The sequence below is a fragment of the Papaver somniferum genome, chromosome 8 (assembly GCF_003573695.1).
Source record: "Papaver somniferum cultivar HN1 chromosome 8, ASM357369v1, whole genome shotgun sequence".
Taxonomy (NCBI): domain Eukaryota; kingdom Viridiplantae; phylum Streptophyta; class Magnoliopsida; order Ranunculales; family Papaveraceae; genus Papaver; species Papaver somniferum.
This window is the reverse complement of record NC_039365.1, coordinates 16,893,508-16,965,596: the sequence shown is the minus strand read 5'-3', so window position 1 is coordinate 16,965,596 and position 72,089 is coordinate 16,893,508. Positions and strand designations below refer to the sequence as shown.

The following is a 72,089-nucleotide window of genomic DNA, read 5'->3' as shown; positions in this document are numbered from 1 at the left end:
TGGTTGGGCGGCATGGTTTATTAAAGTGGAATGTCCCTTTAGTTGGTTAGGGAATGTTCTATAGAAGGTGTAAATTAACTAGATTACCCACGTTTTTAACCTAAATCAAAGTTAAATTGAAAATTTGTTTTCTTTCTTCTTCTCTTTTCTTCTCTTCTCTTCTCCTCCTCCCATCAACCGTAACCTCCATTAGAACTTAAAATTTCATCGTCTTCGATTAATCGATGATTCGAAAATTAATCAAATGTAGTGTAATGACTTATATGAGGTATATTTTCAAAACCCAGTTACGATTTGTTTATTTTGTTCGATTTAAGTTTAATTTCTATCAAAAATTAGGGTTTTAGATGAAAATTGAAATTTCTGGGTTTATGTGAGTTACGGTTGATTTAAACTCAATTACTAACCATAACTGGATATTTTGATGTCGTTACGGTTGGTAATAGTTCAATTACCAACCGTATGTTCTTATATCTGAGAATTTTCTTCAGTTACGGTTGGTAACCATTTTAGTTTACGAACCGTAACTCAGTTACGGTTGGTATCGAGCACTTGGTTACCAAATCGAGCATTTAGTTACCAACCGTAACTGGTTTTACGATTGGGTTTTCTTCAAATTTAACCAGTTACGGTTGGTAGTTCATCTTTTACGAACCGTAACTTCGATTTACAGTTGGTTATGAGCAAAATTCCAACCATAATTAGCTCTGAAAATGTAAAAAAATTGGATTTTTTACGTACTTTAGATAACTTTGAGCAACAAAAAGCTAGTTGGGACTAATTTAGAAGTATACCCGGTCATTTTCAGGTCCTGGTTCTTCATTTTGTTGGTTAATTTCTTCAATTGATTGAGATTGACCTTCTCCTTCAAACTTTTTTTTAACTCTAAAAATCTGATTTTCGTTTTGATTTGAGTTAATATAAGTGAAATTAATCATTAATACTAAACTTGATTATCATCACTGAATTAGGTTATCAATTATGAGGATTAATTTGTCATTTCCAGTATTTTTTTTATAAGGGACACCTTGAATGATCATGTAATGACCCTTTTTGTCTTATTAAAATGCCCCTCTCTAATAAACCATGCCGCCCCTATAACGGGTTACTTTTTCTATACGAGTCAAAGTTGTATAAAGGAAAACCGTAGTGGGAATTAAATGTTTGATCCTCCTCTGACTCTCTCTTACTCAAATGACCTTTGGTTTAAAACTCAATTTTATAAAAATTAACCAATTTTATTCAAATGACCCGCAACCCTGTTATAGGGGCGGCATGTTTCATTAGAGGGGCGGCAAGTGTGGTAGCAATGTCGCTCTTATTGGTTAGGGGGGTTCCATAGGGGGTGTAAATTGACTAGATAACCCTCTCCAATTTTTAACCTAATGGAATCAGAAAAATCAAAAAACTTTTTTGATTTTTTCATCTTCTCTTCTCTTCTCCTCCTCCATTAAAATTGAAATTTCATCGTCCTCGATAAATCAGCGATTTGAAAAATTGATAATCGTTGATTGAAAACTATATTTCGAAAAGATCCAGTTAGGGTTTAGTTTATTGTGTTTGATTTAAGTTAGTTTTGTATCAAAAATTAGGGTTTTGGATCAAAACTGAAATTGAAATTTCTGTGTTGCATGTGAGTTACGGTTGGTAATAACTCCAATTGGAACCGTGACTATAGATTTGGTTGATGTTATGGTTCATTTAACTCAAATACCAACCGTAAGTTCTTGATTTTGAGATAAAATGTTCAGTTATGAATTTTTTTGCAACCGTAAATTACTTACGGTTGGTCTCGTTACTTAAATTACGAACCATAAATTGTCCTGGATGTTTCATTTTCTTTTTATGGTTTGTAATTGCATCATTGTTATCAACCGTATTTGAGTTACGACTTGTAATTCAAATTACCTAACCAACCGTAGGTTAGTTACGGTTGATCTCGATTCATTAGTTACCAACCGTAATTTGTTACGGTTGCTATATGTCGTCATTCTACCAACCGTAACTGGTATTACGATTGGGTTTTCCACAAATTGAACCAGTTACGGTTGGTATTCGATACCTTTGGAACCGTAAATGAGAGTTACAGTTGGTAACGAGCTAAATTCCAACCATAAGTTCTTCTGAAATTTTAAAAGTTTCGATTTTTTTACGTACTTTAGATAATTTTGAGCGACAAAAATCTAATGGGAACTAATTTAGAGATTCACCCATCTCAAATTTGTCATTGGAATCACTCATTTTGGTTGAGTGAATCAAAATCTAGGATTTCACAAATATCACAAAAGTTTTTCTTTTCTTCTCCTTTAAACTTTTTTTTTTTGAACTCTAAAAATCTGATTTTGATTTGGCTTAGAGTTAATATAAGTGAAATTTGATTATCAACACTAAACTATGTAAGGGTTAATTAGTCATTTTCAGTTTTTTTATAAGGGGCACTTCGAATTACCATGTAATGACCCTTTTTGTCCTACTCACTGCCTCCCCTCCAATGGAATCCGCCGCCCCTTTAACAGGATTGAAAAAGAAAGAGGGTCAAAGTCATTTGGATAAAGATGTTTGATGATGATATCTAGCTTATAAAGCATAGTTTGGACAAGTTAGGCAAGATAAAGAGTGGTCTGGATTTCTCCTTGGGAAACCTTTTTTTTGCTGAATCACAATTTTTTATTGATAGAGAAACTAAAACAACCAAATTACAGGACTGACCCAATAAGGATACAGGACACACCCTAAAAAGGAAAAACAAAAAAAGACTGACCAGGCCCAATAAGGACAGAGCCCAACAATTATAGAAAAAAAGACAAAATTAAAACAGCAAAAGAGAGTGAACAAATCACATTTTTTACAATCAAACTCCGTGATATGTTGTATGAGGCATTTCAACTTGAGCTAAAGAAGATGGCCTCCCATTATGAATGATAGTTACGATATACTCCTTGAGATAGTCTTGTTCCATACCTTTCTAAGCTTTCAGCTGTAAAGTTAATTTCTTTATAACAATCTTCATACTGAATTTCAGCCAGCCTGCTAATTGATTTCAGCCATCTTGCCCTCAGATACCAAGGAACCACTCATTTTCTGAAATTTTCCATTACTGTTTTGTCAGAAGATCTAACAATAATCTTGTTACATTGCATTTTAATAGCCCATTCAGTGGCACAAATTACTGACACAACTGCAGCAATGAAACTTGTAGCTAAACCAACACCTCCAGAAATGGTACCAATGACCTGACTTTGGTGATCTCTAGCAATTATACCATATCCTGCAGCTCCAGGATTGTCATTTTCTATTCCTTCACAACAGAACAACATATATCCCAACTTTGGATTATTCCACTGACATTCTTTAAGGGAGTGATTTTTAAATTTTTTCTGCTCCAGCTTGAAGAAGTTAAGAATATTGGTATCATAATTTGACAACCACTTTGTACCAGTCATTCTATAACTTCCATAAAAAACTAGATTCATAATTCTTCTTTTAAAGCTCTACAGATTAGGAGGAATACCTTCATGAATCAGTTTATTTTTTTGAAACCATAATTCCCTTAATATGGCACATGATGTTGTAATCCACACTTGCTTAACAAATGAACTTTTATTCCTAGTAAAGTGAAGGATATCATCCAATGAAGAAGGAATTTGGAAATTAAAGAGTGTACTAACTATTGTCATATATGAGTACTGAAACTGCATAGCCAGAGAAGGTGCTTCATACTATCTTGATCTTGTTGACAAATACAGCACTTGGAAGCTAATGAGTAACCTTTATTTACTATTTTTTCATCATCCATGTAAACTGCTTGTTGGATCTTCCAAATGTTGCTGGCAATTCCAGGATGCAAAAATAATCTCCATATCTGAGTGGGCCAATGCACCTTAGATTCCTTGATTCTAATTTCTTCAACATCAGCAGCAGTAGTAAAAACACCCTTCACATCTCCACACCATACAACCATATCCTTACCTCCATTTACTGAAGGAAAAGGAGAAGGAATTATACTTTGTAAATCAGTGGGAATACTTCATTCTCCATTTTCCAGTAAATCTTGTACCTTAAGATGTATATTGCTCTGCACTATGACATTGTCACCAAATCTGTCAATTAGGGGACTATCTCCATTCCAGGTATCAAACCACACTGAAATTTTACTTCCATCTCCAATACACCATCTTTTATGATTTTTGATCCCCATCCATGCCCATTTTAATCCTGGCCATATTGAAGATAACTTCCACTGAGAACACCATACTCCATTTTTATCCTGATATTTGGCTTTAAAGAATTTTGCCCAATCCCCTTCTGAATTCAGCAATTTTCACATCATTTTCATCAAAAGAGCTTTACTAGTTACTATCAGTCTTCTAATACCCAGACCACCTTCATTACAGGGAGTGCACACCTTATTCCAATTCAAAGTATCATACTTTGTCTCTTCACTATCTCTTGTCCATAAGAAATTTCTTATGATTCTTTCGCAGATTTTGATGATTGAACTTGGACACTTGTAGATTGACATATTATAAATAGGAATGCTGCAGAGAACAGACTTGATAAGGACTAATCTATCATGAAAGGACAATAATTTACCTTTCCATGCTGCCAAATAACTTTGGGTCATTTCCACCATTGGCCATACTGTGTCACTTTTAACTCTCTATGGTTTTAGAATAATACCCAATTACTTATCTGGAAAAGAAGTAAGCTCCATTTGTAGTAAACTTGAGATTTGAGCTTTCCTTGCAGGTGTACAACCATCCACAAAACACTTGCTTTTTTGTTTGTTAATCAATTGACCTGAGCTATCTTGATAACACTTGAGTAGGTTGAGAAGAGAATCTAAACTTTTTTTTGAACCATTGGTGAAGATGAATACATCATCTGCAAAAAACAGATGAGTAAGATAGATCCCCCTTTCTAATTACCATTGGCTGTAATTTTCTTGTTTCAACTAGTCTAGTTAATCCTCTACTCAAAACTTCTTCCATCAAGACAAACAAAATTGGAGACAGTGGATCTCCTTGTTTTAATCCCCTCTCCATTGAGAAAAATCCTTTTGGACCCCCATTAACCATGGCAGAGACTTTGGCTGAAGGGAATAAAACCTGAAGCCATGAACACCAAGATTCTGAAAAACTATATTTTTGAAGAACTTGAAATAAAAAATTCCAATTTACTGAGTCATAAGCTTGTGATATATCAATCTTAAAACCCACATTTCCTCCCCTTCTGGTACGTTTCATTTCATTGACTAATTCTGAAGCTAACATCACGTGCTCATGAATATTTCTACCTTTAGTATAAGCAGCTTGCTGAGAGAATACTAATTTTCCCATTAAACTACTCATTCTTGTTGCAAGATTAGTGAATGCTTTGAAACTGAAATTACTTAGACCAATTGGTATAAACTTATTTGGCTTCTTAGCATTTTGAGTCTTGGGAAATAATACTAAAAAATTTGAGTTAAGACCTATTGGTATGTATTTCCTCCTCCAACAGTATTGTATAGCTTCCACAAAGTCATTATTTATGATTTCCCAACAAGATTTGTAAAAAATACCTGAAAAGTTATCAGGCCCTGGTGTTCCATCTTCCTTCATTTCCCATACTGCTTTCTTGATTTCATTTGAATCAGGTACCATGTCAAGCTTGTTTTGGTCTTCATCGGTTACCAACTGAGGGATTACTTCCAATAAAGTTTCATATATGTTAACATCTTGATACTGAAACCTTTTATTAAAGAAATCAACTAAGGTATCAGCAATTTTGTCTTGATCAGCAACTAAATTACCATCATCATCTTCCAATTCACATATCATATTTTTTGTTTGCCTAATTTTAATATTTGTATGGAAAAAATTAGTATTGGCAGAACCTTCCTTCACCCATTGAATTCTTGATTTTTGCTTCATCATAATACTGTGTTGAACTTCTCTAGAATTCAGTTCATTTTGAGCCATCACCAGATCAAATAGTGTTAGAGCATTGCTCGGTCGAACTCGCATGCGTTGCTATCTCAAGCATGTTTGTCAATGTTAGTGATCAAAACTATAAGTCTTGGTTTCTAGTCTACTATAGCTAAGTCTCAGACTAGGATAAAAAGTGTAGTTGAGCTCAAGAAATCCATGACGATCATCATACAAGACGAAGAACTATTCAAGGAGCCGGTGGAACTTCATCGACTAAAAGGTATGTGGAGACTTGAACTTATCTATCAGTCAAAAATCTATCTACTCTATCTCCTATCTTGAGACAAAAGTCGTTTTTCTATATAGACTTTGATTATACACATTTGCTATTTCGATCCGAGTTTATCTTGCCTATCTATTTCTCGAAATATGTGTTGGTAAGCTTTCGCTTTAACCAAATTCATCTTTACCTAGTGAAGAAAGTCATGTTATGTTTCAATCACTTTGAAAATTGCTTTGACGAAAAATGGTTTGTGAATAACAACTATATAATGTCCTCTGAGAATGTTTTAATGATTGAAATGAGAGTTTAGATTATATAACCATTGATGGATATAAGCATTGTTGTGGAAACACATATATGTATAAGTCCTTATTCCTTGAACCAAAGTTTGCAAACTTTGTTGATCAAGAGAACCAGAAGTTTGCACAGTTTGTAAACTCAGTCCGCGAACTGGCGGAAGTTTTCGACCCGAGAATATCTGCTAGAGTTTGAGAACTCGCTCAGCAAACTCAGTCCGCGAACTGACGATAGTTCTCGACCCGAGAATATCTTCTGGAGTTTGAAAACTCTTTCCGGGAACTTAAATCCGCGAACCCAGTCCGCGAACTTGAGTAGGTTATATCTAAAAACGATTGTTCTTGAACTCCTCTTTATATTGACTAAGGAATGCTTTTGCAAACCGTGGCTATAAAGTTCATGAACCGGTTCAAGTGAATCAAATCGTTTTTGCTTCAATTATGTCTTGTGAAGTTACATAAGATCTAAGCAATTGAACAACTCTCTAACTAGTTCATTTGAAGTCGATTGAACTAGTTATGGTGAAGAAGAAGATGGTTGATATGAAAGTGATCATATATCTAACCTTTGGTTAACTATTGTTGAACCAACAAATGTTCATGTTTGGGTACGGTTACATAAACCCAAAATAGTACATTTCATTTGTGTGTAACAAGCTAAGTTTTCGATCTAACGGTTGAAAGTTATTAGCTTGAATCTAATCAGATTTTTCATCTAACAGTGAATATTGAATGCTTTGTTACTAAGCTAACATTGATTGCAAACCCTGATTTTAAAGACTATATAAGGGAGAACTCTAGCAACTGGGAAAAATAATCCCCACACCTTACGTGTGATACTAGTTGTAGCTAGAGTCGATTCTCCTTTAACCTCTGGATTTCTTTTCTCAAACTGGGTTAACGACTTAAAGACTTCATTGGGATTGTGAAGGCATACCAATACTACTTTCTTGTAATTGTGTGATCTGATCTTGCATATTCTATCATACGAGTACAATTGCAATAATTGGCTTGAGATTGATATCTCCGATAGGCAAGATATAAAAGTAATCAAAAACTCTTCGTCTCATCGTTTGTGATTCCACAATATCTTATTTCGCCGCGTCGATTAAGATTATTGTGAGGTGATTGATAATTCTAGGTTGTTCTTCGGGAATATAAGTCTGGGTTATCGATTGGTTCCTTTTCACCTTGATTTATCAAAAGACGGAACAAAACTCTTGGATATTTCTGTGGGAGACAGATTTATTCAATCCTATAGACTTTTCTGTGTGATACGGATTTGTTTATCAAGTCTTCGACTTTGGGTCGTAGCAACTCTTAGTTGTGGGTGAGATCAGCTAAGGGAATCAAGTACGTAGTATCCTGCTGGGATCAGAGACGTAAGGAGCGCAACTGTACCTTGGATCAGTGTGAGATTTATTGGGGTTGAACTACAGTCCAGAACGAAGTTAGTTTGTAGTAGGCTAGTGTCTGTAGCGGCTTAATACAGTGTGTCTTCAATCTGGACTAGGTCCCGGGGGTTTTATGCATTTGCGGTTTCCTCGTTAACAAAATTCTGGTGTCTGTGTTATTTCTATTTCGTATTATATTTTGTTATATAATTGAAATATCACAGGTTGTGCGTTAGTTCAATCAATTAGAATATCTGACCTTTGGTTGTTGATTTAAATTGATTGATACTTGGATATTGGTCTTTGGTACCATCCAATTTATCTCTCTAGTATTTGATAAAGACTCGCAGATTTCTATTTGCTTGAGTATAGATCAAATCGAGAGATTGAGATATTAACTCCTTTGATATACTTTTATCTAGATTGAGTCTGACTGTCTAGTTGATTCTCTAGAAAGTATATTGGGGTTAGTCCATACAGATTGCTAAGCGAAATATTGGGTGTGGTTCTTATACCCCTCGCTTTTTCAATTGGTATCAGAGCAGGCAAACACGTTAAAGACCTTATAAGTCTGTGTTTGTAGCGATCTGATTATGAACGAGTCTATCTCTAATAACGTAGATGATTGTAAAAGCTTGGATTCATCTGAGAGAACTGTCACATCTAAGTCAATATCTAAACATTCTCTTGATGTAAAAACTGTTGATTGGGAAACTCTCCTAGAAGAACAGTTGGATGAACTTTCTGATAAAGGTGATTCAGATATTGATAGAGATGTTGATGAGGAAGTCTCATAGTATGTTAAGTTTTTGGATTCGTGGAATATGAAGAATATTAAAACTTCTCATGTATCACCTCTTCTGACTCCTCTTTGTCGACAAAACAAGAAATTGAGAAGATGTTACGTAGGTGTTTATTTTTCGAATCGTTCTAACGAATCGATCATCAAGGATTCTGAGGAAAACTTACGTATGAAGTCACTTGAATGTTATAATCTTTATCAAAAGTAATTTTTGTTGGAAGAGAAACTTGCAGAATCTGAAGCAAGGATTAACTCCCTGTAAACAAGATTTGACGACAGAGAAAGCGCTTATCTCGCTCGAGAAAAACGCCTTGAGGCTGATTTAACTGCTGCTCTTGATAAAATCAAAATTTTGGAAGATGACTTGAAAAAGTTCAAGCAAATTAACCACTATGCTAGGAGCAAGTACAAATCATCGTGATACACGAGGATTGGGCTATAAGGGAATAAATGCACCAAGTACTAGCAAAGAGGTAAAATTTGTCAAGGATAGTGATGCTTCTCAACAAAAGGTTTCCACTGATGGCAAAAGTGAAATACCTTCACCGGAAGTTAAGGTTCGAAAGAGAAAAGTATATCAACCTCCAAAGTGAGCACACACGGATCGAGGTAAGAACATTCCTTATGTTTGTCACTATTTCGGAAATAAAGGTCACCTGGAAAGGAGATGTCGTTTCCGTATAAGGAATGAGAAACTTCATGATGTTCTTGTTTGGTCACAAGAAGTTGTGAAACCAAGATCATATGTTAAGACTAATCCCCTTAACGCTACAGGTTGTAACTGTCCAACCTTTAGGCAAAGGAATCAGTGTTGTGTGATAAATCTAGATTTGCATATAAACGTCATACGAATCCTTTTCACAATTGTAATGGTTATCAAAAGGATAACTTCATAAAGACTAAGACAATATTCGATGCTCTCAATTGGAGAAAGACGTACTAACTTGCAAAAGAATAGTCAATCCAATTCTCTTCCGAGAAATATTGAAGAGAGTAATAGGAAGAAGGTTCCGGTTGTTCTTAAACGCACTCAGAAGTGGGTACCAAAGAAAGCCAATGATGCTTTGAGTGTGAAAAGGAATGATCTTCCAGAAAATTCCATGACTATGGAGAAGGCAGTATCCATGATATTGGAACTTAACAAGTTTTTTGAAAAAATGGAATTGGATGTGAAAGGTTCTAAAAGCGATCTTTTTCATGATAATCCAAAGGTTACTTGTGGTGAGCGAGACATTGTTCACCTCAACGCAACTTGATTGTGTTGTAAGTGCATCCTCACCAAGGAATGCCCTGGTATGTATACGGTGAGCGAAGCACGAGAATTGGGGCACACATATTATGTTCGGTAAGGATGTAGAATTCGATAGGATTCTTCTAAAAAGGTATGTCTATAAACTTGAGCAATATTTGTGTTTTTATTTGTTTAGACTACTTATAATAATCCATGTACCTTTCTTATCGTTCATTTCTACCTAACTTGATCCGTGTTTAAGGTTCTTAAATGTTTAGGTTTGAAAATAGTAGTCCGGGATGTTTGGACTTCATGGTAGACATACCAGGTATGCTTACCATCTTTTATAATCAAAATCCAGGCATTTAAGTACGCATACCCGTTTGCATACTGCCTCTGGTCATGAAAATTCATTTGCAAACCCGTATGCATACTTGCCTGTAGACATCGATATTCGGTAAACTTGTTTTGGACGTAACTTCTTCGTACGAACTCGGAATGACTCATTATTTTTGCATTCTCTTCCTCTTTGAATTCTCTTCAATATGGATATGAGAATTATTGTAGTTGGATGAGTTAAGATTGGTTTTTGTCCTTTCTATTGTTTTTGAGTGTTTTGCTCCGTTTTTGTCGCACTTGTTCCACTTCTCTTGGACTTGGGAACTTGTTATTCGTGGAGTACTACTTTTCTAAGCTCATTTGTAGATTTTACAAGAATTTTGTTGGTGAATCACAAAGAAGGAAGTTCAAGAATAAGCAGTAACACGCATTACTATGAGATTCTTGAATGTTCACAATCATTTTATGTGGACTATGGTGCATGGTCGTTAATGACTTTGTATGTTCTTCTTTGTTAAGAAAATCTTTTTATACGCCTTTGGTAGCTATTATTGGTGTAAATCCGGGCGAAAAGATTGATTCTACCCTCTAAGGACAAATCATATTATATGTGCATTACGAGTTTGTCTTGATTCCTAGGAAACTTCTTATGAGAATTTATTATCATTTTTGAGAAGGATTACTAGAGTTTGGAATAGCCATTATTGTGATTACACATATCTATGTCCAACGTTTTCATCTTCATGTTCCTATTTAGGTTTACTTGATTAAATTCTAAAATTGTTTGGAAGATGATTTTTGCAGTATTAATCTTTATGGTTTTATATATCTTTTTATCGGATATGTGTGTTTGCGTCCGTAAACTGTGATTATCCCATACCTTGTCAAAAGTAAAGTCTTTCGTAAGTCGATATTCACATATTGATAAAAGAATGAATGGACTTTTGACAAATACAAAAGTTAAGCCTATTATGTCAATTATTGATGGAAGATAGGTTAAAATCTTTTGTGTACAAGGATTATGTCTGTTGTATGTCGTTATGCAAATAGTGATGGAAAATAGAATGAGTCCTTGATTATTCCACGGTATTAGGCCGATCTCCGATCCACATTTTTGTGTATATACTGTGTTATTCCATAAGGTGTCTTATGTTGAGCTTTATCGACTGAGTTATCGTTTTAGCTTAGTTGTTGTTCCGTGAGGTACCTTATGTCGAGCAGTTTCAACTAAATTAATCATCTTGTTTGGTTATTTAGTTGTTGCTCCGTAAGTTTTCTTATGTTGATCACTATTGACTGAGTTGATTATTTCTTATGATTAACTTAGTAATCGCTCCATAGATTCTCTTATGTCGAGCTTTACAATTAAATTGATCACATTTTGTGGTTAATTTGGTTGTGTATTCCGATTAGATTAATTATGGGTTCTCTTGTGATTAATCTAATTGAGTATTTTTGAGTCTCCATAAGTTCACTTATGTTGAGAATTTCCGATTAAATTAATCATAGGTTCTCTTGTGGTTAGTTTAATTGAGTATTTTTTTATTCAAATTCATATTCGTATGTGATTTGTTATGTCCAAAGAAATCCTTCTTTTCTTTCGAAATTAAGGTCGCTCTTGTTGTTTATTCGGGAATGACAAAGAAATAAGGATTTCATCTAACGGTGAATATTGAATGCTTTGCTTCTAAGCTAAGCAAACCCTGATTTGAAAGACTATATAAAGGAGAACTCTAGAAACTGGAAAACCTAATCCCCACACAACTTGTGTGATACTAGTTTTGGCTAGAGTCGATTCTCCTTTAACCTAGGTTTTTCATAAAACTATTATAGGTTAACGACTTAAAGACTTCGTTGGGATTCTGAAGCCAGATCCAACTATTTTCTCTGTAATTGCGTATTCTGATCTTACTTTTTCTATCGTATTAAGTACTATCTTCTCTAAGGTTTGGTCGAGATTTATCTCCGATAGGTAAGATATAAAAATTAATCACAAAGCTCTACGTCTCATTCTTTATGATTCCATAATAACTTGTTCTACTACAATATAGTTAAGTTATTGTGAGGTGATTGATATTTATAGTATGTTCTTCGGGAATATAAGACCGGATTATCAATTGGTTCATGTGCACCTTGATTTATATTAAGACGGAACAAAACTTCATAGGTATTCTGTGGAAGACAGATTTATCTATTAGAGTAGACTTTTCTGTTGGAGACAGATTAGTTTATAAGTCTTCGACTTTGGGTCGCAGCAACCCTTGATTGTGGGTGAGATCAGCTAAGGGAATCAAGTGCGTAGAGTCCTGTTAAGATTCAGAGGTCTAAGGAACACGACTATACCTTGATCAATGTGAGATTGGTTATGGCTCAACTACATTCCATTCCGAAGTTAATCTTGTAGTAGGCTAGTTTATATAGCGTCTTAATACAGTGTGGTGTTCAATCTGAACTAGGTCCCGGAGTTTTTCTGCATTTGCGGTTTCCTCGTTAACAAAATTTATGGTGTCCGTGTTATTTCTTTTCCGTATTATATTTTTATATAATTGAAATATCACAGGTTATGCGTAGTTCAATCAATTGGTAAATCTGACCTTTCTTGTTGGATATAAATTGATTTACCCTTGGATATTGGTATTTGGTACCATCCAAGTTATTTCTCATGTCAATCAGGATCAAATATTCCTATCTGTTCGGTTGCAGATTGTATTATGAAATAAAGATACAACTCTTGGATACTTTTCAGTGATTGAGTGTGACTGTCTAGTTGAATCTTTTGGAATTGTATTGGAGTTTGTTCCATTCATATTGCCGAACGAAATATTGGGTGTGGTTGTTAGACCTCTTAAGTCCCTATATATTTACATTGTCCATGAAATGGTTTTCAAGAACACTCACTGCAGCTCGTTACTCTAAAGAGGTTCCAGGTATCAAAGCATCTAGAGGTTATCCTCATATTAATCATTTGGTTTTTGCAGATGATTGTCTTATCTTTTCTCATGCTAATTTAACCAGTTTGGTTAATCATCTTCATATTTTTGAAGACTTTCATTCACAATCTGGTCAGGTCATTAATCTTGACAAATCATCCATCTTATTCATTAATAACTTGGATCCCTCTTTTTGTAACTCTCTTAGTCACATTCTTGGAGTAAAGAATGTGGATAATAAGGAGAAATATCTTGGATCTCCTCTTCTAATTGGTAAGTCTAAAGTTCAATCATTTGAGGATATTAAGTGCTCTTTTGAGAGGAGACTTGTAAATTGGCAAGGTGAGAACATGTGTCAAGCAAGTAGAGGTACAATGGTTAAAGTTGTGTTGAATGCAGTTTCCATGTATCAAATGAGTACCTTCAAGATTCCTAAAAGTTTAATACAAATGCTAGATACTTTGCAAAGGAAGTTTTTTTGGGTTTATAAGTCAAGCAGAGGGAATAATCCAGTCTCTTGGACTAATTTATGCATTTCAAAAGAGGTAGGTGACCTAGCTTTTAGATATTTAGAGATGTTGAATCATGCTCTATTTATTAAAATGGCTTGGAGAATCTACAAGCAATCTGATCTTTTGTGTGTTAAAGTTCTCAAAGCTAAATATTTCAAGAATTTCTTCACATAGAAAAAAATAAGAGTAACTCTTCATGGATCTGGAAAGGAGTTGAAGTTGGCCTGAAATATCTTCAACAAAATACTTGTTTGGAGGTTAATAATGGCAAGAAGACTCGTGTTTGGATAGATTTCTGGATTATAGGCATGTTCTCTTATGTCCCTGTCATTGAAACTATGTGTATGTCTCAGAATTTATCAATCACCATACTTCAGAATGGAATATCATCCTTCTACAAACTCTCTTTGCATCTGACGTAGTTGAGAAAATTACCAGAATGCAACTCAATATGAATGAACAAGATCAAGTCGGATGGAAACCAACAAGAGATGGCTTGTTCACGGTTAAGAGTGCCTATAACAAACTTACAGAGAGCAGATTTCAGCATCAAGAATCTCGTAATACAGTTTCCAAGTTGGTACGGAGATCTCTATGGAAAATGAAACTTCCACATAAGGTTACACTCTTCATATGGAAGTTCCTTGAAGAAAGTGTTCAAACTAAAGACATGACTTCTCGTTTAAATGGTGATCATACTCGATGCAGTAGTTGCAATAATTCAGAAGAAACTATATTTCATCTGTTTCTACAGTGCAGGCATGCTAGAATAGTTTGGAGGTGTCTTAATATTAATATAGATCAGGTTGCAAATAGCTATGGTAGTATAAAAGAGTGGATTATATCTTGGTTCAACAGTCAAAATACAAATGGAGCATATGAGCAAAGTAACTAGAAGCTAACTATAATAATGGGCAGTTGGATATCATCTGGAAGGAAAGATGTAAATGTATTTTCCAGAATAAATCTTTTAATCCTCTGTCCACTATCTCTAGAATAAGATTTCACTTGCAAATTTTTTATCTTGCTGTGCAGCCTGATATAGCAGTTCAACCTTTAACTGATGTTGAGAGGCAGCAATCGCTGAATATTGATAAGATATATGTTAATGTTTCTTTCTTTCACTCCACTAACACTGCTGGCACTGGTGTGGTTCTTATTACAGGTACATGGATCTATGCTGGAGTCAAAGGATTGTACACAGACGGAGTAATCGATTCAGAAGCTGGATAATGCATGGTAATTCTAGAAGAGCTTAGTTGGACTAAAGCTCAGAAGATTAATAAAGTTCACCTAATTGATGATGCGGAAGTTGTGGTTCAATATATCATATCTGACAACATTCTAGTCAGATGGCGGAATTTTCATCTTATTAAGAGTATTAAATCTTTCGTTATTTCTTTTCATTTTTGCAAAATTTCTCATGTCGAAAGAGATTTGAATAATTTAGCAGACAACATTTCAAAAAAAGTTAGGTGAGAAAAACTTTTATTGGAAGATCACCATGGATTCATTCTGTACTTCAAAGGCATTCATTGCCCGAACCTTCTTAATAAATAAATTCTCTTTTATATCAAAAAATATAAAATAAACGAATCCGGATACATCAAATCCCTTGAATTTAATATGGATTCAAAGCAATATCGTGTTTAAATAAATTCCTACGATCAAAGTTTGAATAAATCGCTTTCAAAAAGAACAGAAACTCGCCCCAACTGGCGTCGAAAAACTGCTGAAATAGCTAAAAGAAAGTAAAACAACGCCGAAAATAAAAGAAAATTTGTTTTACTCGAGAAGAGACTAATGGAGGCTAGTGTCTTTTTTCCTTTTTCTTATAGTGGAGATTAAATGAGAAGAGAGAACTTTAAAAGGCCTATAAAAAGTCCATTTATCAAAATAGGAAGAGTTAACATGAGTCTGATATGTCATAACTAAAGATGATGTCAAAAGAGAAATCAATATTATCTTCTCCAATTCTAAACATAATCTATAAATTAGTTTAGCTATAAAATTCAAACAAAAGTTTAAGGACTACCTCTTTTTTTGTTTTTGTTTTTTCACTTATGTGAACACGCAGATCAAAGTCATCTGAGTATTCACAAACAATGCGCGCAGACTCATGACAATACAATAAATAGGCTGCGCCTGAACGGAACGGATTGGTTATGTCGAATCCTTGACTCAGAGTTCTAATACTCTTCCTCGTCTCATCAATTACAATCATTGTCCTTAGCTCATACAATAAGATAAATAATGGACGAAGTATAAAATGTACGAACATGATATGCTATAAGTAACGAATTGAATATATAAAGTATGGATGTATGAACATAGACGAAACGATTAACTTATATGATTCTCATTCAGATCCCTGTCTCCGAGATTGGGTTTTTCATTATATGGTGGGGATTACAGAAATAGTCGAATGACTTTGAGACTAATATAAGCCTGCGTAGAAGGAGGAACCTCACTTACACTTTCTCTATTTCTCTGTCTCTCTCCTCTTCTCTTCTCAATGTTTTTCCCCCTCCCTTTTCACTTGGGAGAGAGGGGTATTATAGGGTGGTTACATGGGGTTCACTTCTGAATCCCGTTATAACCTTATCCTCTTGTGTCTTGTGCCGCTTATGCAGAGGTCTTCGTGTTCTTGGTCTTCTCTGCGTGTTCTGTTTGAATATTCAGTGCTATCTGCGCTTCCTCCACAGGATGACTGACACGTATGCTGTTTGAGGGTATTTAATGCGGGTAGTTGAGATATCTGTCCGCGGTAGACAGTTGTCCTCTGCCCCTGTCTTGTCTGCGTCAGTTTGACTATCCCCAGCCGTAGATCTTAGATCTTTCTGGGGATAGGATAAAGTGAATCTCGGGTTATCCTTCAGTGCTTCGCAGTGTTCTAGTGCTTCCGTCTTCCTCGATCCCCTACCGTTGGATCTGGTGGGTGGCGACGCTATCTTGATAAGGCGCGTCTCTTGGCTGTCCACGTGTGATATCATATCTTGATGTTGTCAGCCGCATGTCCTCCACGTGTGTCTTTGTGTACACGTGGCGGAAGATGAAATGTGTACCTACAATTTGCCCCTTTTCATCCTACTGGGCGGTTAGTCGAAGTGGGAAGAAAAAACGTGTTACTCTCTTCATCTTCTCTTTATTGTTTTCCTAGATTTTAGGGCACGTTCCCCACTATTTGCAATAACTTCTTCTTGGGTAGTGGGGCGGTTTTATTTCTCTTTGTATATATATATGAGAAGGAATATGAAAATTCTCTAGTCATAAATTTCATTCCTTCTCTTTCCTCAGAACTTTTGTTCTCTGTTTTTGTTTCCTTGTTATTAATTGTTGCTGCTGCTGCTGCTGTTGTTTTTGTCTTTGTTGCTGCTGCTGTTGTCGTTCCTCGGAACTTTTCTGTTGTTGTTGTTGTTGTTCCTCGAAGCTTTCTTTACGACCCTGATTTTTCCTTTATAGGTAAGTGGTTCTATTGTGTATGATTATCTTTTGAAAAATATATTCGTTTTCTATTGCTGCTATATGCGTTTGTGATGAAGAACATATATATAGATGTGTGTATGATGGCCCCTGTTCGTCATTATAAACAGTAATGATATTGTCCTTCGTGTATGGTTGCCCCTATTTGTTATTTCCTCTTTTTATTTAGGTTTTGTTCTTATTTTCCATCTGGTTCATGATTATGAAGAACTGGGTGAAATTGGGTTTTTTGATTTTCGTTTTGTATCCGCGGAAATCTGAAACTTGTTTGTGTACTACGCATACATGGCTGATCATCCGCGGGTTTCTTATCAAACTCCACCCCCTAGTCCGCGCAGATCTCCTCCGCGTAGGGATCATGATGTTTCTTCGCCTGGTGGAGGTTCGTCTAAATCTTCCCAAGGTGATGCCCGCGTTCATAGGGTTTCGTCTTCTTCTGGCAGAGGCGCTTAACTTCTAAGTGGAGTGAGTCGCATAGAGGGAATACGCAGAAGGGGGACCGGCCAAAAGAGACTCCTGGCTCCCGGTATGCTGTTTCTCGTCCCTCAGCTAATCCGCATGATGATCCTAAGAGAACGCGGGATGCCCTACCTCTTCGGTCAGTGGCACCTCCTTCCGCGTCTCACCAACATCCTCTACCTCCCCCTCCAGTGTCTCAACCCAAGGGAAGGTCTTCGAAGGAAGTGATTTCGAAGACTGATGCATCTAAGGTTCAGCCTAAGAGAAAATCTTCCGATAGAAACCATTCGAAGGATTTTGCGCCTGATCCCGTGGAGGAGGAGGATATTTCTCAGGAGATACGTAGCGTCGCTGTTGGGGAGAAGAAAGTGACCTTCAAGCATATTGATCTGGAGGTTTTCAAGGAAAAACATGGTCTTCAACTATTCGATGTTCGTTTTCACGCTGCTGATGATGATATTACTTATGAGATGATATCGACGTATAAGTTTGATGAATTTCATCTGCTGACCACGGTGGGGGCCTTTGAAGCGGGTCTTATGTTGCCTTTGTACAAGTATGGGGATTCTTTTTATTATGATGTGCTGGCTAGTCGAGAGGGTTCTTCGAAGAACACACACTGTCGCTCTATTTCCCAATTTCATGGGAATTATCTTCGTGCACTGATGGAGTGTTATCTTCGGAGCTAAGGAGAGACAATGATGATTCTTTATGTTCCCAACCCTTAGGAAAGGGAGTGGTATACGCCTGAGAATTTTAACAAGTCTTTCGGTGACTATGTTAACAACAGGAATCGTAAACCGTGGAGTGTGAGTCTTCGGAATATTGCCGCTCCTCGTGGTGAGATACGCCTTCTGAGTGAAGTAAGTGGTGCTAAGGTGAAGTACGTCCCGAGAACAGAGAATTCTACTAACAAACTGGTGTTTCCTACTCATGAAGGGATCAAGCGTGATCATGACTATGAATAGCACGCAACTGTTATTGAGGTTGTTGGTCCCTGGGCTTGGGGGTGGGTTCCAGGTCCGCAAGTATGGCATCCTACCGCAGATAGCCAGATACGTACGGCTCCTCCTGCTCGTTATGGGAATTTCCGTCCTTGGCATTTGAATTTTGAGGGCATGAATTTCCAATATGCCCTCGATGTTGTTGATGGAGATGACGAAGAGAGTTCCGATGCTGATCTTCAGGCGAAGAATGCTGCGGTTGTCAAGGTAAGATTTCTATATGCCTTGTCCTTTAGTTGAGGCAGTTTTAATTCTTTTCAAAGTTAGGGATTTTTATTCTTGTGCCTTGTCTTTTTAGGCGACGAAGAAGAGAGAGGAAATCCCAAGCAGTCCACCACCGCAACAATCGAGGAGGCGGAGGTTTATGAAGAAGTTAACAGTCCTGTGACTGAGCTTGGCGAGGATGAAGATGTGTCTGACATAGAAGAGCGTACTGATACATCCCCTCCCGGTCATGATGTTGATGAATTTGTTGAAGGGAATACTACCGCCGGTGGCAGCGGTATTGGTGGTGAGATTAATCCCGCAGGGTGTTATGATGCTGGTGCCGAAGCTAATCCTGCGGGTTGCAGTGATGATGCTGGTGATGATAGCACTGGCCTTGGTGATGAGGGTGCTGGTGGTGAAATTCCTGCTATGTCTCAGGAGTTTTCCTTTGGTCGGATTTATTCTGCGGAGGATGGTTTTGACATAAACGCTGCCCTGGGCCTGGCTTCTGAGTTCAACCTGCTTTCCCCCAACGATGATTGGGATGTGCTTGGTAATTCTAACAAGGTGGACGGGAAGGGTAAGGGAGTCGTGGATGCTAGTGATGTTCCAGAGGGGAGCGGTGCTAGAGACCTTCCGATTTGGACGCAAGAGTAGCCTCGAACTCTTCGGGTGCTAAATTCACGGACATGGGTAAGGCCTCGGTTGGGTCTCCTGGAGATGATTTTCCTCAGTCACTGATCCTGGAGGGTGATGATGCCATCTTAGCTTGGTTTAAGAAGAAGAACTTGATGTTCGTACCCAATCCACCCCTGTGGTGGAGGGTGAGAAGAACTCTGATGCCTATACCCGTAAGATGATGCAATTGTCTCCCGAGGACCAGGTTGCAGTAGCGTGGGATAAGAATCTTCGGGCCTCGGTGCTCTAGTAGTCGATGCTCCCTCGACTGTTGCTGATATGATGGCGTTGGCTGATGGGTATCAGTATGGATTTCCCCAACAGCGGATGTTAGAGGTGAGTTCTCTTATCATTTTGCCTGGTATCAGTTTTTAGCAATTTTTAGAGTCAGGGTGTTCTAATCTTCTGATTCGCAGATGATGAGGAGTGAGCATTGCAATCACATGTTGTACCAGTTTTTTAAGGCCAAATCCCTTAAGTTGGAGGCTAAGCTTCGTCTTCGGGAAGAGGAGCTTACTGCGGCTGAGACTGTCATCGCTGATAGGGATAGGGAGATATGTGAGTTGAAGAGTCTCCTCAAGGCTAAGGAGCAAATAGGCAAGGAGGAGAGAAGCTTCGTATGGATCTTGCTATGGTTCGTAGTGAATTGGAGGAGGCCAAGAAGAATTCTTCGGCTGTTACAGGTTTGATTATTGTTCTCTTCCTTGCTGTTGTCCTTTACCGTAATTAGTGTTCTGTCTGAGTCTCCCTCCCCCACCCTATCTTCAGTGGGTGGAGTTCCTGAGTTAGTATGGCTTCGGAAAGAGCGGCAGCGTCAGAAATCTCGCATCGCAGAGTTGGTAGAGAAGATAAAGAGCGAGGCTGATAAGTGGAATGCTCGTGCCGATGAACATAATGCTCTGGCAGAGAAGTGGCGGGTCAGGCGAGTCCAAATGATTGATTTGCAGAACCAATATAACAATGATCGTCGTTTGTTTGATGGAACGTTGTTGTGGACGCGTGATAATCTTCGTGAATCCCGAGAACAGTCTCATCATTGGAAGCTAAAATCAATCTCTTGGAAGAAGAATTGCGTCAAGCTCGTTCTTCTCAGACCTCTGATGTTAAAGATTACCTTCAGCGTCTTGCTAGGGAGAGAGATGACGCTAGGGCTGAGGCTGGTGCTCTCAGCAAAGCTTTAGCTGCGTCTAGGGCTGATGTGGTACGCCAAGCTGAGGCTGAGAGGAATCTTGAAGTAAATATGTACCGGCTCAACAAGGGTCTGGAGGGTTTAAACAATGAGGTCAATCATCTTCGTCACTTGGATTCAATGAAACAGGTAGAATTAGATGCGAGTCAGTACGCCCTTTCAACCCTTCAAGCGGATTATAAGAAGTTGTCAGATGAGTATGATTTTCTTGGTGAAGCCCGTGATGCTGCTGTTTAACGAATATGAAATAGCTTCGGCGAGAGTCGAAGGTATATGCTTATATTATCGAGTGTGATTCTGCAATTTCCTGGACCTAACCATCTGCGTTTTTCTTTTCCTTGCAGAGCTCCAGGGACAGCTTCGTACTGCAAATGAAGAGCTTGCGGAGGCTCAATCTCAATTAGTGCATCAGGAAAGTCAGATTAATTATCATAAAGGTTTAGCTACAGCAAGGGACGAGGCTTCCCAAGCCGCTTCGAAGGAAGTGAGTCGCCTTTCCTCGTTGTTGTCAAAGGCTGAGATGATGAATACTGTTATTGCGTACAAGGCTCGGTGTCAACTAGTGGAAGAGACCAACAAAATTCTGGATAGCATTGAGTATGATCTGAAGACCGAGCATGGCCTTATCAAGCTATCCGCGCCGTGAGAAACCCCTCCCCCTACATCTGGTTCTTCAGGCCCTTCCTCGGGTGGGAGCGTACCTTCAACGCAGAAGGGGAAGATTGCTAAACCTTGGTGGGGTTGAATCATCCAGTAGATTTTTGTAGAGAGTTGATCTTTGTTGATTATGAGGCTTCGTGAGATTCCTTTTGTATTTTCTTGTTTCCGCGTACCATTGCCAAGCCTGTAATCAACTTTTAATGAATTGATAATTGTTATGGTTAATTTGGAATATAACCGACTGTAACCAGGGATAGTGAAGTGTTTGGGTGCGAACCCGAAGATGTGTGTCTCTTCGTGAACGTCTTGAGACCTGTCACCCCGCTGGCTAATCCTGGGCAGAGGATTCCCAGACGGTGGGGGTCGGGGCAGCGTTCTAGGATATGAGTTGTTTGGAATGTACGTTCATTCCGTCGACCCGCTGCCATAAGTGTAAGTGAAGTGTTTGAGTGCGAACCCGAAGATATGTGTATCTTCGTGAACGTCTTGAGACCTGTCACCCCGCTGGCTAATCCTGGGCCAGAGGATTCCCAGACGGTGGGGGTCGGGGCAGCGTTCTAGGATATGAGTTGTTTGGAATGTATGTTCATTCCGTCAACCCGCTGCCATAAGATTGGTTGGGTATCTCTTTCTGCTGGATGCCTTCCCCATGGTCCTACACTTATAGACGCTGATAGGGGAGTCCCGAGAGATTGTAGGTGACTACTTTCCCCAAGTAAAATAGAACAATTAACATCAGTGTTTACGTGGTTCGACAGCAGAGTGTCTACGTCCACGGGTGAAAGAGGGTTAAAGTGTCTATTCAGTTGAGTTACATTTAGAAGAATTCCATTGATGGAACCTCTGAGGTAGTAAATAGTAAAAAACAGGAGGATGAAGTATTGACGCGGAGGCTGTATTTACAGGTGTAGGGTTCTCGTGAGGTGTTATATTTACACGCAGTCGTCTTGTTATATGTCTCTCCATGTATTGCCTATTTTTTCCAAAAGTTTGCTTGATTGATAGGTTGAGGTTTGCTATTCCTCTCTCAGAGATAGAAACATGTCGATCGCAAGCGTCGTTTTCTTCTTCTGTGCTCTTCACGTAGATGCAGGTCTGCGTTGCCCTCTACGGGTAATATGGCTTGAGATATTTTGCATTCCATGGGTGTTTGAGGATCTCCCCTTTTAGGTTGCGCAGATAATAAGACCCATTTCCTGCAACATCATGTATGACGAAGGGTCCCCCCATGTTGGTGCTAATTTTCCCCACTTCTTTTCTCGTTGGTATTGGGGAATGGTCCTCAGCACATACTGCCCTTCTACGAAATTTCTAAGCTTAACCCTCTTATTATACTCCCTTGCTAGTTTCCTTTGATAGTTTTCCATTTTTTGTAGTGCTGCCTCCCTCCTCTCTTCTAGATCATCCAACCTTTCCAACATCATGTCCGCTGTGAGGTTCTTTTCCCATGCTTCAGTCTTCGTAGTTGGCATGATTATTTCTGTTGGGATAATAGCTTCGGCTCCATAGGTGAGTAAGAATGGGGATTCTCCCGTGGATGATCTTCGAGTTGTCCTATAAGCCCACAAAACGTTGTGTAGTTGCTCACACCAACGCTTCTTGTATTCGTCCAACTGCTTTTTGAGGATGAGTGCGAGGGTTTTGTTTGTGGCTTCTGCCTGACCATTGCTTTGAGGGTAAATTGGTGTTGACTTGTTCTTTCGAATTTTGAAAGTATCGAAGAGTAAGTCGATGTTTTTTCCCTGGAATTGCTTGCCATTGTCGATACAATCTCAGCTGGTATGCCAAACCTGCAAATGATGTTTTGAAAAATGAATGTGAAGACATCTGCGTCTCGAATGCTTGCCAGGGCTTTAGCCTCTACCCATTTGCTGAAATAGTCCGTGGCCACTATCAAGAATCTTCTCTTCCCTGATCCTTCGATTAGGGGACCCACGATGTCTATGCCCCATTTTGAGAATGGCCAAGGGCTGTCTACTGGGTTTAACATTGTTGCTGGTGCGTGGATTTTTTTGGCGAAACGCTGGCATTCTTCGCATCTTCGTGACATTCTTGCAGCGTCTCGTATCATTGTTGGCCAGTAATATCCTTGAGTTTTCGCCTTATCTGCTAGGGATCTCATTCCGCTGTGATTGCCTGCGTCGCCGCGGTGTATGTCTTTCAAAATCAAATGTCCTTCGGATCTGGATAGGCAACGTAATAATGGTCCGAGAAAAGATTTTTTGTACAAAATTTCTTTTCTCAGATCATATCTTCCTGCCTTTGACTGTATTTTTCTGGCTTGCTTTAGGTCTGAGGGTAGAATTCTTTCTTTTAGGAAAAGATGAATCTCAGATCTCCAATCTTCTTCTTTGCTGAAGTCTTCATCTTGATCTGCCTTAGCCATGATGTCGTCTTCTTGGAAATCATCCGCGATGAATTCTCCCACGTCATCATCTGCCATATCTTCTTCTGCGTGGTTCCTCTGCTGTGCAGCGCAGAGTTCTTGAATATCAATTGAAGGCTCGTAAATCCTGGTTACTTTGATTGCTTTGACGTCCTCGTTTCTGAGCATCGATGATATGTAGGCCAGGGCATCCGCGTGCCTGAGTTCCTTCCTTGCCAGGTGTCGGAATTTGATGTTTGGGATTTGTGATGCCAGTGTTTGCACCAATTCCATGTATGCTGACAATGTTCTGTCATAAACATTATATTGCAACCCTATTTGTCGGATGACTAGCTGTGAATCGCTTGTCAGACGCACGTCAGTTATGCCCATTTCTATTATCAACTGAAGGGCATGCACCACTGCTTCATATTCAACTATGTTGTTGGTATGCCCCTTGAATTCTAACCTGAAAGCATGTATGATCCTGTCTCCTGTTGGGGTGGTGATTACGATGCCTATCCCCGCCCCTTCTTTATTTTTCGACCCATCTACGAAGACTTCCCATTGCCTAGGATTTTTTGGTTCCAAGATGTCTATAGGGTCTTTACCTTCGTCCATCTCTGGTAGTCCTGCTGCCTTTCGTCCTTCGATGATGACTTCTTCGCAGTTATCCAATGGTAAGTCTGCTAGGAAATCTGCTAATACTTGTGACTTCTGAGAGTGTGTAGTTCATGGATGATATTGAATGATCTAGGTGAGTATTCCATTTTGCAATTCTGCCTACTTTTCCTGCGTTTTTAAGGACTGCTTCTAGCGGAGCTTTGCATGGGACGCGGACGTAGTGAGTCAAAAAGTAAGTTCTGAGTTTCAGGGTTGCCCATACTAACGCCAAGATGAGCTGCTCGATCTTCGTGTAGTTTCTTTCTGCTTGCTTCGTTCAGAGTCTTGCTGATGTAATAGATGGGCTGCTCTATCTTCGTGTTGGTTTTAACCAATACTGCGCTGACTGCATCTTCTGTTGCTGCTATGTATAGTGCCAACACTTCATCAGGGTCTGGTTTTTGTAATATAGGGATCTCAGCCAGGTATTCTTTGATATTTCGAAAAGCTTCCTCGCACTCTGCCGTCCATTCGAATTTGCTTCCTTTTTTGAGAATGTTAAAAAAGTGCTTACATCTGTCCGAGGACCTGGATATGAACCTCCCCAGCGCAGCCAGCGAACCATTGAGTTTCTGAACCTCTTTTAAACTCTTTGGGGATGGCATTCTTACGATGGCTTCAATTTTAGCGGGATCGACTTCAATGCCCCTCTTCGTCACCAAATATCCGAGGAACTTTCCGGAAGTGACACCAAAAGTGCACTTCTCTGGGTTTACCTTCATGTTGTGCACTGTCATTGCTTGGAAAATATCTTTTAGGTCTTGGTGATGATCTTTGCGCAGCTTGCTTTTAACGAGCATATCATCCACATATACTTCCAGCGTACTTCCAATCCATGGTTTGAAAATTGCATCCACCATTCTTTGGTAGGTTGCCCCTGCGTTTCGCAATCCAAAGGGCATTCTTACGTAGCAATAGAGGCGTGTGGTGTATAGAATGTTGTATGTTGTTGATCTTCTTCTGCTAGGAATAATTGATTGTATCCAGAGTATCCATCCATGAATGACATTTCTTCGTATCCTTCAACTGCCTCAACAAGTTGGTCAATGCTTGGCAGTGGATAGCTATCTTTAGGGCAAGCCTTATTGAGGTTGGTGAAGTCGATGCATATCCTTACTCCGCCATTTTTCTTCGGTACGATGACCATGTTAGAGATCCATGTTGGGTACTTAACTTCTTTGATGAATCCTGCGTCCAGTAGTTTGCGGAGTTCCACTTCAACTGCTCGATGGTATTCTGGAGCTACTTTGCGCACCTTCTGCCTAAAAGGGGGGGGTACCTGGTTTTATTCGAAGTTCGTGATGAACTAACTTTGGGTCAATTCCCGGCATTCCCCTAATTTCCAAGCAAAGATGTCCGCGTATTCCTTTAGAAGTTTGATTAGCGCGGCTTCTCTTTCTTCATCCATCAAGGTGCCTATTCTGATAATCTTCGGATTTCCCTCAGTACCTATGTTGATTTCTTTAGCTGCTTCGACAGGCGTAAACGTGGGTTTTGGTTCCCCCAAGAGAGGAACATTCTTTGATTGCTATTTGGTGTGCTCTCCGTTTTCTTTTGTCGCGGAGGTGCTGGCTTCTGCGCTGCCAGTGGTGCTCACGTTCAGAAGGTTTTTTCCGGAGATTTCTTCCAGATATGTATCTATGGTTATTTCCTTATTTTTGGCTCTTCGGGACTGGTGGTTTTCTTCCCGCTCGTTATTGATCTGATTCTGTGAGGTCTGACATTCCGCGCAGTTACTTGGTCTCCTTTAATTTCCATGACTCCCTGGGGTGTTGGGAATCTGAGATATTGATGGTAAGTTGCCGCTACTCCTTTGAGCTTGTGAACCCATCTTCTTCCGATGATGGCGTTGTAAGGTGAAGGTGCATCTACGACGCTGAATCGAGTGTCCACTTTCATGGGCCCTGCGTCTACTTGTAAGACAATGTCCCCTAGGGGCTTTGTAGCTGCGCCGTTGAATCCGTAGATGGTGTAGTAAGATGACAGCAGTTGCTCGTCGTTGAGTTCCATACGTTTGAACGTGTCATAGAACAGGACGTTGACTGAGCTTCCTCCATCGATGAGAATTTTCTTGACATTGCACCCTGCTATTGGGAGTGTGAGGACTAGAGGATCATTATGGTCTTCCATGTCTTCTTCCACATCGTCTGCGTCGAAGGTCATGGGCGCGTCCATCCATTGTTCGTGCTCGTTTACCTCTTTCCCATCGATCTTATAAAGCTCACAATAATCTTCGAATTGTTTTCTTAATCTCTTCCCAATCTGGGCGGTTAGGGATGGTCCTTGAATCTCTGAACATGAAATTGTGTTGAGGGTGCGGTTGCCTTCTGGTAATTGAACCTGCTTGCCTCTCTTGGTTCTATCTTCGTTATCAATCTTCCGTATATATTGCTTTAGGTCTCCTGCGTCGATTAGTTTTTGAATCATTATCTTGAGATTTTTGCACTTTTCTGTTTGATGACCGTTGAAACAGTGGTATTCACAGTATTCCTTGGATTTTTCTGATCTAGGAGGCTGCTTTCCCTTGGACCATGGCCAATCGAAGTTCTCCCTCCCTTTGATCTCTCTCAGGATGCGCTAATAACTGGTTTTCAGCTTGGTATAGACTTGATCTTCAAATTTTCGATCATCTCTTCGTCTATCATCCCTTCGTTCTTTCCTTTCTGCGTTGGGATGCTCTTCTGTGATTCCTCTTTTGTACCCGCTGGCTTGATCCACGGAAGTTGTGCGTGTGGGACGTTGAGTATGAGCTCTGGGATTTCCACGCTGAATTTCTTCTAACCTTGCATGCTTTTCTATGATTATCCGGAGATCTCCTCGGTGGTAGGGATGGTCCCGTGGATCTCCACAAACAAAGGACTCATCATGTCCATCTCCCATTTGTAGCAGTTGATACTAACCATAGGATCTATGTTGCCAATAGCTTGGAAAATCTTGTGCCATCTATCAGTATATTCTCTGATGGTCTCTTTGTAATTCATCTCCAGTGAGAATAGCTTGTCCATGCCGGTATTGACAACCTTGTTGTACATGTATGTTGCTAGAAATTTTTCTGTGAGTTGGTCGTAGGAATCGATGGAGTTTGACGGAAGGTTATCGAACCATGATAACGCGGACCCTTTTAGACTTGATGGGAAGTATCTGCACAGTATGGAGTCTTCATTATCCCAACGGTCCATCATTCGATTATAATATCGAAGATGAGCCGCAGGATCACCTGACCCGTCATAGCAATCGAAAGCAGGAACCGAATATTTCTGTGGTATGGAAGCCCTGGACAAGTGTGGCGTCAGCGGGGTAGTGTTTGCTTCCTTCATCACTTGCTCTAGTCTTCCGCCTCCCTGCCTAGTTTTTAGCTCCTTGATTTCTGTCAGCATTTCAGCACACAGATTTTCCATTACGATCTGGTGCTCTTCACGAATGGTAGATTTTGCTCTTAGGAGGGTGGTACCATCGTAGTAGTCCGAGTTCTCGGGATTGTACTCAGGGTCTGATCTTTGGCTGCTCCTTTCTCCTCTTCGGTTCAATGGAATCGGGTTGTTTGCGATCACCATTCTTCTATCTTGATTGGGTGCTACAGCCTTGGAGTTAGCTTCGTCGCGTTGGTTTTCTACCTCTGCGCTGTGAATGATTCTTTCCTTGAGTGTTTGGTTCTCTTGTGCTAATATCGCCACAGCATCTGCGTATGCCTTCTGGTTCTTCCTTAATTCTGCTAGCTCGGTCATCATCTGAGCGGAATGATTTGACCCTTGATTTGGTGTTCCTGCCCGCAATCGCTCATCGAAGGCTATGGTCTGTTCCTCATCCACGATCTGTATTATTGGCTCTGGTGGATCTAACCGTGCACCCCGGGACCCCGACGGTTGTTGTGAGGGTTGACCTGCTATCAGAAGCGGTTGCTTGGTCGGGAAAGGTATGTTCTGTTCGTTGGTTAAGGGCATCCCATAAAGGGGTTGTTGTATTCCTGACTCTGCTACGACTTCCTGATGTTCATATAGTTGAGCGTTGGTTATTCTGGGAGCTCCAACCTTGGATCCGCCAGCTCTTGAAGCTCCTGCTTTGGCTGCCTCGGCATTTACTGCGTTTGCTGCGATGATGTTGGCATTGATGGGGGTCGTGCTTTCCGCATTATCCTGCGCCCTATCTGCTGCCTTCAGCTTTTCACCTCTCTGTTTACTCCTAGTTACCACTGGGGTCGTCCTTGGCATCTCTTTTGACGAAGATTTTGCCTTCCCGATATCTTTGCTTTTCTCCATCTTTTAATATTTCCCTGAAAAAGAGAGAAAAAATCACGAAGATAATGGGTCCCACGTGATATCTATTAGCGTTTTGAGTTCTCAAAGGTGTAAAATCTTGAAGATACGAAAGGCATCCATCTATGTAGACGACCGCAGATCCGTTCGAAGTTTTGATTTTCAAGGACGTGAAAACTTAGAAAATGCATGAAAAATCAGATCTACGTAGATAAATGCGGATCTGCTCATAATTTTGGTTTTTGAAATCATGAACGGAAAAAACCGTAGTGTTCCATACATCGTTACTTTCAGAAAACGAAGCCTGAAACAAATCACATGAGAAGATAAATCTTTTACCGGGATGAATATCCCTGTTTCTAGCGCCAGATTGTGAATATGCAGATCAAAGTCATATGAGTATTCACAAACAATGCGCGCAGACTCATGACAATACAATAAATAGGCTGCGCCTGAAGGGAACAGATTGGTTATGTTGAATCCTTGACTCAGAGTTCTAATACTCTTCCTCGTCTCATCAATTAGAATCATTGTCCTTAGCTCATACAATAAGATAAATAATGGACGAAGTATAAAATGTACGAACATGATATGCTATAAGTAACAGATTGAATATATAAAGTATGGATGTATGAACATAGACGAAACGATTAACTTATATGATTCTCACTCAGATCCCTGTCTCCGAGATTTAGTTTTTCATTATATGGTGGGGATTACCGAAATAGTCGAATGACTTTGAGACTAATATAAGCCTGCGTAGCAGGAGGAACCTCACTTACACTTTCTCTATTTCTCTGTCTCTCTCCTCTTCTCTTCTCAATGTTTTTCCCCCTCCCTTTTCACTTGGGAGAGAGGGGTATTTATAGGGTGGTTACGTGGGGTTCACTTCTGAAGCCCGTTATAACCTTATCATCTTGTGTCTTGTGCCGCTTACGCAGAGGTCTTCGTGTTCTTGGTCTTCTCTGCGTGTTCCGTTTGAATATTCAGTGCTATCTGCGCTTCCTCCACAGGATGACTGACATGTATGTTGTTTGAGGGTATTTAATGCGGGTAGTTGAGATGTCTGTCCGCGGTAGACAGTTGTCCTCTGCCCCTGTCTTGTCTGCGTCAGTCTGACTATCCCCAGTCGTAGATCTTAGATCTTTCTGGGGATAGGATAAAGTGAATCTCGGGTTATCCTTCAGTGCTTCGCAGTGTTCTAGTGTTTCCTTCTTCCTCGATCCCCTACCGTTGGATCTGGTGGGTGACGACGCTATCTTGATAAGGCGCATCTCTTGGCTGTCCACGTGTGATATCATATCTTGATGTTCTCAGCCGCATGTCCTCCACGTGTGTCTTTGTGGACACGTGGCGGAAGATGAAATGTGTACCTACAACTTATTTAAGGACTACCTAATTAATACCCTAAAATGAGAAGACGAAATACAACTCCGGTAGGAGCTAACCCCCGACCATGTGACATGAGAAAACGTCAAAGAACACTACATTACAAGTTACCACCGAACTAATTCAACAACCCAAATAAGTTGAGGCACGAAGGATATCACGAAAACCCAAAGCTGTAGTTTAAATATACTTGGTTTATAATCAAGAGATTCTTCTTCATGACAGCTAGAGACGAGTACTGTGGGAGCGCCAACTTGTAAAAGCGCGTGCGAGATGAGGGCACATGCTGATCAGATCCTGCTACAGACTTGTATATGCATAAACGAGACGACAAATTAGAGAAACCACGTGCAGGAAGGAATTTCATGGAGGTCCAAAAAAAAAGAAGCTCCTGTCTCTGCTTGATAGACATGCCCTCAACAACCTGCAAAAGTTACTATACATAAGATTTTGTTCACCACAATAAACATATTAATATGCTAAAACATCACTAACTAGTAAAAAATATGAAGAAATAAAATGACTGACATGTTATCTCAATGGCATGTATTAGAATTATTAGTTATCAATGAGAAACCTAGGAGAGGGTGAAGACAATGACAACTAGAATCTAAGGGTGAACATGGTCAACACTAACAAAGAATATATCAGCGTCCAATAATTGGTCTCGGAAAATTAAAGAACCTCTTGGCCTTAAAAGTCTATCAATTTCCAATAGAATATCCTCCATTTCACATCTACAAAAACGCAATTGAGATAAGTCACAATTATAGTAGAAGAGTTTTCACTCACCGGTTTACCTGTTTTTGTAGAGAGTGAGTATCGAATCAGCATGTATAAAATCGTAGCCCCTTGGGTAAGAAGACATCGCTCACACCTGAATATCCAATGGAAACAACTTAAAACAAGAACGATATTATATCCATAGAAAAGATTTAGTTTGGGTTAAAACTGTACCAATTCTGGTATGTACCAATCAAACCCCGCTCATAAATAACTCCTAAGGTTTCCTATGCACATGCCAAAAAAAATGGTGTTTGTTATACCAGGTGGCATAGAAAACCATTTGCGCCACTATGGGAAAACCAATAAGCGACTGAGTTTCTAGCGAGCGATATTCTTTACATCGTCAGCGATAATCACATTACCGTCAGCGATAATGACTTTATCGCCAGTGTTACTGATTCTAGCGTCAATGGCTATTTCTTTATCGCTATAAATATGTAACTTTCAAACTCAAAACTTACCCCAAATTTTTTACACAATTTTTTTTTTCTCAATCTATTCTCTATTTCTCAATCTAAGTTATCCAAATGGCACAATTAACCTAACTTGATTCGGCAACACAACTTGATTTTCCGGGAGTAGTGCTCGAAGGTGCTGTTAAGAAGATATGTGATAAGTATAAAGAATTAAGTAAGAAGCAAAGAAGTCTCCAAGTTTTGGATATCAACCAAGTCAAAACCGCAACTAAGAAAAGGCAAAGAAAAGTTCAAGGCAAAACAAATTTGAAGCCAGAGAAGAAGATTAACAAAGGAGAATCCGTTCATGAGCGCATTGATTGGAAATTAGGTGAAATGAAGAAGATTAACAAGATGAAGAACATTGCCCAAATTTTTATTTTTAAAGTGTATATTTCGAAATATTCTTGTCTAATTTTATGTCTTGTAAAAAATGACTATTTAATGATTATATCGAAGTTCAATGAAAATTAAGCTTAATTCTATTATTAATCCGATCTTACATTTTAATTAGAGATACATTTAAACAATTATTAAAACGTAATACTTAGACAATTTTCAAATTAAAACATAAGAACTTAAGCTAATATTTGGACAAACATTTTAAAATGTCGAAACAATTTTCATATTGGAAGTGTTTTTCGTAGATGCGACGATATTCCGCATGACACCTTTGTTGAAATTCCATCATGGTTTCACCACTCCTCAAAGTTGGACCTTCTTGATGAAGTAAAGCAACAAACCTAGTAACTTCCTTATTGATTGTACTGAAGCGTTGAATCAACTCTGAAACATCACGATTGTTGAGATTCACTGTCTGTCTTGAAATTTCCCAAAAATCATTTGCCATAATGTTTCGTGATGTAATGCATTTCCGAATACAGCATCCTCAGTAGAAGAAACATAATTCCTGCAAATACAATCATCTTCCACAACAGTGAATTTTGGTTTTCGCCTCACAAATTGACGTTGACTTCTCCTAATTTCACTGTCTACATAGGCACGATCAACAACTCTTCGATTTTCGACAACACGTTGGTTTGCTACGCACTCAACAAGGTTCATATTATCATCCACGCTCTCTAAGGAATTGGAAGAGTGATGAAAATAATTGGAGATTGAGAAATTCTTTAGAGATTTAGAAATTCTGGTGTGAGTTGAAATGAGATTGAAATTAGGTATTTATAGAGGGGAAAAATAATAACCGTTAGATGAAGATCTGATAAGCGATGATCTGACCAACGAGCGATAGATTGACTGGCGCTGGCGATTGACTGACCAGCAAGCGACCTAAAGACCATCGAGCGATGGAATCTCTATCGCTCGGTGGAAACTCTGTCGTGTATGCCTATATGCCAGGACTAGCATATAGGCATACGAGTTTGGCAGTTTGGCATACCCATAGTGGGTGCATATATGTCAAATTTCATGTTTTGGCATGTGCATAGGAATAGGCCTAAAGTATTTTTGCTTCATTAGGAACAACATTCATACTTCACAGCGGATAATCGGCTAATGCAGCTGCAAAACCTCTCAAATGTGCATTCATATCCAGCACATTTCTATATCTACCTTTCAGATTCAGCTCATTGTTTACAGTCTTGTAACATGCTATTCTTTTGTTCCACATATGTGTATATTTTTTCAACATCTTTTCTGTAATTCCATTAGTACTTCCTGAACTAATTATTGGTGGAGTAGCAGTTAGTCTTTCCGGCCATTTCTATAACTTGCCACCAGCTATGTCATCTAGGCCTGACACAACAGGCAGCGAAGTTAAGAAAGTCTCTAATTTAGTGTACCTGCACATGAACGTTGCTTGTCAAATGACTTGGTAAATGAACAATTTAGTGTAAGCATATCCAAATTTTGAATGATGAAAGCACACTAAGCTCTATCAGGATCTTGAGCTTCACAAAATGACAAGTTCTGTATGAGTTTCAGATTGGATTTGCATTGCATGCGATTCAATGGTTTTTGCCAAATTGCAATATCGTTTTTTTCAGCAAACTTTTTCCAGCAGAGACTCTTAGCAAAAGCCTCGATGTCAGATTTATCTGAGGTTAGATCTTCTATAGTTCTTTTCCAACCTCTTACATGGTTGTTTTTATAGTTAATTGGTGGTCCAGATAATATCCAATATCCACCGGGACGTAGAATTCGATCAACTTCAATCAAGTATTTCCCACCTATTCGACAGTTTACATGGTAAATGCAACAGTACTATTCAGCATAAAATAATATCACATTACTAATACAGCTTGATCTTGGATTGATTATGGTTACCATTCTTGCTCCATGGGATTAGACATCTTGAGCAATGCGCCATGTCGAATGCCCTGGATGGATACGGAAGTCTTATTTTTTTGAAAAGAGAAGGGCAAATTCGATTAAAACATAATCATCATCGAGAGATGAAGATTAAGGGAGGACAGAGATATAGATGCTAATTGCTCCCAACAACAGCATCCCAGTTACAGATCAAGGTACTCAAAGAGTAACCATCAAAGAGTTTGGTATGAAAAGACCAGTTAAAAAGAGTACACTTGACAGCTATAATCAATTGGTTAAAATTTCTTGTTTTCTGCTTTTAAAGCCTGCAATTTCGCTCTCCCCAAATTGTCCACCAGATTTCGAAGGGTAGAAAAACCCATAGCCTTTTAACCATCTTGCTGCTCTTTTTATTTGACCAATGCCAAATATTGGCTTTGATATCCTCTGCAAAAACCCATGTAACACCAAAGCTTTCCAAGAAGTAATGCCAGACTTTCCGAGTTTCAACACAATGGAGAAAAAGGTGTTGATTTGTCTCTTTCTCAGCTCCACACAGTAGACGAGTACTTGAAGATACTTTCCCAGCTTTTAATAGATAGTCTAATGTTGGTGCTCCATTGTAACACAATGTCCAGACCAAGAATGAAACCTTTAGAGGTATTTTTGGGTTTCATATACCTGTTTATACGGAAATCGCAGAAAACCATCCACATCCAACGAATCATAACAGTTAGCAGCCGAGAAATCAGTGCCAAAACCCCATTTCATGTCATCATTGTCTGTAAATTGCAGCATTGTATTAGAAATATCTTTTAGGTGCAACAGAAGATGTGCAACTTCACCAATTTCATCTTCATTGAGACTTCTACTGAATTTAAAATCCCATGCCCCATCAGCTGAAAGCATATCCCTGACACAGTATTTTTGGGTCTTGGATATCTTACACATTGCACTATATTCAGCCTTTAAAGAAAAGTTACCAAGCCATTTATCTGTCCAGAATTGAATATCTCTGCCATTATGTAGAATAAGTTGTGTATTATTAAAAACATACTCCCTAGCTTTAAGAATACATGCCCACAAGCTATGTCCTAAGGATCTAGAAGAAGATTTATGAAGAAAAGAACCTGCATTTCCTCCAAATTTCTCAAACACTATTTTCCTCCACAAAGCATATTTTTCCCCTCCATATCTCCATATCCATTTACAATGCAATGCTTTATTCACTATCTTCAGCTTCTTAATTCCTATTCCACCCTTTGATTTTGGTATTTTATCTTTGGACCAAGCCAACCAACTTGTTTCCTAGTTGTAGCTGAGGAACCCCAAAGGAAATTGCACATGATCTTCTCAATCTCTTTGGCATCTTGAACATTGATAAGTAGTAGATGGGCAGACTTGCAATGACACTATTAATCTGTCATATGCATGGGGTGCCCTTATCTTATGTGTGCAGCTAATTAGTAGTACCTAGTCAGTTGTATTGAGTGGTTTAGATTAACCCACGTGGATAGTTAGTGCTCGTAGGATATTGAGAGAGGGTGTGAGTTATATATGTTCTTGTATCCTGTAATGAATCCCTAAGAAATAATCAATTAATCTAAAGAAGAACTTATGTTCACTGTGTTCATTAGGAACCAGTAGGCTCAATCTGTGAGGATTGATATTATCACTATCAATTCATGGTTTCTTGATCACCAATTGTATTAAGCATAGTACATTTGGCATCAGAGCCGTTCAATTTTTTTTTTCCATGGAGGCCGCTGCACAATTTTCACCGACGACGAGGGATGGTATGGATCAATTGATGGCGAAATTCGATGCTTATATCCATTTATTGGATTTGGAAAGGAAACGTAAAGAGCTTCTAGACGATGTATTTTCACCAACTCGAGGTTTAAATCTTTTTCTAATGGAATATCTCATCTCCATCGCCAGGAGCAAGCTGGAAGCACTTCTACAAAAATCTAAAGAAGAAATTGTTGATGAAGTTGGGGATCTAGAAGTTACGAAGGACGAAGAGGTTTTCATTGAAGAATTGGTTCCTAAATTCAGTGAAGATATTACTCCAAATTTTTTTCCTGATGCTACTATAGATTCAACTTTAGCTTCAGATTCCATATCTGAATCTAAAACCGATTCAGATAAGGGTTTAAATGAGTTTTCAAAATCAACATCAAACACTGAAGACTCTGCTATTTCAATTAGTGAATTCACGGTCTTTCCACATGAAAAAACCAAATCAATTCCTACTAGTGTTTTTGAAGAAGTGGACTCTCTTGATTTGGAGTTAATTCCTCCATTTTTCTTCTTTGAAAAAGATGCTGATGATTCCACTGATGCTGTGAGTTTTCAGTTTACAGCAATTGATAAAGCCGTGAATGACTTCGTAAGGACGGATAAGACTGAATTTGGTGAGTGTTTTTCAACTATTCTGAATTCATCTCGTATCATATCTGATCCAGGAAAGCATTTCCAACTCATTAAGAGGTTTTGTTATCTGGCTGGTGTTTCTGAATTTGATTTCCTCTTGCAATTCAAAAAGGGTAGAGTTTTTTATCGTGGAAAATTAATTCAACTTCTAGAAATGTATTCTAAATTTGTTGTGTACTTGAAGTTGTTAAACGGATATTATAGAAAACTTTTTCTAGAATTGTTGTATGAACATGGGTACTGGTCATATTCGATGTATTGTGATCCAATTACTTGTATGTTCGCTAAGGGTTTTGTTTCTAGCTATGCTTGGATGATGTTTGGTAAAAAAGCTTCAAATGGATGTTGTGAATTTCCAGAGAAAAATAGTTATCAATCACCAGTTGTTTAGTAAGAAATCGTCCTACCATGGTCTCAACCTTAATGGTAGCATATTTGATCGTGGGAGAGGAATTGAACCCATGGGAAGGTATTCTGTAACTGATAGGCTTACAGATTTTGCTATGATTGGTTATTTAGTTCTGGTTTATTCGTTCTTAAGGTGGGTTCAGTTTCAAATGCTCACTACAGTGGAAAATTTACTCATGAGCTTATTAATAAGCATGGTTTTGAATCAGATCCATTGTTTTATGATTCAGTTCAATGGGTGTTGGCTAAAACTGATAAAAAACTTCTACTCGGCACCTCTATGAGCTTGAATATAGATGTTTACTTCTATCTTTATTTTGATGATACTTACTCATTATTTGATCGAGGGAAAAGTGTGTTTATATCCTCGTTTTCTTACTAGAAATTGTGTATTCGTTTGCTTCTTAGCTTTGGGTACAAATCAAATAATTGGGTTATACATTCGTTGGGTCTTGTATGTATTGTTTATCATACTGACATTCCAGTGGCTAGTAAGTTGTTTGTGAACATGCCTGCAAGAGATGGATTTTGGTTACTCTTGTTTGCTGGAGTAGTTGATATTGATCAGACAGGTCAGCTGCTGGTTCAAAAGCCTGAGAGATTTACAGTAACATCGAGTTTTGTTCATTCAACACCTTCCCTATAGTTTACCATGAGTTCCTGGCATTGAAATGTTGGGTCCTTGTCATAAATTTTTTAGCACCACTTATACTCCAGCTGGAAAGATATCTTCACAACTCATTAATTTTTTAAGTTCAGCTGATGCTTTTGTTCAGTTTTGTGATTCTCCACTTCAGATGATTCTCATACTTGTTCACAGCTGATTTGAACAGTTGAGAAGATATTATTTCTTACAACAACTATTAAGTAACTGGTTTGATAGTGTTACAAAGGGTTTTAATGATGGGGTTTGTGTAGACGGACTTATTCTGGGGGCTTTTACCTCAACTAATATGTTGTCTAACAGCTTGTTTCAAGTCTCGAATTCAAGTGGAGTGATATTTGTTCAAACTACTGACAGTGGTTATGGGAGTAAGATATTTGTGAACTTGTCACAAACAAATAATTCTAGCATGGGTAAGACAAGTTATAAAGTCAGGGTTGATGAATACCTATTCATTATCGTCATATTTGCTCGTCGAATTTTGATCGAGGAAAGGAGGTCAAACTTATGAATTGGAGTTCTTGTTTTTCTAACTGTGTTTCAAATTTTGAGTATGATTTTTATGAGTTTTTAAGAAGATGCGTTAATCAAGTGCTTGTTCAACAACCATCTCTTATATGTGTGTTTCGATTTGACCTGTTTATGAATTCTTATGTGGGGGTGTTTGTTAAACCTGGTAACTGTGGTGATAGCGGTTATTTGTATGTGGAAAAGGTACAGAGAAACAATATATACCAGAGTACTTTAACTCCTCCGTTAAGTGGAATGCATGGGACTGTAGTATGGAATTTGTATTGTGTTGAAGCTTATACTCTCTTGTGGCTCCAACTTGCCTTATCCGTTGCTCCAAGGGTCCTCTATGATGAATTGTTGACGGTTTTTGGTGGTTTGCATGAACATAGAGATGTATCACACACCTTATCACTGGAATTTCAACATCTATTCATGCTTCTTTTGTCTATTGTCACTTTTGTCAGCTGGATTTATATGCATTTCACCTCATTTATGTGCTTCGACACCAACTGGTATTATGAGGCCACTCTGTTACTCACAGTTGTTGTTCATCAGCAATTTACATCAATTCATGATTATACCTCTATGGTGATGCTTATGCTTTCAAAAGGTACTTGCTTTCGACTATTCAGAAATTGTCACACGATTGCCAACTTGGATTCGACAAGTTACCAAGTAATAATTGCCACCTGTCTCTTTTTTCTACTCAAATTTGTTCGCTGGATATATGACAGAGGCAAGATGTTCACTAATCATGGATACTTTTATTTTTCCGTTACTTATGAATGTTGTGTTGTTACTTGGGTCACTATTCTAACTGAAGACAACCTGGTCTTGGCGCAACTCTTACACATTGTAACTGTGTCGAAGTCAGTCGCATGTGCAAGTATGGGTCACATGTTCACAATGAACTGAACATCTGCGGTGCTGGCTAGTTTCCAGTTTCAGATTCTGGAGCAGTTGGTTGATCACAGGAGAAGTGGTTACTACAAGCTCAAGCAACTTGCGCCAAACTGTGATGGACAACTCAATGGTGTACTTGTGTGCATTTATGGTCAGGACAGTATAGATAAGATATTGATGATGGTTATCTCAAGAGAAAACGGAAGATGAAGTTGATCACCTGTACATGGGGAATGTTCACTCCAACCAACTGAAGATTCCAGGTGTTCAGAAAAAAATATGTTGCTGCTAAGAAGGACAACAAAGGCGACTGATATCTTCGTTAGGTCTACCAATACAATGGATGCTATCCGCCATATGCTCTTATAGGATTTCGTGACTCGTTACAAGGATGAATATAGCAAGCATGGTACTTTGATTGAGAAGCTTGGCATTGTTCTGCAGCCACTCGAGCTCTTCCATTTCACTTGCATCCTTAAGGACAAGGATGGTTTCAAGGGGAGTGGAATGTCATGTGCATGGGGTGCCATTATCTTATGTGTGTAGCTAATTATTAGTAGCTAGTCAGTTGTATTGAGTGTTTTATATTATCCCACGTGGATAGTTAGTGGTCGTCGGATATTGAGAGAGGGTGTGAGTTATATATGTTCTTGTATCCTGTAATGAATCCCTAAGGAATAATCAATTAATCTAAAGAAGAACTTATGTTCGTTGTGTTCATTAGGAACCAGTAGGCTCAATCTGTGAGGATTGAGATAATCACTATCAATTCCTGGTTTCTTGATCACCAATTGTACTAAGCATAATACATAATCATAATTATCCTCTGTCCTTTAGATAAGTACCTTCTTTTGCAACTGCTGAGTTTCTGATGGCATTTTTGAATGATAATATCCCATACTGCCTTGTTATTAAACCTGCTACCAAGTGGAATGCCTAAATAGTTGATAGGGAAAGTTGTTAATTGGCATCCACAACTGTTGGCACAATCCAATCCATTGTGATTGTCACCAATGCCCACTATGGCACTTTTCTTAAAGTTGACCTTTAACCCTGCAACCAACTCAAAAGAAAATAAGATATTTTTTAAGTTAGTTATATGCTCCTCAGAGTCGTCAAGAAAAACTATCAAATCATCTGCAAATGATTTATAGTGGTTCCATTTGGAGTAACTTGGAAACCATTAATAAGTCCTATTTCAGCTGCTTTTTTTATCATCGCTGACAGAATTTCAGCCACCATTATGAAAAGAAATGGAGAGATTGGATATCCTTGTCTGATCCCTTTCTGACTTCTGAACATCTGTGTAGCTTCCCCATTAATAAGTACAGAGAATCTTGCATAAGATAAACACCATTTGATCCAGCTCCTCCATACATTACCAAAACCAAATTTTTGAAGAATCATATCAACACAGTTCCAATTGATTTTGTCAAAAGCCTTCTCAAAATCCACCTTACAAATCAAACCAGTTTTGTTTTCTCGAATTCTAGAGTCAATCAATTCGACAACAATTAAAATTTCATCATTGATTTGCCTATCATGCACAAAAGCTCTTTTGGTAGTTTGCAATGATAGAAGGCAACACTTTCTTGAGTCTGTCAGATAAGAGCTTGGATATTATCTTATAGACTCCACCAATGAGACTAATTGGTCTGAAATTCTGTAAGGAAACAACTCCACTTATCTTTGGTAGTAACTTCAAACTTGTGCAGTTAATCCTCCAATCAAGAGATGCAGAAGACTCAAACTCTTTAACCACCAACATCAATTCAGCTTTGATGATATCCCATGAAATCTTAAAAAATTCCATAATATACCCTTCAGGTCCTGGTGCTTTGTTAGTGCCAAAATGCATTATCACATTCTTAACCTGTTTTCAGTAAAGGGAGCTTCAAGTGCAACACTATCAGCTGTGGAGATAGACGACATCTCTAAGTTATCAATGCTTGGTCTAATTGGGTGATCTTCAGAAAAAAGAGAAGTATAAAAATCTTGTGCTTCAGTTGCAATTTTATTTTTATCATAAGTTAACTGACCATGAATGAGGAGACAGTTGATGTTGCTACACTTGTATTTATATGAAGCAAGCTGATGTAAATACCTGGAATTTTTCTCTCCCCCTTTAGCCCAACTATCTTTAGCTCTTTGTCCCCATGTTCTTGCTAAGTCCAGAGATAGGGAAGCATGATCAGCTCTAGCACTTTCTCTAGCCACCACATCAGCACTGGAGAGTTGAGTATCTTCTTCAATGAGGTCCCAAGAATTAATACACTCTTCCAAGTGATCAATTCTATGTTGCAGGTTACCAAGAGTTCTTTTCCAGTTTTTTATGAAGAATTTCAGTTCTTGGAGTTTCTTAGCAAATACAAAACTTGGCTTTCCAAAGAAAGTTAAATTTTGCTACCAAATTCTTAGGTTTATGTTAGACATATCATAGACGTGACTAATTAATCACGCATGTCCATGGTTTCCTAATTAGTTATATCGTGTAAACATGTTGAAAATATCTTTAACACTAAAATTAAGACGTTTCAGTCTGATTATGGTGGTGAATATCGAAAGTTCACTAAAGTTCTACAATCTAATGGCACTCTTCATCGTTTCTCTTGCCCCATACTTCCGCACAAAATGGTTTAGTAGAAATCGAAAGTGGTCTTACTTTAATGTCTTTAGCGTCTATTCCTTTGTTTTTTTGGTATGATGCTTTCCTTACCGCCACATTTCTTATGAATAGATAGGCTTCCGCTCCAACTGGTTAAAATCCCCATATGAATTGTTGTTTAATCGTGTGCCTGATTATTTGTCATTACGCACTTTTGGTTGTCTTTGTTTTCCTCATCTTCGACCCTATGATTGCACAAAATTGGATTCGCGTTCCTCTCCTTGTGTTTTTCTTGGTTACAGTGATGATCACAAAGGATATAAATGTCTTCACTTACCCACTGTTCGAGTTTATTGGTCTCGTGATGCTGTATTTGTCGAAGAAAATTTCCCGTTTGCTGCTACTGTCCATGATGCGCTACCCCTTCCTCGTCACCCTTACAGGTCCACCTTCTTCTTCTAATATATTTCCCGCTGTCTTATCTCATTTAGACTCTACAGTTTCTGGAGGTTCAAACCAAACTAACTTGTTCGGACTGAGAACTCCACCTGCACTGAATAGTCTTGTTCAGCGGAATCCTGTCGGTACTGTCAACGTACCAGATCCACTCACTGTACCAGGTTCACCCAATAAACCCGCTTTGGTTCCTGTTACACCACAACTTACTGTTGCTGTCGGTACCCCACAGCAGACCAGTACAATTCCTACCACCACGCCGCTATAGATTAGATGTGAAGACAGACGGACCCAGCAGATAATTATTGATGATAAAACAGCACAACATACGGACATACATGTAGAAATTATATCCCGGGAAACAACACAGCATACGGACACTCCTCTGTCAGAATTACAAGGGCCCTCCACAGTGCAGTTTACAGCACCACGTGCAGCTTCTGATGATTACCAAGCCCCTGCCTGCCCGTCTACAGTACAAGGTCTGGACACTCGGTTGCCTCATTCTTTGTCACCACCTGTAACAGCTCCTTCTAATGAACAGCCAGCTCATACCACTTCGCAGTCATCAATTCATAATGATCATCCCATGATTACACGGGGAAAGGGTGGCATCTTCAAAAAGAAGGTTCTTATGGCTTCTAACCATGTAAATCTTACTGATAATTCGTTTGAACCTTCATGTTATTCTCAGGCTAAGAAAGATACCAAATGGCGACCTCCTATGGATTTGGAAATTCATGCGCTCTTGAAAAATGAGACCTGGTCTAAAGTTCTACCTCCTCATAATAAAAATATTATTGGTTGTAAATAGGTTTATCGTGTTAAGAGACGAGCAGATGGTACCGTTGAGCGTCGCAAAGCTTGTCTAGTTTCCAAGGGATTCAATCAACAAGAAGGTATTGATTATGGTGAGACTTTTAGTCCGATTATTAAACCATGCACTATTCGTGTTATATTGACGCTATCCTTGTCTTACCACTGGCCTATTCGTCAACTTGATGTTCAAAATGCTTTCCTCAATAGCATTCTCACCGAGGAAGTCTACATGAAGCAACCCCCTAGTTATATAAATCCTCAGTTTCCTGACTATGTTTGTAAATTGCATCGATCTATTTATGGCCTTAAACAGGCTCCTCGTGCTTGGTATACTCGTCTTAGCTCCTTTCTTCAGAAACTTGGCTTTGTTATTTCTGTTTCTGATAGTTCTTTATTCATTCGACGATCAGCTGAGGATATTACTTTTTTTTTGGTTTACGTGGATGATATAATTTTAACGGGATCTTCTATGGCATGTATACAATCACTTATGAGTACTCTTCACAGTGAGTTTTCTCTCAAAGGACTTGGCTCTCTTTCATATTTTTTTGGCATAGAGGTCACGCAAGCTTCTGGTGAGTTGTTTCTTTCGCAACGTCGTTATATCGAATATCTTCTTGTTCATACTAATATGCAGGGAGCCAAACCAGTCACCACTCCTTTTAGTAAATCTACTGATATCCACCCGGTTGACAGTCCTTTACTGTCAGATGCCACTTTGTACATGAGTCTAGTTGGTGGTCTTTATCTCTCTATGACAAGACCGGACATTGCCTTTGTTGTTAATAAGGTACGTCAATTTACGCATAAACCTACAGAAGCTCATTTGGCTCTTGTTAAGCGTATACTTCGCTATTTGCACCATACTTCTACCTTTGGTATTCTTCTTCGAACGACACACAGTTTGCAACTTAGTTTTTCGGCTTATACTGATGCTGATTGGGCGGGTGACCATCTTGATCGTCGTTCTACGAGTGGATATTGTGTTTATCTTGGTTCTAATCTTATTTCTTGGAGTTCTCGTAAGCAACGTACAGTCTCTAGGTCCAGTACTGAATCCGAGTATCGAGGTTGGCTATTGCGACTGCCTAATCAATGTGGATTGAATCTCTTCTTCGGGAACTAAAGGCTTCTGTTCAATTTCCTCCCACTCTTTGGTGTGATAACTTGGGAGCTACCTATCTTACAATGAATCCAGTGTTTCATGGTCGCACAAAACACATAGAAATTGACTATCATTTTGTTCGTGAGAGAGTTCAAAATGGTCAACTTGTTGTTCGTTTTGTTTCGTCTAATGGTCAAGTTGCAGATATCTTTACGAAGTCTACTCCAAAGGATCACTTTTGTCGACTACGCTCTAATCTCAATATCATCGACAACCTGCTTAGATCGAGGGGGAGTGTTAGACATATCATAGACGTGACTAATTAGTCAGGTATGTCCATGGTTTCCTAATTAGTTATATCCTGTATTTATGTGATGTGAAAATATCTTGTAACCAAATATCATATATTCTATATCTCTTATATATTCCTTGTATCAAAAGGAATATCTTTTGTAATCTATGATATATAAATGCACAAGTATTCTTTCTGTTTCTCATACATTGAGAACACGTCGTCAAATCTCTGTCTCAACTGTTTACAAGAAAAGAAGGGTGACTTAACGGATAATTATCAATCCTAAACGGAGCTTTAAACGTAACACCAGCATTGCAGCATAATAATATTGGTGTATGATCAGATATGCCTCGTTCGAGGGCAAATTGTACTTGAGCTTCATGATTAGTGTGCAAACGACACTGTTAAAATGTGTCTAGATAATAGGTATGCTCCCCAACTTGCTACCTGTAAAATCGAATACCACATTGTGAACCAACAATCTACATCACACAATCGAATACAAGTTGAAGTACTGTGAAGTACTTACTCCACAACCAGTATCAATGGCAGTTGTAATAGACCCATCTTTCAAATTAATCAACTTTCCAATATCATCAATATACTTATCAGCACCCTTGGGAAACATGGTACCACCACCAGGAAACCTGATCCGATCCCCTTGTTAAGACAAAAAATGTATCAATTGTTTAAGTTTAGTATATTTCTTATCCCTAATTTGAAAATTTGTTTACTTGCAAGTTGCATTTTTCACTTGCCTAGTTGCCTGATTATAATTTAGTTTTTTCTTGTCAAGATTCTTAAACTTTTCCTTGACATATATTAAGAGACAAGATCTGTGAACAAACACAACCCCATTGATATTAAACTCACTGACAAAGAATTCCTGGCAACATTACAAAGTAAGCATTGATTTGTGCTATAGGCTCACTTCTTGAGCTGCAGGGGCAGTCCAATACGTTTTCACTCCAAACAAGATTTTCTCTCTAATAAGAGGACCGTCTTCATGATCTAGTAATTGGGTGTTCCATTTTAATGCATCTGCAATGCTTTTCGCTTTTAACCGTCTCGGAAAATTACGCCCCCTTCTGGCATTAAAGTCCTGTCCATTTCCAATAGAATGTCTTCCATCTCACATCTGAAGAAACATAAATGAGAATCAAGGGACAGTGATACTTCAAATTGTAATGTATGTTAATAGTAGTATGGTGTTTTTTCATCCATTGTGAACAAAGTTTACCTGTTTTTGTAGAGAGTAAGTACTGAATCAGCATGGATAAAATCGTATGTCCGTGGATAGGACGACATTGCTTCACACCTGAATACACAATAGAAACAGTTTAGCGTGCGATAGCGTTATACACCCCGGAGATGGTTTGGTTTTAGAAACGTACCAGTTCTGGTATGTACCAATCAGACCCCGCTCGTAAATGACTCCTAAGGTATTGATTTTTGCTTCATTTGGAACAACATTCATAACCCACAACGGGAAGTCGGACAATGCAGCTGCGAAACCTCCCAAATGTGCATTCATATCGAGCAAATTTCGATATCTACCTTTGGTTTTCAGCTCATAGTTTTTAGTCTTGCAATATGCTATTCTTTTGTTCCACAGATGTGTATCTTCTTTAAACATCCGTTCTGTAATTCCATTACTACTTCCTGAAGTAATTCTTGGGGGAGTTGCTGTTAATCTTTCTGGCCATTTCTTCAACTTCCCACCTGCTACGTCGGTTTCGGCTGATACATTAGGCAGCGGAGTTAAGCAAGTCTCTAACTTAGTGTACCTGAATCAAATTCAGCAAAATTACATGAGCATTCGCCTGTCATATAACTTGGAAAAATAGCAACTCAGGTATTGGGTTATGGAAAACTTCCTTGCCCTCCTTGTGGGAGAAGGGACCATATATATATTATTATTAATAATCTCTATTAAAGAGAATATCCTTGGTCCGCTAAATATGGTAGAATATAATCTATTACACCCCCTTAGTCTTAGCGGGAGAGGAACAAACACTAAGACTAGTACGAAAACGAAGAAATAATTGTCTAGGAAGACCCTTCGTGAAAATATCAGCGTACTGATTTTCGGATGGAATGTGTAGCACCCGAATGTCCCCAATACGGACGCGTTCACGAACAAAATGAATGTCGATTTCCACATGTTTGGTGCGTTGATGTTGAACCGGATCACCCGACATGTAGACAGCACTCACATTGTCACAATAAACGATAGTAGCCCGTCGTAGTGGTATATGTAGCTCAAGAAGTAAATTCCGAAGCCAAGTCGTCTCGGCCACGGCATTAGCCACACCCCGATATTCAGCTTCAGCACTGGAGCGGGAGACAGTCGCCTGACGTTTGGAAGACCAAGAAACAAGGTTGTCACCCAAAAAAATGCAGAAACCAGAGGTAGATCGTCGTGAATCAGGACAGCCCGCCCAATCAGCATCAGAGTATGCATGGATGCCAGAAATGGTGGATACAGGTAAAAATAACCCATGTTCGATAGTGCCCTGGAGGTACCGAAGTATACGCCGAAGCGCCTGCATGTGAGGTTCTCTAGGGTCGTGCATGAATAAACATACCTGTTGAACCGCGTAAGATATGTCCGGTCGAGTAAAAGTAAGATACTGTAAAGCCCCATCCAAACTTCGGTATAGAGTAGGATCCTTAAGAGCTGGTCCAGAGGTAGCGCTAAGCTTGGAGTTGGTGTCGACCGGAGTGGCCACTGGATTGCAGGCAGTCATGGATGCACGAGAAATGATGTCCTTCGTATAGAGTGACTGAGACAAAAACAACCCGGAGGATGACCGAGAAGCAGTGATTCCCAAAAAATGATGTAAGGAGCCAAGGTCAGTCATACAGAACTCTTGTTTCATCATGTCAATAAAATGGGTGAGAAGAACATCAGTAGAGGCAGTGAGTATGATATCATCAACGTACAGTAATAAGTATGCCGTGTCCTGTCCTGACCGATAAATAAATAGAGATGGATCACATACACTACCCTGAAAACCACATTGAGTGATGAAAGTCGCAAACCGCTGAAACCATGCCCGAGGTGCCTGTTTGAGACCATAAAGAGATCTACGAAGGCGGCAAACATAATCCGGGTGAGTAGGATCAACAAATCCCGGAGGTTGGTGCATATAAACCGTCTCAGTAAGATCCCCATGAAGAAAGGCATTCTTGACGTCCAATTGGTGAATGGGCCAAGATCTGGAGGTAGCAATGGTGAGAACTGTGCGGATAGTTGCGGGCTTAACAACCGGACTAAACGTCTCAAAGCAATCAACACCAACTTGTTGTGATTTACCGTTAGCGACAAGGCGGGCTTTGTGACGTTCCAAAGTGCCATCTGCATGAAACTTGTGACGGAATAGCCACATGGAGCGAATGATATGAGCACCAAGAGGTCTCGGCACTAGATCCCAAGTGTGAGTTTTCAACATTGCAATATATTCATCTATCATGGCTTTCTTCCAGTTTGGGTCCCTAAGAGCATATAGGTGAGATTTGGGGAGGGTGGAGATGTGGTTTCGGGTTTGAACGTGGAGATTGAGCTTGTTGGAGGGACGGAAAATCCCATGAGAGGCCCGAGTGGCAGGGCGAGAGGGAGCAGCAGGAGTGTTGCTCGGGGGGGAGGGAGGGGGGGGGGGGGTTGCTGTCGGACAGGGAAGGTACTGCTGGGTTTGAGGGGGAGTTAAGGGATGGGATGAGTTGTTGGGCTTGCTGGGCCGGAGCGGGTGAAGACGGCGGAACAGCAGAGTGAGAAGATCTGGGCTGAGACGCAGAGTTAGGTGAATTGGGCTGGGTAAGAGAGGGAGAAGAAATGGGCCTGTCAGAAGAGGGGGAAACGCTGGGCTGAGCAGGGGAATCAGAGTTGCTGGGTAATGTGTCCGTTTGTGGGAGAGACGGACAGGTAGAGGGAGAACAGGAGATGGGTGGAGATGGGACAGCGCAAGAAGGTCGCCGTGGACGGCGGTGAGGTGGAGTGTAGAGGTGGTGAGACGACGGTTGGGTAGAAGGAGGAGATGGGTAAGCCAGTGGGAGTGGAAAATGAGGAGAAATGGATTGGGTAGATGGTTCGAGGTTGTGAGAGCGATGGTCGGAAGAAGTGCGGAAGGGAAAAACGTTTTCATCAAACGTTACATGGCGAGACAAGATAATTTTGTTAGTGGCTAGGTCAAGGCAACGATAGCCACGATGATGAGGAGAGAAACCAAGGAAAACACATCTAGAGGACCGAGGGGAAAGCTTGTGAGGAGTGGTGGCGGACAAATTAGGATAACAAAGGCAACCAAACATACATAGGTGATCATACGTCGGTTGGCGTTGATAGAGAATTGACACCGGTGAGGCGAAGTGAAGCACGGCGGAAGGGAGGATGTTATGGAGATAGACGGCCATATGGAGTGAATCAGCCCAATATTTGTATGGGATAGAGGCATGGGACATGAGAGTGCGGGTGATGTCGTTAACACGACAAATTATACGCTCCGCTTTCCCATTTTGAGATGAGGTGTGAGGACAGGAGAAACGAAAGACTAAACCAGAGTTCTTAGAAAAATCATGAAAAGAAGAGTTATCAAATTCACGTCCCATATCGGATTGAAAACATTTGATGTCTCGCTCAAATTGAGTGTTGACAAAGGACCGAAACTCCAAGAATTTGGAGTGGACCTGAGATTTGAGCTTCAAGGGATACACCCATAGATAATTAGTATAGTCATCCAACAAAATAAGATAATAGCGAAAACCAGTATCAATATGTATAGGACAAGTCCATAAATCACTATGAATAATATCAAATGGAGCAGAAGTGAAAGAATTTGAGTCAGAGAAAGGAAGACGAACATGTTTACTAACTTGACAAGAATGACAAAGTTTGGTAGACTGTTGTTTATTACATTGAATTAAAGAGTGGGAACGTAAATTATTTAAAATAGCTTGTCCAGGATGACCAAGACGGCTGTGCCAGACATCATGAGAGCAGACGGTAAGAGACAGTGGTGGAGACTGAGATGATTTTGAAGTGGACACGGCAGAAGTTGTGAGAGGATAAAGTTCCCCAGAGCTATCACAGCGAAGAAGGATCGTCCTCGAATTCAAATCCTTCACAGAAAAACCATAAGGATCAAATTCAACAAACACATGATTATCAGTTGTGAACTTTCGAATGGAAATAAGATTTTTGATAATATCAGGAACTACGAGGGTATCATTGAGGTGAAGAGGTCGGGACGAGAGGTTTATAGAGTGGGTGCCACTAGCCATAACTGGAATAGAGTTACCGTTGCCAACCAAGATAGATTTAACATTGCTAGTGTCGAAAACAGTATTTAACGTACCTGGATCCGCGGTGATATGGGATGTCGCACCAGTGTCCATGTAGAACGTTTCATCTGGTGGCTGTAAGCTCAATGAACTGTAGGCTTCCGCAAAATCACTGGGCTGTAGTGTTTCAACTGAAGGCACAGCGTACGCATGGGCCTGTCCAAGAATTGAAGAGCGTCGCTGCTGGGCTTGACGAGGACGTCCAGCAGATGGGCCTCGAGGTGGTGCAGTGGGCTGCCAAAGTGGAGCAGTTGGGTACGGGCATGGAGGTTGAGCCCAGTATGGCATCCAGGATGCTGGGTTAGCTGGGTACACTGGGCCGCGTGGCGCACTGGGCTGGCGAGGTGCACTGGGCTGGCGAGAGTATCCTGGGGTTGGCAGAAGAGGACCGGAGTTTGCAGGGTTGACAGGTCTTTTTCCGTTGCTAGTTCGGTGATGGCGTTGAGAAGAATTGTTTCCAGTGGCTGCTAGGGCAGTGGAAGATATCATGGTGGTTTGTTGAGCACGTCGTATTTCTTCAGTGCGTAGTTGTGAACGAGCAGCATCATAGGTGGGCATAGACTGTTGTATGAAGGAAGCAACAGTGTTGTATTCCTCCGGTAGACCATTGACAAGTTGTATAACCAAACGTTTGTCATTCATGGGAAAATCGAGATCGGTCAGTCGATCCGCTAACGACTTGAGTTTGTCACAGTAATCATCGACACTAGCACAATCAACAAACTTTAGATTGACAAATTTACTTTCAAGGGTTGCAGCACGATTACCTTTGTTATCTTGAAACAACTTTTGAAGATGATCCCAAAGTTCTTTGGCGGTTTTACCAGATTTTAGAAATGTGAGCATGAGATCCTTGGCCATGGTGGAGAACATCCATTGGCGGCATAGGGCGTCGAGTTGTTTGAGGGTATTTGCATCAATCCCTGTTGGTGGTGTGGATCCGTTGATGAGAAAAAGGAGATCGTGAGCTTGTAGATGTAGTTCGAAGAGAAAAACCCAAGATGAGTATTCATCTTGTTTGATGTCAAGAAGAATAGGAATCAGGGTTTTGATGTTGGTTATGGCAAAGGCCGGATGCAGAGTTTTCTTATCACCTGTCATGGATTTTGTGTTGGAGGTTTAATAGAGAAGAAGAAGAAGAAAAGAGAGGATCGAGATTAGGGATGATACCATATTGGGTTACGGAAAACTTCCTTGCCCTCCTTGTGGGAGAAGGGACCATATATATATTATTATTAATAATCTCTATTAAAGAGAATATCCTTGGTCCGCTAAATATGGTAGAATATAATCTATTATCAGGATATCGAAAGTTCGAATGACAAGAAAATTACCAGGCTTTGTCAGGGTCTTGAGCTTGGCAAAATGACGGGTTCTGCCCGAGTTTCCTATTGGACTTGCACTGAATGTGATTCAATGGTTTTTGCCAAATTGCAATATCCCCATTCCCAGCAAACTTTTTCCAGCACAGACTCTTCGCAACGGCCTCAATTTCAGATTGCTCCGCGTTCAGGTCTTCTCGAGTTCTCTTCCAACCTTTCCAGTATTTTCTCCAGTTAATTGGTGGTCCAGACAAAATCCAATATCCACCAGGTCGTAGAATTCGATCAATTTCCATCAAGTATTGCCCATCTATTCAACAGCTAACTTCGTCAGATACAAAACAGGGTTCATATAACAGTACTATTCAGCAGGATAAATTCATACCATGTTTTCCCCATGGGATTAGACATCTTGAGCAATGAGCCATGTCGAACGCCATACGGAAGTCGTATCGAAGCAAGAATCCGGATCAACGCTGGTACACCTCGTTCTAGCACAAATTGCACTTGAGCTTCATGGTTAGTGTCCTTTGGTGCAAATGACACAGTTAAGATGTCTCTGGACAAAAGGTAAGCTCCCCAACTTGCTACCTGCAAACAACCGGCACAAGTTGGCGTAAACAGAATGCAAACTAAAATCCCAGATAAGCTGAAGTACTGCGAAAAACTTACTCCGCAACCAGTATCAATGGCAGTTCTGATAGACCCATCATTCAAATTAATCAACTTAGCAATATCATCAATATACTTATCAGCACCATTAGGAAACATAGTACCACCACCAGGGAACCTAAACCGATCTTGTTCGGCTTCGTACCGAATCCAATTCTGACCGGCTTTTTCCACAGTGAAATGCTTATGAGGCGCATTAGCAAACCAAGCATAATCTCGACTCTGCGGCCATGTGAACGGCTTCTTGTAACCATATGGCGCAGGAATTCTGCATTTCAACAACTCTTGCTTCCTAGGACAATGCCTTTCTTTGTAAATCAATTTATCTCTACTAAATTGCAATGACCGCTTTAGATCTTCACATGGTGTGTACTCACTGTATTTGATATCACAAGGTGGGAAATCCTAAACATTTTCCGATACCATATCCGCTTTAGATCTTCACATGGTGTGTACTCATCTTCGTCACCGGAATGTCGCCTCGAGAAATCAAGATTTGTTACTATGGGTTCTAGTGAAGTTTGAGTTTTAACAGGTAAACAGTTTTTCGTGTTTGAAGTTGTACCAGTAGTACCGTTAGAATGAGTATTTTGATAAACACCAAATAAGTAAGAAAATGAACAGAGAAGAGTGACTAGTGCCATGTAAAAAAGTTTAGATTTCTTGAAGTAGCCATTGAAACTGGATTTGGTTTTAGCAGAATTATAAGTTGGACTGCTACTGCCATCGTTGTTCCCTGCCATAGCTTGATGTTAAAAGTTAAAACTGATCTGTTTCTCTGTTTCTAACTTAGAACAGGATGGATAGACATGGCTTAAATCTTCTTCTGATTTTTTTGAGAACTGTGAAGTTTGGTTTTTGGGACTTGGGATTTGGAAGACTTTAGAAGAAGAATATTTTTTTGTGGTTTGTTGTGAAACTAAATGGTGCAATCTCATCATTTCAAGCAAAACCTGTCTAGATGTCCAATAATTTCTTATCAGCAGGATGGAGATGGATGGATACACAAGACAGAGATGTTAGCCAACACGTGACTATTCCGATAGGGACTCGACGGGCACTTGATGTGGCCAGCTCCGATAGGGTCTCTAACGGGCAGAGAGACTTCTACCAAATGTTTGGAACTCGTCCATGACTCCACGTAGATATTTTGCACTAGAAAACAAAAGAAACAGCTAGTACTGTAATAATTTTCTGAACCCCGTAACGCTTTTTAACTAACATTTTCTTTTTTATCTTTGTAGCTTAAAATTTAGTGTATGGAAAAAGAGTATCACAGTGATTCGAATCTATACATGAAGTTCAATAATGAGAATCAAATCAACCATTATATCTATTTACACTATGAGTAGGATTTCATCCCGGCCTCTAGGTGGGTATGGCTTTTTGGTCATTGTCTTTTCCTTGCTTAAGTTGAGCTTGCTTTTAGGTTTTTAGTACTATTTTTTTTGGGACCTAGCCTAGCTAAATTAATGCGCCTATACTGTATTTATTTGCATCTGATTTGTAATTTGAATTTGAGTCAACCTTTAGTCTCTTGGAAGTCAGACGGTTTGTTTTTAATTTTGAGTTACATCTAACGCGATATCAGACCTAATTCTTATTAAATGACAGTTTGAATTAGATAATAAGATACCTCTGATTGATTCATTGAACCGAGCCACTGACTCACATCTTTTTGAATTAGCCGAATCAAATCTAACTCAAAAAAAACAAATATACTGAGAGACTATGATTCAATTTTCATGTTTATAATAGGAAGCGTATGGTGGCACGCTAGCGTATTATCCTTAGCAAACACATGTGGTTATGGGAAGTGGGAACCTCCACGCTGTCGCTATACTTCAAAAGAAGCAAGGATTATCCCCATAATGAAGAACGGAAGTAAAGTTAGTTGCCATCAATTTTGCTTGTTTTTCTTCTTGTTTGTTTTACCCTCCTCTAAACCTTAAACCTGTCTTCAGTTTCAGTGGTCCTTTCAGTGGCAACTGGCAACATTAGTAATGCCAAAATATGTAGAACCCAAAGCAGTAACGGGATATGGAGTATGATCAAAACTTGCAGTGTCTAGAATCCATCAAATATTACTGCCCCCAAAGCAGGAGGAGGACAGGAATAGAAGGTTTAGGGCTTTAACCTACAATATTTTACTCGTACCCACTCCTGAGTAGGCACGTATGAACCTGCATGAGACACACTTGGCTGTTCCTTGGCATGTTGGAAAAAATTGGGTTTCACAAAGGATGAATGAATCAGAGAAGAAAGTGTTGCACTCCAAAACTTTCAAGGCTTGTATAAATTTCTTTTAGACAAATATTTCTACCCTCCCAATAACAATTGGCGATTACAACAGGTATGCGAAATATTGCCTTCAGGATACAATGAAAGCCCTGCAACGAAAACTGAATTCAAGGTTTGTACCCCTTGATTCAATCAAGAACACACAAAGAGATTTCTGATTTCTGATGATGCTTTTTTTTTTGAAACTGAGAAAACAGATTGATTTTTCTTATATGTAAAACGAAACTGGGAGAAGCTATTTATAAAGGGTTTTGCACCTGTTGGGAATAGGTTTTTATTCGCCAACAGGTTTCTATTCACGAAACGTCAGGTTCCTTCATCAACAGACATCAATGGTGTCTTTTGGATTCGAAATTTTCGAATCAGGCTTTTATCGGCCAAATAAAACCGTCAGTTCAAAAAATTCTTCCGGGGGCGTTGCCCCCCAGGACCCCCCTTTGGTTAGCGGCGTTGAAAATATTCCAACATGGCATGGTTGTCTGGAGCGGCGCTCCAAAGAGTACACGACATTGCACGTTGGATGTTAATACTCGTATTCATTTTGACTCATTTATCTCCTTTGGTGCTAAGCCGTATTCGTGTCGAGAGTCGAGACTCGAGAGAAATGGGTCAAACTAGCACTGAAGTTGTCGACCCAGTTTCTACCTCGAGCTAATCAACTTCGTTAGGTGAATAGGTCTTCTTGCTAATGGTAGATGGTTCACCTTACAATTTCTAGGCTTTGTAGTTTGCAGTCGTCAGAGTCGTTTTCTCTTGGATGAATTAAGTGAACGAGCGATTCTCGACCAGTATCACCGAAAACAATCCAAAAACAACTCCTCTGAGATCGGAGTGGGACCGGTCCCTAAAAGTTTAGCACGAGTCCCATTTTTGTGAGTGGATCTCATCACGGCGGTAGCGAACGTTTTAGGGCGGCGAACTTACTGAAACCGAGGCCTATATAATCAAAATAACAAAATTCTAGCGATTTGATATAAAATTATTACAGACTGTCAAACGATATTGTAAAAAAAGAGGCTAAAAAGCACAAAATAAATATCTTATCTCATGATCAAAACTGATTTTCTGCTCTTTCCGACGCGAAGTTTTCAATTATATTATTAAAATCAATGTTATCTAACATCTCAATCTCAACAGATAACATTGCTAACACATTCAACCTTTCTCGTGACGTCGTCGATCCAAGATAATTCTTGATTAACTTCAACTTCAAAAAGCTTTGATCGGTCGAGGTGACTGTAACTGAAATTGTCAATAAGATTCGGTATGCAATAAACGCATTCGGGTAGCAACCTTCCATATCCTTTAATTAAGAATTTCAATACTTCAATTGCTTTAGCAGATAACTTTTTAAAATTTTCAATTCCGCATATAAGTCATGTACATTAATATCGACACTCATACCATGCTTTAGATGATTTTCAAGATTGATACAAGAAGCCACTAAGACATCATCAAGAGAACGCAACTTATGTAAGAATCCAAAATTTACCGCGAACTCTTGAAATTGTTCAATTCTACTAGTGAGTGAAGATATAGCTTAATCTAATAATTGAAATAGTTAAACTCTAATGGAATCTTTACCTGATGGCGGTGCTTCTTCGGATACACTTTCATCGTCAAAATGTCTTGTTCTTTTAATCATACCTGTTAGGTTTGATTCTTTGGAGAAATAAGCTAAACTGCAGCTAATGTATCTATGTATGTATGATTGGAATGTGAACAATCGGTTTGAATCTATTTTTTAGTAACAAATTTCTTATTCGGTTGCGGTACTAAAATAAAAATGAGCCAGGCGGTCTCACCCCAATTCAACTAATTGATGTGTATGACTCCAAGCCAGGCGACCACTCGTGTATCCATTCTTTCAAGTCCCATTGCATCTCAAAACAACTTAAGTCTAAAACTACTTTGGACTATAAATTTCAGAATGGTGAGCTACTATGAGTGCTAAAATCATTTGTGCACAATAATTTGGTAAATAAAACGAAGTTAAAAGAAAAAAAAGGTAACAACAACAGTAAATATATGATCAAAAGGACAAGCTTAACTTTTATTTTCAAAAAGGAATGCGGATCTTATAATCACTGCCGATACATTAAAAAAAAAAAAAAAAAACTGGAAATCAATAATCTTCTATGGGAGTAAAACATAGTCATAGTAAAAACTACCCTATAGTATAATTTGGGAGCCCTAAGATTTGGGGGGTCCTAGGCCCTTGCCTAGCTGGCCTATAGCCAGCGACGGTCCTGGATCTCATTCTAATGGGAGAGGGATTGCTTTTAGTGGGAATTAAGTGTTTGACCCTTTCTTTACTTTTTCTTACTTTCTTGATCTTGGGCTTGAGATGGATTCGGATTTTTCAAGCCCAACCAGAAGAGAGGGCCAAAACACATGTAGGATTATTTAATTAAATGTTTTTGCCGACCCAGCATTAATAAAAAAAACCTGAAAATGGCCTTCAGTTGAATTGAGAATACTATTTTTTTTCTTAAGTCGTTCGGTCGTCTTCGTTTTTTCGATCCACCACCATACGCTGAGAATTTACCTCTGCAAATTCAAACGACGACGATACTCTTTGTAATCACAGCAGAAGATCGATCCTGATGATGTTGGTGATGATGATGATGATATATGAAATTGATTAGACAAATCAGTCATTGAAGTTTAGGTCGATATAGAGAAGTTTTTTTGCGAATATTAGTGATTCAATTCGATTGATAGGAGATTTCATCGAAGTTCTTAGGTATGCTTCATCTTCTTCTGTTTCGTTGTTTAATATGCTTTCTATTTAGAATGTTTTTCATTGAAGTTTTTAGGTATGTCTTTTGCATGCAGGTGGAGTTTGATTTTGATGAAAAATTAGTATTTGATTCAAGAGAATTGTGTTTCGATTCATTAAGTTATTGAGATTCACCTATGATACTTATAGATCAGTTATTGAGTATCAATTTTCAATTTAATTAGTTACTGAGTTCAATTTAATTAGTTACAACTTTTGTGATACTTCTAGATCAGTTTTATCAATTGTTTTTGTTTCTAAACTTTTACATGTAGAGATAGTACACACTCATTCTAAAATATGCTTCTTTTATGTTTAAACTTTCACCTGTGCAGATACTATACATTCATTTTAAAATCTATTTTCTTATTGTTTAAACTTTTTATCTGTGCAGATACTTTACAGTCATTTGAAATCGCTTGAGCTAACTGTTGAGGGGTGATTTTAGTTTAGGTTCTACCCTCCCTAGCTACACCAAGTGACCTCAGCTTTTTAGGAATGGTAAGAGAGAGAGAGTTGCCTTTCTATTGTACCTTGTCCTTTCTTATATAGACTTTCCCAAAAGTCTCTCCTTTTATGACATCATGACACATGTCATAAACCTCCTTAATTACCTCCAATGCCATTTCTTAACATAACCTCCTCCTTATTCATTAATTCCTTCCTTGTCATTCTTTCCCCATGAGTCTTTTCTCATTAGACATGGGCTTAGTCCCCACATCTCATACTAGACTTACCACCCCCCTTAGGGGCACCCCGAGCCCGTTAAGAGGTATTATTTTTCATGTATCAACATTAGTCCCCTGACTATTGGATCAATTGTCAGATGACCTAGTAGTCAAATCACTTCACATCCTTGGTCACCACGTGTCATTGGAAACGGGGCGGTTACTACATCATTTATTGAGATGTTTTCCTTATATAAGAGTATCGTACTTTCAATCATCGGTCTCGAACTTTTATTTCCATTTTCCTGTCGGATACCTTGCTCAGATGGCTCACTCCCTTCACGGATACATATTAACCTTAGTGCCAGTCCCTGCGCTGGTTTCGATGTTCAAGGAGATGGAATTGGCGCGTTTATCGCTGGTGAAGGCTGAGATTGAGACAGTCCGTGAGCACAGACTAGCAAATAGGGACTCCATGCGCGCTCGGTTCGCGGAGCGTTATGAAGCACATCGAGTTGCTCAAAAGGAAGTGCCCTCTGGACACATAACAATCGCAATCCAGCGTGCTTTAGAAGACTGCTCGGTAATGCCTCTAATTCGCTACTCATGGAGTCTTCGGTAATGAGGGCAACTATTGAGCAGGCCATCGCTGATTGTCGTTACATACCTTTGGTCAAGCGACCCCGCGGCTTCCTGGGTACACTCTGTCTCTGGCGGCTGTTTTTGCGCTTGTAAGTTTTTCCCACCCCGAGAATGAACTCGTGCGCTTATTGGTGCTGAGAGAGGAGATAAACGTACTATGGACTCTCAGGAAGATTCGTCGAGACAAGGCGCGTAGAGATCGTAACGAACATGAAGGTACTCTTGCACTCGCTCGTGGGGAAAGAGCTAAAGGAAATGTCATGCAAGACATCCATAGGTTGATAAGTGATGCCGATCGGGAATTGGCTCAAGCCAGCATTCAGTGTGACGAAGGGCGTCTCATGGAAGAAACCGTGGACATGGACATTGCCTGCTGTCGCGCATTGATAACCGGTTAGGTTGCGTGCTGTTTTGGGATAGTTTACTTTGTTTGTTTCTTTTGTTGTTTCTTTTTGTGCATCTGTTCTGGGGTTTTTGCCCCTTTTGTGTATTTTTTTTTGGTGTTTGAGTTGTTCGTTATCTGTTGCTAGACTTTCTATTTCTTGTCGATTCTTTCCTTATCCCCCTTGTCTCGTGGATGTTGCAACACTGATCTTGGGTCTTAGTTCCCAAGTCCCCATGGATCATATCAAATTTGCCTTTTCTCTTGGGGGTACCCTAGACCCGTTTAGGGGGCATCTTCTTTAGCGTGTTACGATTAATATGGGTCGACACGTATCATAACATGCAAGGGGAGACGTGAATGATTATTGCGTCGTAAACTGCACCATCCCCCTTTATATACGGTTTTCATTTCTTAGTTCAGTCACTAGTTTTCTTCTAATTCCCCCCTCACTCTGTTTTGGTCAACATATCGCCTGCATGTCTAATCCTCTTCATGGATACGTGTTGTCCCTGACGCCTATTCCTGTGTTGGTTTCAGCGATGTTCAAACATCACTGAAGCGGCTATCGCTCGTGAAGGTTGAAATCGAAGCGCTTCGGGAGCAGAGAATGACGAATAGAAGTACCATGCGTGCCAATTTTAGAGAGCGACACGAGGCGTACCAAGCTGCTCAGCGGGCTGAATCATCAGGTCGCATCTCGTTAGAGATCCAACGCGCGTTGGATGAGGCTGTCACTGCTCGTAACGCGACTGACCAATTATTCGCGGATTCCTTGATAATGATGGCTACTATACATCGCGCCATTTTTGATTGTCGTTTCTGGATATCTGACCAGGCGGCGCCACCACTTCTTGGGTACATTCTGACCTTAGTGGATGCATCTTCGTTTGTATCTCATCCCTACCTCGAGGATGAGTTGGCGTGTTTGTTGGTTCTAAAAGAGAAAGTGGGCCTGCTATGGACGCTTAGGTTGATTCATAAGGATAAGGCACGTAAAGAGTACGATGAGCATGAGGACACTCTCTCGCTTGCTCGCAGGGTAGATGCTAAGGGTAAGATTATTCAGGATATCCACAAATTGGTGAATGAGGCTGATCATGACCTTCGTTTAGCTACTGCGCAATGTGATGACGGGAATTTGATGGTGGAGGCTTTGGACGCGGATATTGCTCGTTGTCGGGCATTGATGGCTGGTTAGGTTGCGTGTCCTTCTGCGTGGGTTATCTTTTTCTTTATTTTGATGTCCCATTTGTGGATTCGTTGTTGTTCTACATACGCACCTGTTCTGAACAAAGTGTGAATAAAGTTTTGCTTTAAGTTGGGATATTCTTCTTTTTCTCTCTTTGGATGCGTATATATATCTTTTTTATTATATTTTACTTTTTTATAATGGTAGTGTGTCTTCCCCCTCGCCCCGCGGCGGGTAGGAGGACGTTGATAGAACGCGCCTACTCCCCTCTTTTTTTTATCAGAAGGATGTAACGGTGGGGTGGGCATTACTCCCCCCCTTTTTTATCAAAAGGAAAGGTGGGGTGGGAGGTCATTGATAGAACGCGCCTACTCCTCCTTTCTTTTTTATCAGAAGGATGCGGCGGGTAGGAGTACGTTGATAGAACGCGCATATTCCCCCCTTTTCTTTTTTATCAGAAGGATGTAACGGTGGGGTGGGCGTTAGTAAAACGCGCCTACTCCCCTATCTTTTTATCAAGAGGAAGCGGTGGGGTGGGCGGGCGTTTATAGAACGCGCCTACTCCCCCGTTTTTTTTAATGGAAGGATGTAACGGTGGAGTGGGTGTTAGTAAAACGTGCCTACTCCCCTTTTATTTTTATCAAAAGGAAGCGGTGGGGTGGGCGGGCGTTTATATAATGTGCCTACTCCTCCGTTCTTTTTTATCGGAAGGATGCGGCGGTTGGATGGGCGTTAGTAGAGCGCGCCTACTCTCCTTTCTTTTTATCAAAAGGATGCGGCGGGTGATGTGGGCGTTAGTAAAACGCGCCTACTCCCACTTTCTTTTTTAGCAGAAGGATGCGGCGGTTGGGTGGGTGTTGATAGAACACGCCTACTCTCCCTTTGGCATTCCCATGGTCTTTTGTAGATTTGTCAGCCGATTGGGTGCCGTTGGCACTCCCATGGCCTTTTGTAGATTTGTAAGTCGATTGGGTGCCTTTGGCACTACCATGACCTTTTGTATATTTGTCAGCCGACCGGTCGCCTTTGGCATTCCCGTATCCTTTTGTAAATTTTTCAGTGGATTGGGCGCCTTTGGCATTCCCGTGGCCATTTGTAGAGTTGTCAGCTGACTGGGCACCCTTGGCATTCCCGTAGCCTTTTGTAGATTTGTCAGCCTTCCGGGCGCCTTTGGAATTTCCGTAGCCTTTTGTAAATTTGTCAGCCGATTGGGCGCCTTTGGCATTCTCATAGCCTTTTGTAAATTTGTCAGCCGATTGGGCTCCTTTGACATTCTCATGGCCTTTTGTAGATTTCCCAGCCGATTGGGACTTTGGCATTCCTATGGCCTTTTGTAGATTTGTCAGCCGACCGGACTCCTTTGGTATTCTCGTAGACTTTTGTAAATTTGTTACTCGATTGGGTGCCTTTGGCGTTCCCATGGCCTTTTGTAGATTCTCACACCGTTGTTGATAACTTATTTCTTATTATTCAGGGAGGCGCTTATACATATATCGATTTATGCATAGAACTTTTTCATCCATTTGACGTTGATGGGCGTATTGACTTTGGTTCCATTCATTCGCCCGAGCTTATAGTATCCGCTGTCTGCCACTTTTCTTATCTTGAATGGGCCTTCCCAGTTTGCAGCAAACTTACCAGCGCTGGCATTCCTTTGAACATGCGGGGCGATTTTTAGAAACAAATCGTCTACCTTTAAGGTTCTCTCTTTCACACTTCGGTTGTAGTAATTAGCTGTGCGCTTCCTGTAAGCTTCTGCGAATCGCTCCGCTCGTGCTCATCTTTCTTCTATTGTATCTAAGTGAACGAAACAGCTTATTTCATCTGGTGTGGTGTGGCTAGCCATTGCCACTCTTGCGGACGGAACTGCTATTTCCGCCGGTAGTATCGCATCTTCTCCATATACTAGTGAATAGGGCAATGCTCCTGTGGATCTGCGCTTCGAGATCTTGTATGCCCATAACGCAAGTGGCAACTGTTCGTTATATTCCCTGTGGTTATCGTGCACCATTTTACTGAGAACTCGGATGAGTGTTTTATTCGTCGCTTATGTTTGCATGTTCCCCTGGGGGTAGTAAGGGGTTGATGTGTGCAGTCTCGTGTTGTATTGGCGGAGCAGATCTATTACATCCTTGTTGGCGAATGACTTGGCATTGTCTGTCCTAATTATCATAGGCGCACCGAACCTGTAGATGATGTGCTCTTAGATGAACGCGGCCGCAGTTGCTCCAGTGTAGTCTTTGAGGGGTATTGCTTCGACCCATTTTGACGCATACTTAGTAGTTGTTATTATATATTTGTGGAGCTTTGAATATATTGGGTTGATTAGTCCTATAAGGTCCAATACCCAGCTATGGAATGCACATGGTGTTACTATGTTGTGTAATTGAGTGTACGGCGCCCGAATCAGGTTTCCATGCATCTGACAGGTTAAGCATTTCCGGACATACTCTGCAGTATTTCTTTCCATGGTCGGCCGCTAGAATCCTCCTTCGTAAAGTTGTAGGAACAACTTCCGCATTCCCTGGTGCTAGGCGTCATGTGACCGAGTCATTACTTCCATCGCTTCTTGGTCAGACAAGCACCGTAGTATGGAATTACTGTAGCTTCTGCGATAAAGGACACCCTCATGCATGAAGAAACGCGCTCCTTTCTTTTGGATATTTAGAGTCTCCTGTCTTTCGTTGGGTAGTGTACCATGCTGGATGAAGTCTATGTAAGGCTGTCTCCAATCCGCTCCCTCAACTGCACAGACTTCTGCGGGTTGTGGTGGAGCCTGGCAATCGGCACAACTATCTTGGAGGGATGCTGCCTGCGCTGACATGCTTGGCCAGTATATTCCCAATCTCTGAAGTTTTCTATAAAGGTGAACGACGCCAGTTTGACCGCATGTTTCCGCGTGCAACTCTTGGAGTATTCTTTCTTCTTCCCTTTTATTTACACACCTTTTGACGGATCCTCCGGTATCCCGATAGTATAAGGCTCCTTGGATCATCACAAATTGCTTCAAAGATTGGGTGGGCATTACCTCATTTAGTTGCATCTTGCTCGCTATCGTTGTTGGAGCATATGCATGTTGGTTTCCTCTTCTGCCTGTATGATCTATTGTTGACCCTGTCTGGTTCATCAGGCTTTGATACTTTGCTCGATATGGCGCTAGGTGCGATTCTTTGACATGGAAGTCGCCGTTTACTTGGTTCGTTACTAGCTTTGAGTCACCCTTTACTTATATAATCCCTAAATTGATTTCCTTTTCCATCCCGAGCCCTATAATTAGCGCTTCATATTCGACAACATTATTACTGCATGTGAAACCCAATTTTAATGAATACAAGAGTAAGTCGCCTCGTGGGGCTTCAAACACTACTCATGCTCCTCCAACGGTTCCATATGACGATCCGTCAAAGTCATGGTCCAAGGTTTGTCAATATCTGCGGTCTACTTTCCCAGGTATGTATTCATGTACCTCATCATCTCCTTCTCTTGGGAACATCTCTATTAGGTCATCTATTGCCTGTACCCTTACCCCGTTTGGTCACTGGTATTTGAGCTCGAATTTTGACAACTGTAGCAACCATCGAGCAGTTCTTCCTGTTAGGACGGGTTTAGATGCCAGGTATGCTATGGGATTCGCCGCTGCTACCACAACGGTCTCGTGTGTCAAGATATAAGGGCGTAACTTCTGTGTTGCATGCATATATGAAGGCTAGACATGCTTGCTCTATGCACGGATACCTCAGTTCCGCGTCTCGTAGGAATCGGATGACGTAATAGATGGGTGACAACTCATTTCCCCCCATGTCTTATGCGAGAACTACGCTTTTCCGGAACTGGTAAATGTTGTATAGAGATAGAGGGGGAATTCTCTTATCGGCGGCCATAGGACTTTAGGGATGACGAGGAATTGCTTCAGTTTCTCTAAAGCGGCTCACCGTACTTCTCCCCATATGAAGGCTACGTATTTCTTGAGTAAAGGGAGAAACGCAGTCATCAATTGCGCTAAACCAGGTACGAAACATCGTATGTATGATATTCGTCCTACGAAATCTTGTAGTTCTTTTGCATTCTCCGTCGGTGCCATGGTTGTAATCGCCTCGACTTTGCTTGGATCTACCTAGATCCCTTCATTAGTCACTACAAAGCCTAGGAACTTTCCTGATGTTACCCCGAAGGCACATTTGAGGGGATTCATTTTGATATTGAACTTTCTGCATCTCTCAAAGGATGTTCTCAAGTGCGAGGTGTGATCTTCGGCCTCTTTTGTTTTGACCACAATGTCGTCAACGTATACTTCTGTCGTTTGGTGAAGTAGATCATGGAATATGGAAGTCATGGCGCGTTGATATGTGGCGCCGGTGTTTTTTAGACCGAAAGGCATCACTACATAGTAGAAATCTCCATATGGAGTTTGGAAAGCGGTCTTCTTTGCATCCGAGGGATCCATCTTTATTTGGTTGTACCCGCTGAAGCCATCCATGAAGGAGAATCGTTGCTTACTTCGCGTTGCTTTTAGCGTCATATCGATATTGGGCAACGGGAAGTCATCCTTTGGACATGCCTGATTCAGGTCTCTGTAGTCCACACAACACCTGATCTTCCCATTCTTCTTTACCACGGGCACGATGTTAGCTAGCCAAGTCGGGTGCTGGATTGGTTTGATTAACTTGGCCTTAAGCAACCGTTCTACTTCTTCCTTTATTGCAAGATATGTGGCCCTAGGGAACTCCCTGATCCTCTGCTTTACTGTCTTGAACTCGGGCGAAACTCCAAGATTGTGGGCCACAAGATCGCTGTCTAGACCTAGCATCTCGTCGTGATCAAAGGAGAAGACATCCTTGTAATCTCTAAGTAGCGCGATCAACGCTTTTCCCTCTTCTTCGTCTAAGCTTTTTCTTATCATAATGGGGTGTTTGTCCTCCTGCGTTCCTATGTTGATTTCCTCCATACCATCCATAGTGTGGTCTCCAGGCGTTCGTTCTTCTACGGCTCTAAGGGTCGCGTCTATGAGATGATCCCGCAGGTCCTCATTATCAATTGTGTTGTAAGGTATCTCGGCTAAGCTCTGCATTGGGCCCTCAGAGGAATTCTCCACTTCGTTTATCGTGTCATTGACAGAGTCCTGTACTTCCGTGGGTACTTGATGAGTGCTAAAAAGTGCATATTTCTATATATTTTTCTTGGCATTTAACTCATTTTTTGTGCATTAATTCTACATTTTATCCCATATTCTGTATTTTCTTTGTTTTCAAGATTAAATATTTTTCTTACTTAATTTTGCATTTTTAGGTAATAAACGAAGTTCGGATGAGTCGCGGAGCGAAAAGAGCAGAAAAGTAGTGAAAAGCCGGGAAGAATTACGCAAGGAAGCCGCAAAGAATGGAGCGCACGTCCAAAAAGCTAGGAATGGGCTCAAGAAGGAAGAATTGTTCTTAAAGAAGATATGGGCTTGGCATACCCAAGGCCCAAAACCCTTACCCAAACCCATTTTCTATATCCATACCCGCCTCCATTCCCGACCGTCAGATTGGATCGCATCTGCATCCTACGGTCGCTTCTTTGCCTGCGCATCAAACCTCGATACTTCCGCTTAACACTACAACACCTAACTCCATCTGGAGTCATTAATTTTGTTGTATTATATAATCCAACGGTCGCTGCAGGATCCACTTCATCTCACCGTCAGATTGATCTTTCATCTCCATATCCCACGGTCGAGATTCGCCAAACATAGAACTCGATGATCCCGCTACACACCATAGCGACCGAACCCTATGACCTAACCAAACATCCCCTTCTTCCCAAAACAATCGACCTTCACCTTCTTCCTCTCCACCATACCCTGTGCAGAACCACCACCATCACCCTGCCACTGCCATCGCCACCACCAACTCCTCTACCACCACCACACCTCCACCATCATCACCCCTACCTTCCTACAGCTATTACCCATCTTCTAGCCATCTATCCTACCAATTTCTTTTCTTTTCTTTCTCAGAAAACCCTAGGAAAGAAATTGGTACAATAGCTAGGGCTAGAGAAGAAATCAGAGGCATGGAGAGGAGCAGGAGACTAAGGAGAAGAATGGGTCGAAGTCAGTAGCGTGTAATCGCATCAATTTGGGTAAGAATTTACCAAACCCTAGTTCTGTCAATTTGGGGGTTTTTACATAAATCCTAATTAGGTTGAGATAGAGCATGGAGAAGATAAAGTGGGTGATATAGGGTAGGTAATTGAACCTAACTGTGATTTTCTGTCACATTAGGTAGAACCCTAATGTCTACTGTTTTGGGAATTTTTGGGTGAAAAGGGTGTAAACCCTAATTATATAATTGGGTATAAAAGGGGATATTGGGTGAGTGTTGGAGGCATGCCTGGATTAGCCAGTGTGTCACCCAAGAGCACTGGAATAGCCAGTGTCTCAAGGGTTAGTGTTTAATTTTCAACTATCTTTATGTTTATTCCATTACTCTTATTCAGTTTCAATTCAGTTGCTCTTATTCAGTTTCAATTCAGTTCATGTTTTTGTTTTATGTCTTCTGTGTTTGTTTATGTTCAGTTCATTGATATGTTTAGTAATTGTTTTGTTTTTGTTGCTGTTATGTGAGCTCACATGTGTATGGTATAGCTAGGCTGAGATGATGCCTTAAGTCACTGTTAGTGGTGGAATGTTAGGTTATAATTCTTGTAAATTGAGCTGATTGAGAAATGGAGGAATTTAGTGCTCAACTGTGCTTGTGATTGATTGTGCTGTCAAAAGACAGTCAATGCTAGGAGTAAACAGTTGAGCAAGCTTCTTCTCCTTCCATTCCATTTATGTATTCCCTGGAACATAGGCAGGCTTGAACCTTCACCTAGCTCCATTAGGGACAGGGATTTAACATAGAATTACACTATCTGGCTAGGTCACAAGGTGGATTCATAACCTAGTTGTGTTGTTTCTCTGTTTTGTATCTGTAATTTTGTTCCCCTGCCATTGCCCTTGGCTTAGGCCTTGGTTTATCTCTTTGTCATTCTTTATGCCATTGTCACCTTCACCATCATCATTGTTGTTTGCTGTTTGCTTATGCCATTGTTAATATGCACATGTAGATCACTGTTGTTTTATCATTGTATATATTGCCACATTGTATATAATGACACTATCTCCATTGCCATTGTCCACTTTTGCCTTGTTCTGCCCTGTTTTGCTTTCAGCTCTGTCACTTCTCTTCTGCTTTAATCCCACTGTAAACTCTTAAGGTTAAAGACAAGCCCAGTCCACTGTGAACTCAAAGCCCATAGCACTTGCAAAAGTCCAGAATCAAGTTTAGAGATCCAGGGCTCAGTTCACTACACTAAGCCCTAGCCCAAATTCAAAACCAAAGCCTAGTGCACTACAAAACCAACTGAGCCCAACCTCAGTTCATTTCATTAAGACAACACCCCAATTCATTCCAAGAGTATTCAAAGGCCCAAAGCACAATCATAACCCATTGGTTACCAAAATCCATTGGTACCCAAAGCCCAACAATAGCAATTTTAGAGCCCAAAATAGCTAGAAACTCCAAACACACCCAGTCTCTGTGGATCGACCCGTACTTGCACGAGCTACAACTGACGACCGTGCACTTGCGGTTATAATTTGTAGGACCTTTTAGAAGCCTACCAGTACTCCCTCAGCTAATTGCTATAAGCGGTATACGTGCCCCCCGTCCGGCTTAGAGAAGAGCTGGAATTTGGGTTGCTCTTCTTGCTTCCTTTTTTTCTCAGTGGGGAACGCCATCCTAGATGGGCTGAATACGTACTTGGTTGTCTCTGCCTTTTCTTCCTCTCCCCATTTAGGGAGCGGGGTAAGTTGTAATTCAAGTATTTCTTCCGTCTCTTTCGGTTCATCGTAGAAAATTTCGTCTTCCATGTACGCTTCCTCTAGTTCAAAAGGGTTGCGCGTGGAAAGAATCCGATATTGCCTGCCTCCCATATTGGTCTTGATACATTGGTGGTATGTCGACGCCACCAACTTATGATTGAGTAGCCATCCTCTATCTAGTAATACATAAAACGTGGTGTCATCTTCCAGCACGTAAAATGGTGTAAGTACTCGGATATGACCGACTCTCATGACTAGGTTGACAATCCCGATGATTGTTTGGATGTGACCTCCAAACCCCTTTACTGCTGTGCTACGCATCCTGATTGCATACCGCTGTACTCCTAGGATGTCTAGCATGTGCAAGGGAATTAGATTTAGGGACGCGCCTCCATCTATGAGAGCTCTCTTCTATGGATGTTTGTTAATGTGGACCGTTAAGTACAAGGGTGATGTGATTTTGTAGTGGTAAGTAAAGTGTTCGTTTCTCGGACTTGTTGAGACTGATTTCAAATTTAAAAATAGAAAATAATAAAAATAAAGAAAATATATACACAAGGTTTGTCACAATGTCGAGAGATTACTGAGACTCAGGATTCCACCAAACCTCATATCATGTGGTTCAAAAATCAATTCTTACACAATTATAGCTCTTGTTTATTGACTCTAATTCTTTGTCAGGGTAGATTTTAAAAAGATTAACTGTAAATCACTAGCATGATGCATCAAAAGCACTTAGACCAAGCATACATCATCATACGACTACACACCTAATTAAGAAAAATCATAAAACGATTAAATTAATGCAAAAAGTCATAAAAAGAATTAAATATAATTACCACACGCATGAAATATGACTTTCTCCGTCATCCCAGTGTTGGGGTTTAGCTCCTCATATTTATCACTTGCTCAAAATACATGTTTGTTGCTCAAAAGTTGATTAAAAGAGTGAAAGGTGTAAAGCAGCTGATTTGCAACAGCGTAAAAGTGTTACAGATCTCTGGTACAAAGAGGAACAATGATTAACTGTTGTACATAAACGTTACTGCTCTTCTGTTGTTGAACAACAACATTGTTCTGCGACTGTTTTCCGTGCGTCAATGTTCTTCGTGTTCTTGACCTGTGCAGCAGCAGCAGAAACGGAGTTTGATAAAACTATGATTTCTTCTTCTCTGGCCCTCCTCAGGTCCCCAAACAACATGCACCTCTTCTATATGACCCAAACAATCTATTTATATCAAAAATACCGATTAAGTCTCTCCCAAATCTTCCAAAATCTCTTCCCCTCTCTTCACGGCAAAGTTGCGGCAATTTCCTGTTTTAGAATTTCTACGCGTTTCTGAGCTTTCCTTTTTATTCTAAACTCTTCCTTAGATAGATACAAATCTTTGGGAAGGTTCATAGCAGTTTAATCTCTCTAAAATTCCCTAAAACATGTCACACACGTGACTTTCCATATATTTTTGTTGTGATAAAAATTCGTCGATTGAGCCCAGTCTAATCGATTTCAACACCCATATCAGATTCCTAGACCCATAAGGAGTCTATCCTATGAAAATCAGAGGTTTAATCGACTTCAAACTCCTCCAAATCTCGATTTCCAAAACTTCCAGAGATATCTTTATTGGAAATGGGTGCTGAGGACAAATCTGGGTGATGTGGACAAATTTGGGTTACACATAACCTTGGGTGCTCCTTAGCCAATTTTGGGATCCGTTTAGCAACTGTCCTCCGGGGTGCCTCGAGCAACCTTTCGAGCCACTTTCGCCGCAAAAGCTTATTTCTCCAAAAACACCTACAAAGACATAAAATAACCAAATAAGCACAAAATCGAGCCCTAACAATATATACAATCGAGATCAAAATAGACACATAAGTGCGTCTATCAAATACCCCCAAACTTATTATTTTCTAGTCCTCGAGCAAAAATAAAATAGAAATAAAATCCTAACTCACTGTCGCAGGCATCGTCGATTGCATTTAGCATATGCAATAAGCCTTTAAACCTCTAGGTGTCCCTAGTGGACGAGTTGTAGTCTCGGAAGGGCTTACCAGAGGTATACCCACAAAACCTTTACTCCAGATCCTAGCTATCTATGCAGAACCTTGGAAGGCACTCCTTAGTTGGCATACTTATTGACTACAGGAGGAAGTGCCCTGATGCAAAATTCCAATTGCTGTACACGAGTTCGCACTCAAGCATACTAAAATTCATATGAAGTGACAGAGCTCTACTCAGATAGTAGCACTATGGACATCAATATCCGGAGTCAAAACTAATCACATGGATATATCAAGAAGATGGATATAGAGAAAAACATAGATGGTTTTGATGTTTACTAGGTGAACGGTGTTTCTCATATCTTTCTGAAGGCCTCCGCCAAAATGAACCTATCTTAATGGACTGAGATACTAGTCTGACTAATACCAACACAATGGGATATACAAGGGAACCAGTGATCGATAATCCTAACTCTAGGTCAACACAACTGGCATATACAAGGGTTCCAGTGGTCGACTTTATTGAATTTATTCCAGTTGGTCTGATGGTCTGGTCTCAGTTTTTTTTTTTGGTATCTCAATCACTCTAATTCACCGTAGCATTGGTAACAACTTGAATCGTGAGCCCCACCTAATCACTTAGAGAAACATAGTTTAAAAACAAAATAAAAACAGAAGTGAAAAGGACTCAACGAGATATGGTGAAACTATCATGTTATTTCTAACACCTGAGCTCTGTGCTTTTATGAATAGACTCTTTAGATGTTGCCATCTAGTCAGATTGGTTCCTCAACTCCTACAACCAAAATGCTTTCATCCACTTAGATTGGTTAGTGCCATCCTTAATTGGCATAAATTTCTAGGATCTGGAGTTTAATTGTGCAACTAAAAAGTTTCTCCTATACCCCCATTTTCTCGTTTAATTGTGTATAAATTTTACCACTATTTTCCAAGTTCAAAGTGATTAAACCAATACTTATATTTATGCAATTTTCTCGTTTAATTTGATTCTAAAATATTGCAACAAATAGATTTTCAAAAGTAGTAATTGTAAATACCAAGTATGAAGCATCAAGAATCTATAAACTAAGCATACTCCATTGATATGGTTTGTAGATAGTGGTAAAATTGGTTCGATTCTCAGACTTGTGAAGGATATTAATTAGACTTAAATTCTAATATTAAAATAGAAAACTCACTAAAAATTATAGCAAACTCAATCAAAGATGATATCAATACTAAAAGAAACACTGAGGCTAAGATTCCACTATTTTCCAAGTTCAAAGTGATTAAACCAATACTTAAATTTATGCAATATTCTTGTTTAATTTGATTCTAAAATATTGCAACAAGTAGATTTTCAAAAGTAATAATTGTAAATACCAAGTATGAAGCATCAAAAGTCTTAAAACTAAGCATACTCCATCAAAATAGATCACAATCACTCAAATAAAAATCATATTCAATAATAGTTCAAGGCAAATAATCATATAATTATTGCAAATAAAAAGAAAAAATAGAATATACCACTTTTTGTTGGAAAAATAGCTTCCTCTATCGCCTCAGCAATGGGGTTTAGCTCCTCATATTAATCATGATCTCAAAATATGTGTTTGTTGCTCAAAAGATGATTAAAAGATTGAAAAGTAATAACACAGACTGTTTGCAACAGTGTATTGGTGTTGCAAAACAGCTGTTACAATGGAACTGTTACAGAAAAGCTGTTGCTTTGTCGCTGATTTTAAGACCCTAGAATAAGACTGCCGTGAACAACTTAATGTTCTTCAGCTGTTAAACAACGACACTTTTCTGCGACTGTTTACCGAGCGTCAATGTTCTTCGCGTTCTTCTTCTTCAGCAGCAGCAGAAACAGAGTTTGGTAAAGCTCTGATTTCTTCTTCTATGGCTCTCCTTAGGTTCCCAAACTCTCGACACCTCTTCTATATGACCCAAGACATCTATTTATATAAAAAATACCGATTAAATCTCTCCCAAATCTTCCAAAATATCTTTCCTTCTCTTTACGGCCAAGTTGCGGCAATTTTTTGTTTTAGGATTTCTACGCGTTTCTGAGCTTTCCTTTTTATTCTAAACTCTTCCTTAGATAGATACAAATCTTTGGGAAGGTTTACAATGCTTTAATCTCTCTAAAATTCCCTAAAACAGGTCACACACGTAACTTTCCATATTTTCTGTTGTGAGAAAAAACCGTCGATTGAGCCCAGTCTAATCGATTTAAACACCCATATCAGATTCCTAGACCCATAAGTAGTCTATCCTATGAAAATTAGAGGTTTAATCGACCTCAAACTCCTCCAAATCACGACTGCCAAAACTGCTCTTTAACTGCACTTTTTTCCCGCCAAAAACCTGATTTTTGAATGTTGAAGATGGTTGCCCCTTATCCAGAGTAGGGCTGCGATTAGCAACTGCCTGGAAATGGGATTCCCCTTAGTAATTAGGTTACCCTTATCAAAAGTGAGAGTCCGAATAGAAAATGTCCTCCGGGAGCTTTTCGACAACTTTTCGAGCCAAATTTTTCCAAAAATGTTTATTGGCCAAAAATACCAAAAAATAAATAAAACACCATAATAAGTACAAAAATGAGCCCTAACAATATATAGAATCGAGACAAATCGGACACAAAAATGTGTCTATCAAATACCCCCAAACCTATTATTTGCTAGTCCTCGAGCAAAAATAAAATAGAAATAAAATCTTAACTCACTGTCGCAGGCATCGTCGATTGCATTTAGCGTATGCAATAAGCCTTTAAACCACAAGGTGTCCCTAGTGGAGGAGTGTTGTCTCCGGAGGGCTTACCAGAGGTATACCCACAAAACCTTTATACTCCAGACCCTAGCTATCTACACAGAACCTAGGAAGGCACTAAAGAATCTCCTTGGTGGGCATACTTATTGACTACAGGAGGAAGTACCCTGATGCGAAATTCCAATTGTTGTACACAAGTTTTCACTCAAGCATACTAAAATTCATATGAAGTGACAGAGCTCTACTCAGATAGTCGCACTATGGACATCAATATCCGGAGTCAAAACTAATCACATGGATAGATCAAGAAGATGGATATAGAAAAACATAAATGGTTTTGATGTTTACTAGGTGAACGGTGTTTCTCATATCTGTCTGAAGGCCTCCGCAAAAATGAACCTATC

General features: G+C 39.9%; 2 pseudogenes; both read right to left on the bottom strand.

Annotated features, from left to right (window-relative positions):
- Positions 1-30,659: 30,659 nt before the first annotated feature.
- On the bottom strand, positions 30,660-44,438 carry LOC113305178 (annotated as a pseudogene).
- Positions 44,439-44,495: 57 nt separating this feature from the next.
- LOC113305176 lies at positions 44,496-52,003 on the bottom strand (annotated as a pseudogene).
- Positions 52,004-72,089: the final 20,086 nt, after the last annotated feature.